General features: G+C 39.0%; 1 protein-coding gene across 2 annotated transcripts; it reads right to left on the reverse strand.

Moving 5' to 3' along the window:
- Positions 1-813: 813 nt before the first annotated feature.
- RANBP3L (RAN binding protein 3 like) lies at positions 814-58,621 on the reverse strand. Of its 2 annotated transcripts, none has more exons than XM_055421731.2 (14): positions 58,100-58,621; positions 27,817-27,875; positions 27,094-27,133; positions 26,519-26,596; positions 21,915-21,986; positions 21,026-21,165; positions 16,787-16,890; positions 15,294-15,378; positions 12,431-12,533; positions 11,945-12,075; positions 9,361-9,481; positions 7,387-7,529; positions 3,737-3,926; positions 814-1,677 (listed from the first exon to the last, which is right to left on the reverse strand). In XM_055421731.2, the coding sequence occupies exons 1-14, from the start codon at positions 58,188-58,190 to the stop codon at positions 1,634-1,636; spliced, it is 1,401 nt and encodes a 466-aa protein (XP_055277706.2). In that variant the 5' UTR covers positions 58,191-58,621; the 3' UTR covers positions 814-1,633. The 2 variants fall into 2 exon arrangements, with proteins under 2 accessions (XP_055277706.2, XP_055277707.2); XM_055421732.2 differs by having other exon boundaries at positions 814-2,035.
- Between the last annotated feature and the right edge of the window lie 13,468 nt (positions 58,622-72,089).

Below are 72,089 nucleotides of genomic sequence, written 5' to 3' on the forward strand. Positions count from 1 at the left end.
CTGATGGTACTATAATAAAATAATGTAGCTTTTTTTGAAAAAGTATATTCAAATGTATACTTCCAAATGACTATTATCCTCCAACAAAGAAATGAAGCTGTAATGTTATTCCAAATATGTTTGTTTAGAACGTTTTAAGAAATAATTTTGTAAGTGAATTATTCCTTATTATGGACTAAATGTTTGTGTTCTTTCAAAATTCATCTGTTGAAGGCTACTTACAATGTGGTGATATTTGGAAATGGGGCTTTAGGAGGTAATTAGGGTTAGAAGAGATTATGAGGGTAGGGCCCTGATCTAATGTGATCAGTATTCTTATAAAAAGACACCAAAGAACTTGCTCTCTTTTTCTCCCCACTCACTCCCTATGCTCCCACAAGAAAGAGGTCATGTCAGGTGGTAGACCCTACAAGCCAAGAGAAGAGGTCTCAGGATGAAACCAACCTGTCAGTGTCTTAATTTTAGACTTTCCAGCCTCTAAAACAGTGAAAAATAAATTTCTGTTGTCTAAGTCATCCAATTTGTGGTATTTTGTTATGGCAGCCTGAGTAGATTAAGATGCCCTTAAAGGAGTATTGTTTAGGGGAGATAATCAGAAGTCATTCTGATACCATGGGGTGATCATACTGGATTGAAAAGTGACATGTGGCCATAAGCAGTGATACTGATTTTCCTGTTTAACTCATGAAGTGTCTCTGAAGCACATCTCAAAGGAGAAGCATCAAAATTCTGTTGTGTGCAATTATTGAAATTATTGTGGCTTACCTTAATAATGGCATTTAAGAAAAAAAATTAATTTGGCTACATATGATATATTTGTTTTTAAAAGTCTTTGTACAGCCACACCTACTAGAATATTAATGAAAACGTAATTATATAAGTAAAGCAAAGAACACATAAACATATTTCACTTTTTGTATACTTACTATTTTAATACATAGGTAATGTATTTTGCTCATTCCTTCAACAAAAATTGGATACTGACCTTGAGTCAAGCATATATTAAAGTGCAATAGACATAAATGCAAGAATAGATATTCTCTTTAAAAGAATTTACACCATGAATAAATAATCTTATAGAATTAGGGAATCCAAAGGTTAAATGAAAACATACATTTCCCAGAAGAAAAAACATGATAGAATAACATGTTATCATGCAGCTATAATGTCTTTCAAAGAAATGACTCTGGAACTTTTGTAAAACATGTTTTATGGCCAGACAATATATGACTGAAAAATAAATATCTTAGGGAGATATTTATGAAATCCAACAATTTACAGTATTAACTATTGTATCCATCAATGTGATGAATGGTCCAAATTAGTAATCAAATCTTATTCTAAATTAACTTCTTTTAAAATAATAAATTTTGAACTTTCATAGGCGATGTGTTTCTTAAAGTCTGTCATTTTCTTCACAATAATCAAAATATAAACCTCAGAATTATTATACTACATCAGAGAAACATTTTAATTGCAACAAATTATATTTCTTAAATTTTTCTGTTAAATTGTTCAAGGAATGAATAGGATCTTCTCATTTAGTGATTAGGATGGTTTAGTTTTTTTCAGTAAGGTGATTTTTTTCAATGAGGTGTTTTCTTTGTAGATGTTGTCATATTCATCGCAGTACTCATGAACAGGCAACTGACTGTCTGTGGGTCCACCTAGAAGAATCTGTGATATAAATTTAAAATTGCATACCACTGAACATGAATATGCATGAATAGGCATGCTATCAAGGAAATGAAACATATAGAATCTGTATTTTTTAAGTAACATTTGGAAATGTTCCTGATTATAAACATAATATTTTCATATAATTAAACCTTCCCTTGATTCACGGGCAACAAAGTTTAAAATGTCAGACGTTTTATTGCTTCCATTACATTTAGCATTTGTGTGCAACACTTCCTGGAGAAAGTACTAAGTGAAAAGTTAGCAAGAAAAGATGGGTTCATATGATTGACATTTACTTTTCCTTATTCCCATTGTTTCTCATTTTGTTTGAAGATAGTCACATATCACCCCTTTCCTGAAATGAAACATGGTAGAATATAGGATCTATTCATAAACGTGACATTTGTTGATGAAATAATTTTGCCACTTAATCTTAATTACAAGTTAACATTTTTAATGGATCAGTTCAATCATTCAGCCATGTCCAACTCTTTGCAACCCCATGGACTACAACATGCTGGGCTCTGTCCATCACCAACTCCCAAATCCTGCTCAAACTCATGTTTGAGTTAGTGATGCCATCCAACCATCTCATCCTCTGTCATCCCCTTCTCCTGCCTTCAGTGTTTCCCAGCATCAGGGCCTTTTCCAATGTGTCAGTTCTTTGCATCAGGTGGCCAAAGTTTTGAAGCTTTAGCTTTAGCATCAGTCCTTCCAATGAATATTCAGGACTGATTTCCTTTAGGATGGCTTCCCTGGTAGCTCACCTGGTAAAGAATCTGCCTGCAATGCAGGAGACCCCATTTCACTTCCTGGGTCAGGAAGATACCCTGGAGAAGGGACTAGCTACCCACTCCAGTATTCTTGCCTGGAGAATCCCATGGACAGAGGAGCATGGCAGGTTACAATCCATGGGATCACAATCAGACACGACTGAGTGATTTTCACTTTCACTTTTAATGGTTACCAGCTCATTTTCTAATAGACCTCATTCTATTGTCAATATAAATGTTATAATGATTTTAATTTATAAATTTCATTCAGTTAAAAAATAATTAAACCTTTTATTTGATAGTAACAGGAAAAATAATATTCGCTTAGGTCTCTGGCTCACTGAGTCTAGCAGTTTATGATCCTGCTCTGCATGTGTATTCTTCCTTTTGATTACATTTTTAGTACTAAGCCAAGGAAGCTATTTCATCAAGTTTTGCACATGTTCTTTGATAGATTCTTAAATTGTGTATGATTAAAATAGCTTTAAGATTTACATGATCAAAAATTGGGGAAATGCCTGCTAATACACTATTTTTGTAAGTCCTTTGTCAGTCCTCCTTAAAGCAAAATTCAAGGCAAAATGAAACTATTACTGAAAATACTTGGATGATTTTATTGGAATAAGTATATCTGTATAATAAAGTTGGGCTTATTGTTTCCTTGACAAGGTTTTTTCTCCAAATATAATGATGGATTTTAGTTTTAAATTCGCTCATCAGGACAAGCACTAAAACCTAAAAATCCATTAACCAGTGATTCCACTGCTTGTTCAATTTACCAATCCTGATATAATAAAAGAAACAGCACTTTTTGCCATAAGTAAAGGTCTTTGAAAATAAAGCAGACAAATTCTGAAAAGGGAATAAACAAGGTTTATCGGTGTTTCAAGCCAGATTTGCCTGTTGGCTCCATTACCAGTATTTATAATTTCTCTTATTATGGCCAATACTAGGAGAATGAGAACAAGTGAGGAGAAATATGAATATAAGATTAGTTTAAGTGTAGCAATGAATACTTTACATTGTAAATATGGTTTTTTATGAGATGTATATGCAGATGATATGCAGGTGTTGCAATAAGACTGACTTTCGGTGAAATCCCAATACAGGCCACTGTAGAAGTCTGATTTTCAGACCTGCTTCTCAGATCCAAACATCTAGGGCTCTAATCCCCACCCACTTTGAACAAACAAGTTCCACTTTTTAAAAATCTGTTTCCTATAAAGGGTTGTGAATAAGATCTCCTTCTTAAACGTCAAACCAACAGAAGAAAAGTCCTTTACCTGATCTAGTTTTAGTAGCTTGGATGAGATCCTCTTCATCCTCATCACAGCTATCATAGTTAAACTGCTGGAGGACTGTCTCTGACTGACTTTCAGTTTGATTTGCATCTGTCTGCTTGTCGAAGCTTCGAAGTGCAACAAGACGGTGATGGATGGCTGCATGCATACGTCCTGTGTCTTTGGCACTGGCCTACAAGAGGTAAATTAAATTTGTTAAGAATATAAGTAACTCAGTGATAGCCACACTTTACAAATTTGTAATCTTTCACTTTTAATAAGGAAAGAATTATATGGCATAAATCTAGAATGTAAATAACCCTAGAAACAAAAGGGTAAAGAGCCAATTCATCTTGAACCAAATTGAATCCTAACATAGATAATTTGATAAGAAGTCCCAATCTGTGCCTTTTAAACTGAGAAAATGAAATTTTGTGATTTGAAGTTTATATTTGAATTTGTTTGTTAAGACCATTCTTCCTCCAAACTATGTTACAGTGTAGAAAATTAGAGAGTTACAGGGGGAAAAAAAGACTTTCATTTCCTTTACATCACTTGCTTAGACAGCCCTGAAAGAAGCATGTGGTGGTTTAGTCACTAAGTTGCCCTCCAGGCTCTTCTGTCCATGGAATTTTCCAGGCAAGAATACTGGAGTGGGTTGTCATCTTCTTCTCCAGGGTATACAGGGGATCTTCCTGACCCAGGGTTGGGACCAGGGTCTCCTGCATTTCAGGCAGATTTCTTTACTGATTGAGCCACCAGGGAAGCAAGCTGCGTAGCTCCGCAGAAAGCTCATTCAAATGGTCTATGATGTTGTACCATAAATACGTCAGAGGTCATTGCTTTCTATACTTTTCTATTTTTCCTTTTCAATACTTTTTCTATTTTTACTTTTCATATTAATATAAAAAATAACAGTGAGAATAACATTGGTATAACATTTGCTATTGTTATATTCGTTTATTTTTTGAATCCTTATAATAAAACTGTAGGTTAATTAACAATAATTTATTTGCCAATTTTATATTAATGAAAGCATATAGTACAAACATTAAATAAATACTTGTTTCGCTTTCCCTTTACAGATAAGAAAATTATGGCTCAGAAACGCACAGCTTGTCTGAGTCTACACAGCTAGCTGACGGATTGGCTGGGACTTGGTTTTTGTCATCAAAGTCAGCACTCCTTAAGGTAACATGTCAGTGGCTTACATTTTTGGATCTTTTCACAGTTTCAAAGAAAATCTGGGAAAAGTTTTCTCTTTGCTAATCCTTCGAAGATCTATCAAATATTTGAAAGCCAAGAACTGAGGAGTGAACCAATTACATGCCAACTTTTTGGGAGAAGTCTTAAACATAGTTTTTTGTTAGTATGTTACTAAGCTGCCTTAAATATTTTAGGGAAAAAGTACAAATGAAATAAAATATTTTTGTGTCTCATATTGTATTAGATGTATAGCAGGTGTTGAGTAAATATTTGTTGACTTTTCACTAATTTAATTTTTTATATTATGGGAAGTGAAAGTCGCTCAGTCATGTCCAACTCTTTGCAACCCCATGGACTATACAGTTCATGGAATTCTCTAGGCCAGAATACTGGAGTGGGTAGCCTTTCCCTTCTCCAGGGGATCTTCCCAACCCAGGGATCAAACCCAGGTCTCCAACACTGCAGGTGGATTCTTTACCAGCTGAGCCATAAGAGAAGCCAAAGGTATAATTTTTCTTCAATAAGTTAATTAACAAAAAATATTGAGAGAGTATCTGTAATTGAAACATACTGTTCTGCTGCCTTGATTTCTTTTTTTACATTAAAATTTAAATATGTCTTTCACTGGTGTAGAGTGTATATATACATATATATGCATATTGCCAAATTCATCCAGGTATTTTCATTCAAGAAATTCAGAACAAGAAGTAAAAGCACAATGATATATATTTTTTGAGCAACAAATTTCCAAAGCTTAAAAAAAATTTCCAGGAAGCACCATAAGAAAATGCTAGTGAGAATGAAAATTGCTTCAGTCTTTATAGAGATAAATTTGTCAAGACAGTCGAAACCTTTTCCCAAGAAAAATAACATGTTTGTACATAGAGGATTCTTTGCAGAATTTATAATAATGAACACATTGAATTACCTAAGTATTTAACAAAGTGGAATTAATGGAAATAATTATGGTATATAGTAGAACAAATTATTTTCACCTATAAAAGGATTCTTGAAGAATGGACTACAATAACAGAAAACACTCATTTTCATTGATAAATGAAAAGGTTACTTATGTGTATTTCACAATCAAATGTTAACAATTCAATCTTCTCCATCAGTTTATTAAGTACATTATTATTGTCTTCCATTGGCAGATGAGTAAAATCAGGTTGAAGAAGGCTAAATTACTTGTCTGAAAGTCAAACAGTATGTACAGTATGGTAGGCATGCATACCCACACATATATATATTATAATATAAATATATATTATAAAACTAAAATATAAGACCAAAATGTTAATAGTGACCCTAACTAGAAGTGGAATTTTGGGTGATTTTTATTGCATTTTGTTTGCTAATATCTAAAAATTACTCTACAGTTTAAAAAGTCAGAATGAGTCAGATATTGAGCAGCAGAATCTAGTCATAGTTTTATCTAATCTAATCATAGTCTCAATATCAGATTTGGTCTCAGGCAGGGTGCTTAACCCACTCAAAGCCAGGGGCATCTGGTCTAGCAGAGTATCCAATATCTGCCTAAATGGTAAACAGAGTTTAGGCATTTTACTCTAAGATTTTAATACTCAGCATCACTTATGCCTGAGGTGCACTAAAATCTTTGGTTTTTCACCAGTGGCCTCTTGCTAACTTTTTCTTACCACTAGTGTGTGGAAGCCAGTTTACTTGTATTATTGTCTTCTACCTGAGTCACTTGGATACTCAAGGCTTCTCACATCTTCTGATACTCAGCATGCGGGGGATATCCAGCCTTTTTTCTCACCTGACTCATGTCAGTTTTGTCTCTTTTGCCTGGATCTTATATTTGAGGTCAAGCATTCCTGCTGCCAGAATAGCTAAAGCTGTTGCGAACCTATTACCTTGGAGATTGACTCAAGTCCAGAATTGGGACTCGCTATTGGACTGGTTCTTTTAACTTGCTAGCCCTGTGTTTTTCCATTTCTCACTTTTTCCTTTCCAGTGATCTCAAAGCCTCAATTTCAGGACACAGTGTAAGCATTGGGGTGTGGATTGTGCTGGCCTCCTAGGAGCCAATCCTGACAGTAGTATCTCTGGTAATTTAGTAAGACTGCTGACATAATTTTAACAGTAAATAAAAATGGAGACATTTGACAGCATATACCAATATAGCTGTCTTAGGACCAGTACCAATTGACTACTTTAAATTGGTGTTAATCTCTAAACTTCATATCAAATTTAGGTCTGGTATAGACTGGCGTGCTGCAGTCCATGGGGTCACAAAGAGTCGGACACAACTGAGCAACTAAACTGAACTGAATTGAACTGATAGACTATAAACAACCATAATAAATGGCTGATTTTTTGCCAGTGGTACAGCTTAGTACAATAAAATGGAAAAAAAAATCAGTGACTGCAGAAATCTATAAATATAGTAGGATAATCCTCTACCACTGAAATTGGTCACTTACCTGAATTAAAAACACTTTGACGTTATAGTCTTCTAAATCGGTAGCTGTTATTTGTAAATTTTTGTGATTTGCTCTTTGAATCTCCATCTGAGCCCAGAGTTTGCTGTTGAGAATCAGCCTCAGGCTGCCTTGATTGCGCATAACTAAAACAGGAAGGTGAATTTATCAGGCTTTAGAACAGTTGATTCCTTAGCCTTTCAAAGGAATTTGCCATTATGAGAGCAAATAAATCTGGTAGTTATTCTTCAGACTCTGTTTTCACAATTAAATTGCTATTTAATTGACTAGATTATAATTTGGTTTCCAAACTGAGCTTTATTTTGTTGGAGGACTCTTTAGCTTAAGTGCTCAAAATGCTATATTCTTTCACTGTAATATTTAAAAATGGTTAAATTTTAGAATTCCATTGAGGACCTAATGGTAGGAAGAATATTTACCCAAGAATTGCTCACAATGGAGAAAACTGAAACAAAAACTGGAAGCATTCAAAAAATGAAATTACTTAAATGATGGTACAGCTTTTGAAGATATTATGACCTCATTAAGAATACTGATAAAAGGTAATTATTAATGTGGAAAGATGACCATGGTATACTATATAAAAGAAAAAATCAGATTAGAGAGGAATATAAACACCATGTATCACAAATTTTTCAATGTTTTGTATACATTAGTAATAGTGTTAGGCACTCAGTTGTGTCCAACTCTGCTACTCCATGGACTGTAGCCCACCAGGCTCCTCTGTCCCTGGAATTCTCCAGGCAAGAATACTGGAGTGGATTGCCATGCCCTTCTCTGGGGGATCTTCCCAACCCAGGGATCAAACCCAGGTCCCCTGCATTGCAGATAGATTTTTTACCATTTGAGCTACCCAGGGAGCCCCACATTCATTGTAAACAAAGTCCTTAAGAATATAGTTGTTAACAGAAGCTAGCTACTACAGGTAGACAGGCCTATGAGTAATTTAACATTTTTTTTCCTTTTTGTCAGTCCATATTTTCTGACTTCTGTAATGGATATGTATTACCTGTATAGTTTTTTTTTAAAGTTGTTTTGTACATTTTTTGGCAGGTAGTGGAAAGAGAAGAAATTAAACCAGAGTAGAAAACAACTAATACCTGCCTTGGGAATTATAGTTAGGTCATTTAGAAACCTGTTTCCCCATGATCCTACTCTCTTAGTCTGAATTCTATTCCTTACTCCCTTCTTGAGCTTGATATCTGAAACTCAACAAATATCCATTTACCAGCTTCTACTTGTAGTCTCCCCCACAAACTTTGACTGTTTAATATTGACCGGTAAACCCATCCCTGCCCAGATCTCTGCCTGTGCTCACTTTCAGTTTGGACCTCTGAACAATGCCCAGTGTGTCTCTTGGATGCCAGAAACCTCCTCAACCTAGGAGTTTGGCTGACCAGATTCTGATCAACACTCTGCCTGCAAGATTCAATAACCACACACCTTTATTTACTTGGAAATTGACCTTTCATCTCAACCCACATTCTGCACTTAGAATGCCAAGAATAAATTACAAGATAAATACTCTCTTTTAGAAAAACTATTCCACTTCAAAACTAAATCCATCAGATTCCTTTAAATAATAATGAGATCACTATTTAGGTGTGTGCTGGGCTGGTCAAAGGTGCTTTATGTGCATTTTCTCACTGAATTCTCACACTCACTCACTAATTCAGGGACTTCTGTTATCTGCATTTTTAACTGATGCAACTAGAGTAGAAGGAGATTAAGTAATTTATCCAAGGTCACTAGTTAGTGATGGAGCCAGACTTAGAACCTGTGTGGTCTGACATCAGAGCCTACTTTAAACAGGAAGCTCTATAGTACCTTAAAAATAATATTGTGTTCAGCAGTTTAATCTATTGACACATAACACACCTCCAGAAAAAGATGTGTACCTATATTGGAAAATCTTCCCTGAAAATTAGCGACTTGCTTTACAAAATGATTCCTTACTTAATCTTGACTGGAATGTTCCGCAATCACTGCTTGCTGTGTCATTCAGCCTCAAAGCTCCTCTGCCCCTTTCAGTCCAGGACTGTGTTGTTTTCTTGAATATAAAAAGCTTGCAGTTGATCTAAAGGAAAATTTGTTTTTAAATGTCAAAACATGAAACATTTCTCAAAGTGATTTCTTTCCTATGCTATAACACTTTTGTCAGATATCTTATCAGAATAGCCTTTGTTAATGATTTCTAAACCAGCTTTAAAATTTTATTTAGTTTCCAAAACAATACAATTTTTGAATAGTTCAAACGTTAAAAAGCAAAAAGATGTATAAAGTGAAAAGTAGCTCCACCAATACTAGTTCCCATCTACCAATCTTCACCCCCTACAACAGTTGATCACTGTTGCTAAATATTTTGTTTATCCTTCTAGAGATGTTTGTATGTATATACATGTCAATATGTATATATTTTCCTGTTTTTTTTTCTATAAATGGTAGAAAACATATGTCTTCATCTTGCTTTTTCACTTAACGATTTATCTATGTATACCAACTTTTAAATTAAACGGTGTTATTTGAATCAGGTAATTTATCTGAAAATTAAGGAGTCATGGAACTATTTCTGTGCTTTAAAATTTTTAATAAATATAACATCAGAACTAGGATGTGATACCACAGAGTACCATGCTATAGTTTAATGCTTATCAGTGGCTCTCAAATACTACTGCGTACATGAATCCCCTAGATGACTTGTTAAAAATATAACATGTCAGGGGCCTCACCCCTGTCAGGAAGCATCTAACAGGAGGCTTCCTGTGTGCTGTTTTGGATCTGTCAGGAATTCTCTGTTCCTTATTAATTCCTGAATATTCAGGAATTAAGAGGAGAGGCTAGCCTCTCCCGGGGGCTGAGGAATCCAGGCATTTCCTTCGTTAGTTTTTCTATACGGTGATAAGTACCCTCTTCCTTTTTATGAACCGTATGGTAAAAGTGATTATTTACAACTCTCTCTCTTTAATATGGATCACCTATGTTTTGTAAATCTGGAATTTTAATCTTTATCTTTGCTGAGAATAACTACAGTGTCTATGCCCACACCATGTTGATTTAAACACCTTTGCTCCATCAGAGCTTTGGTCCCTGTGTCTTGCTTTCTCTCTCTCTCTTTTCAGGCTAATTCTTGGAGCGCAGAGGTCCTCTAGGTTCACTTTCCTGCCTGGGCTTCTGAGACCCTCTCGAGAAGGCGCTCTGTGCTTTCACCCCATCGAGAGGGTGCCTGAGGCCTTCGTGAGCAAAGCATGCCCCGTGCAGGGGCTTTATTGGCTTTCTGCATAAACCAAGGAATATCAGCCTCTTTCTCTCTCCTTTACTTTCTTATTGGTCGACTCTGGACCACTAGGTTCTGGTTCATTAAAAGACCTCAACACACCCCTAGTGACTACTTCAGTGAATCTGGGATTAATCTGATCTGAGAGTTATGCTGTGAGATACACATGTACAATAAATGTATCAGTAGATCAAGGGGGAAGAAAATGGGAATGAAGAGAGTTTGGGGTAAAGCAGATGGAGAAAGCCTAAGGAAAATCTGTGCTTTGTTGAACATGATTGAGGTATAGTAATTACATTTCATATGCCAAGATTGATAGCTACAGCACTCATAGTTCAAATCCTATGCTGCTGCTGCTAAGTCACTTCAGTCGTGTCCAACTCTGTGCGACCCCATAGACGGCTGCCCACCAGGCTCCCCCATCCCTGGGATTCTCCAGGCAAGAACACTGGAGTGGGTTGCCATTTCCTTCTCCAATGCATGAAAGTGAAAAGTGAAACTGAAGTCGCTCAGTTGTGTCGGACTCTTCGCGACCCCATTAACTGCAGCCTACCAGGCTCCTCCGTCCATAGGATTTTCCAGGCAAGAGTACCGGAGTGAGTTGCCATTGCCGTCTCCTATGTGTGATACTATATACCACATCTTTGAAATTCTTGATTCGTGTGCAATTCAAACTTACTTAACTTTTAGGATAAACAAGGTCCTACTATATAGCACAGAAAGAACTATAGTCAATATCCTGAGATAAACCATAATAGAAAAGAATATAAAAAAGAAAGTGTATATATGTATGAATCACTTTTCTATACAGTAGAAATTAGCTCAACATTGTAAATCAACTTTACTTCAATTTAAAAAAAAGAACTTTTAAAGGAAAAAGACAATTTTTATTATCTTGAACTGAAATCAGTTTATCTCTCTGCATTTTTAACTTTCAATGTAAATAGAATTTTAAACCATATGATAATAACTGATAATAAAGCTGACATGAAAAATATATAGGTCTGGAGTTACTTTAAGACTGGGTCCTTGGCTGTCTTCTTTCTAAGGTACTAATATGAATGTGAAGCCAATAATCCATTTTCCTGCAAATTACACACACAAATGTAAGAATACAACAAAATGTTGGTTTAATATTTGAAAGCCTCAAACATTTTAATTTAAACAACCAGGACTTTATGAAAACTATACTTCTGCCTTTATCTTTAAAGATGTCTCTGTTGAGGGTAACTTTATTCCAGAAAGAGCAATACACAATATACAGACCTCTAACACATTGTGTTCTGCCTCCTCCCCTGTAATAACAGCAATTTTCTCCAGCAAACATTTTGGTGATGGTTTAAAAGAGAAAGCAGTAGCTGATTCAATTAGGGGTATATTGTCAATAGTGTCTGTTTCTAAGAGAAAATAGAGAGAAAGAACAAGTAAAATGCCCCATTTTATCCACTGTGAAAGTTCTTTTTTGCCCCTGTTAACATGCATGTCTCCTTAGCTTTTCTATAACAATGAGTGTTTCCAAAAAATCAAGCTGCTTGTGTTTAGGCATATCTCTTTAATGATCCTCATATCATGAAGTCCAAAAATTATTAAGGCTTTTATATCATGTAACCAAATTTATATGCTTTAATCTTCACCAAAGATTTTAAACAACTGATTTTGGTTTTTGTATTTTACAGATATTAAACAAATGACATGGAAAAACAGGAAATATACTAGTTGAATCAGATGTTTTACAAATGAAATAATTCTTACTTGAGTTTGCAGAGTTGATAGGAATTTTTAGAGTGAATTTGAATGGCTTTTCCTTGATGTATGAATCACTTTCGAGTTGAGGCTGAGTGAGTTTTTGAGTACGCTAGGTGGAAGAAAAAGATGTCTTGCTTAATTTTAACTCCATATATTTGCAGTAACCCAAGAGATACTTTTGTTCTTCTGTCTCAATGTGGCAAATAAACCCAAAAACTCTGTTTTTGTTTTGGGATCCTCTTATGCTGAAAGGGATCTCCTCCCCATTGTTAGAAAACCTTGGTTCTGATCTAAGGAAACAATCTATTTACCACCAGCCTATTTCAGGTAGCATCAAGTTCCAGGGACAATGGGAAACCTTTTAGAGACCCACAATGAGGTAGCAACTGTTCCAGGCTACCACTAAAACAACCTGATGCCTTGAAGGAAGTGAAACTGGTATCACTTTTTCAAATTTTTTCAGTATTCCCAACAGTCCATTCTTTCTATCCATTTAATGTAAAAAATTAAAAAGTTGTCCAAAGAACCCACTAGCTGTCTCATCAGATCATCATTACAGGATGAATCCTAACTTTTCCTTTGACACAGCAATCGCTTTTAAGGCTGCACACCCGGGGCTTTTGCACATGTGTTGTAATCGACACCTGTGTGAAAAAAGACCAAGTAATTGCCAGGACATTTACAACCTCCCACACAGTGCTTGTATAACTCCCTGCAGAACAGGGAGAATTGGAGGATACTTCAGAGCTTAGTTTTATATCTTTCCCCTTATGAATTCAAGATTCTTTCATTTTATTTAACTGGGCCTCAAGATAATCTGTTAAAATCGATAGAGATGGGTATAATTATTTCCATTTTAAGAAAACAGAAACTAAAGCACAGAAAGTCTAATGACTCACTCTAAAAGCACATAACCAGCAAACAAATCAGGAGGCATCGTGGCCTTCAAATCATAGGGGCACAGGATTACAGGATTAACTAAAGGACAAACACAGGTGATCTCTTACAGCTCCTGCTATCATAGAATGTTATCCACTTAAGAAGACAGGAAGCTCAGGTTCCTTTGTAAGTCAGCCTTGAAGTGCTCATAGGAAATGCACACAGGTACCTACCTTCTCACGCCAAATCTATAATCCCCATTGTCGTTCATTTGTACTGGTATCTCTCTCTCTCTCTCTCCGTTCTAGACTGTAGACAATCTAGAGGACAAGGTCTTCTTTAGCTTTGTGTGACCAGGTGGTTTTCAATGCTGGCTGTACGTTCAAGTCACCTGACATCTGACCTCACCCACAGGTATCCTGATCTAATCGGTTTGGGGAGATGACCAGCCATAAAAAGTCCTCTGAAGGCTCACCAGATGATTGTGATATGCCACCAAACTTGAGACCAGTGCCAATGCTTTATGTATCATAAAAACACAGACGGTGTGTTAACTATATGTTAAGTGAGTCAAATGTTAAAGTTGATCCCATGAGGTTTGAAGAGGATTGTATTTGTGTCTGTGACATCTTACAGAAGCTATGACTAATCTAGAATAAATGTGCTTAAATATACTGCCTGCAACTTCACTTTGGAAGTTGGTCCATTCTGGTTCAAATCCAAAGATGTGAGTTAACAGCTCTAGGATTGCTGGAGCCAACCTTCATCTTGGGAGTGACAGAAAGGCACTGCTAAGCTGAAGAACTGTGATGCTTTTCTTGGAATTGGGGTTGAGCCTGAGGCAGGTGTAGAATAAGCGAGATCTTAAAAGTGACTGGTTTGATTAAAATCTGAGAATAAACAGACCTCATGAGTTGGTCCTTTTGTTATTCTGAGTCATAGCTCAGGTTTTAAAATCTGTGCATCTTCCATGGGATTCTTCATGTAGCTAATAGCCCTAAGACAAGATAGCATCCTTGTCTTATCTCAGCTAAGATTCTGGTCTGGATGAAAGTGCAAAGAGTATTAAGATGTGTTGGGCCAAATTAAACCATGGGCATATTTGCTCCACAGCTTCCATTTGACTATATAACTCCCCACTGTAGATCATGCTCTGTTTTAGAAACATACCCTGTGGAGGACAAAGCAGCAACTGCCTCACACAGGAGGATTGTTGTTGTTTAGTTGCTCAGTCATGTCTGACTCTGCTGTCAGACTCTGCTGACCCCATGTACTGTACCCTGCCAGGCTCCTCTGTCCTTGAAAACTTCTAGGCAAGAATACTAGAGTAGGTTGCCATTTCCTCCTCCAGGGGATCTTCCTGTCCCAGGGATCAAACTCAGGTCTCCTGCATTGGCAGGTGGATTCTTTACCACATGGGATGCCCCATGTAGGAGGATGCTTAAGGAAGATGGTAATAATAGTCAGATGGTTCCACTTGGCAAGTATATTCCCATAGGCAAGTAAAATACTATGATTCCCTCCTACAGCTAGCAAGAAAAAAATCTGTCAGTGTAAAAACTCGAAGGGGAAGGTTGTGATTAATGAGAAAAAAATGCAAATAATTTTAAATTCATCTTGTTATGAAAATGCTATTGAAAAACTATATTAAAATATCATGACCAATTGAGCTTATTTAACTATTGTAGATAATTCTAGGATTTCCTTGGGTACCTTTGATTTAATGCAAATCAAAGAAGTATTTAATATTTCTTATCAGTAATAATGTTATAATTAGACAATTCCCTTCCTCTGTGGGCTCTGTCTATTATTCTAACAACTAGAACTTGTTTCCCAGGAGAATCTTTCCAGTTAAAGATAGGAAAATGTGCCTTTGAACTCAGTAGTTAAAAAGTATGCTCCAGTTTAACATTGTTTTAATTAATTTTCCTTTAGAAATTAGAAGTGACAGCTCTCTATATAGCAATAGAAACATTTGCCAAAATCTTACCAAAACTCTTTCTACCATGTTTTCTCCAAAAACGAAATCAGAACTGCAGCTTTTCGTAGAATATTTATCTTCATTTGGTTGACAACTATGGAAAAGAAATAAGCATTTGCTATTTTAAATGTAGTAGCAATGGATATAGCCATATTAAACCTTACTGAAATAATCGGATGATCTAACAGATTTATGTAAAGCATAAAAACATCAGCTAACTTTTGTTTATCTGAAGTTAATGAGAAATGAAGGAAAAAATGAGATAGGTACTTCTGATGATGAAAGTCAAAATATCTGACAGCTGTTACAACACTGGCCAAGACCAGTGCAGAGGGGCTGTGTGATCAGCCGGGGAGCTGCCCAGTCATTATCTTCGTGCTTTTCCAGCACTGACTCTCTGGTCTCCAGTCTCCGCTCTCCTCTTCCCCAGCTGGCCAGTGCTTTTAGCGATGCAAGGTCTAAGGGCAACAGCAAAGCCGATCTCTCTTCTCAATTACATTTGAGTGTGCAGTGGTTTCGTTTAATTTTTATCTCCCAGAAACTTGAATGTTTAAAGTGTTTTGCATAATGACAAACCCAAAGACATGCATCCCTCTGTCTGTTGGCAGACATGCTTCAGGATCCCTACTGCATCCACAGCCTGCACAGTAGGTAAGTGCTGAGGTACCTGTATGGACTCTGATCATGAGACCAGTATATCCACAGCTAGTTGTATTCCTCTCTCAGATCAAACATGCCCCCATCACTGGCAATGCTAATAAATATTCACTTTCACTTTGCATATTTCTACTGCTTTCTTTGTTGTCTGTCCGATTTATGTTAATGCATAATAATGCCAGAAATAATTTAAAAGAGGGAAAGAGAGAATACCAGGGGAAGAGGAGGAAAAGCTAATTGAGTAACCAGATACTTAATGCCTAACTAAATAAAAAGTTTCAGTTCAGTTCAGTTACTCAGTCATGTCCGACTCTTTGCAACCCCTTGAATCACAGCACGCCAGGCCTCCCTGTCCATCACCAACTCCCGGAGTTCACTCAAACTCATGTCCATCGAGTCGGTGATGCCATCCAGCCATCTCATTCTCTGTCGTCCCCGTCTCCTCCTGCCCCCAATCCCTCCTAGCATCAGACTCTTTTCCATTGAGTCAGCTCGTCGCATGAGGTGGCCAAAGTATTGGAGTTTCAGCTTTAGCATCAGTCCTTCCAATGAACACCCAGGATTGATCTCCTTTAGAATGGACTGGTTGGATTAGCTCTACCTAATTGAAACATTCTTACCCAAATCAATGAAACAGTAGGGACAATCCAATATAAGGACAATAATATATAAATATTAGAGACATTTTAAAAAGCATTTTAAACTTGTATTTTATAAAATCTCCTTTCAATCAGAAATCTTAGCAATTTGTCTGTACAATGTCAGAAAATTATTTTCCATAAATAATTTTATTGACAAAAGAAAGAAAATGAAAGAACATTTCTGTTTGCTTGTCATTAACTTACCGTAGTGATGTAGTACCTAAAGCATTCTGATTAGTAGACAGCTGGATTGAAATTCCGGCACTTGGTAAGTTTTCACCTAGCAAATAGGAGTTCCCCTCATAAATCTGAAAGAAACAAAGTCCATCAAAAAGTTCATTTAAACTGTCTTACTATACATAGAACATTAGACAAAGAAACAATAGCTCCAGTTAAATGAATAGAAAACTTATTATGTTCAAGCACAGTCCTAAACATTTTCTATACACTATCTAATATACTCCTCAAAACAACTCTCTACCCTTTGTGCTTCTATTATCCACACTTCAGGTGAGCAGACTGACCTAATAAGCTTAAATAATGGCCAGAACTGGGCAATCAGAAGGCGGCTGACATTCAAACATTGGTCTGTTTAAAACCAAGGATTGTGCACTAGCATTCAGAAATCCCACCTTCTTTTGTTACTTTTACCTTTTAGGCAGTGGACTTAAATCTCATTTCTAGACTAGTAAATATGTATTTCAGGACTATTTAGCCCATGGAAACCCCTAAGAGCTTCACCATCATTGCCACCCAACGTGAGAGGAAATTCCATCTCTTCCTCTAGAAACTTTTGGTAATTTAATCAGTTATTCCATCTGCTGTGTATATACATATGCACCTTATCTGCATTAATGTGTAAATGAAGGAGTGTGCAGTTTTAGAACTGTAAAGAACCCAGGTATCTGATCTGGTGTCCTCAATGTTTGTGGATATATCCTTCCTCCACCAGGAATTTTCAAAGATGTCGCAAGGATGTGTAGTCTTTAAATAGGTTTGTTTCCACTTTAATTTTATGTTAATCAAAAATAATTTTGAGTGGTTTTACATATATAACAGAATTTGAGAGCTGAGAAATGTGTGTCAAGAGTGTATGTGTCATCGGTTAGCAAAGAGCAAAGTACATGCTTATGACTCAATGACTCAGATGATTTCTCTCTCAATCAAAATGGTAGTTTTAAACTCTTTAGGTTGCTTGGAATAGTTTATTAGGAATTTGTTATCTACAACAAGTAACCACTGATTAATGACATAATGAAAGAAAATTGCTCTAATTTTGATATACAAATTTAAAAGGAACATAAAAATAAGGATTCTATAAAATTTACCTGGAGATCATTTTCACTGTATCTATACATTATATCATTCTGACATAGTGTCTTATACATAGCTTACCTTTAGATCTTCAAAAATCATCATTAAACAGATGGTTTAATCTGTTAAACCAATGATGGGCATATCCAATTAGACTTCACCAATTAGGAATAAATTCTATTCATGCCCTTAATAAGTTATTTGAGAAGAAATTTTTGCAAATGATAGTCTAGAAATTTCTCTTATGTTTTATTATTGAGGAAGAAAATACAGGAAATATAGTAATAAATTTTATTTTAAAATCATGCAATGCAATATCTTAAAAAATCATGCCAAGGGAATAAATATTAATCAACTTTTGATATAATGTGTAAGTAAAAATTTTCATCTATAATTTATAGAACATGCTATTCCAAAATCAAATGCAATATAACATTTCAAAATGAGTCAACACATCATAGTTTTTCTTATATACTTTAAAACATGTTAAACAACATGCATCACTTTTAAAATAGGTAAATAATTTATATAATATGGTGATTATTATACTTAAATGAAAATATTTAATAATATACTGATTTGAAATTTTTTAATATTTTAACTTAAAATCAGATTTATAACATAAATGGTGAAATTATTTTTATTTATTTTATTTTTTATTAATTTATTTATTTTAATTGAAGGCTAATTACTTTACAATATTGTAGTGGTTTTTGCCATACACTGACATGAATCAGCCATGGATTTACATGTGTTCCCCATCCTGACCCCCCCCAACTCCCTCTCCATCCCATCCCTCCTGGTCATCCCAGTGTACCAGCCCTGAGCACCCTGTCTCATGCATCAAACCTGGACTGGCGATCTGTTTCACATATAATCATATACATGTTTCAATGCTATTCTCTCAGATAATCCCACCCTTGCCTTCTCCCACAGAGTCCAAAAGATTATTTTATACATCTGTGTCTCTTTTGCTGTCTCACGTATAGGGTCATCGTTACCATCTTTTTAAATTCCACATATATGCGTTAGTATACTGTATTGGTGTTTTTCTTTCTGGCTTACTTCACTCTGTATAATAGGCTCCAGTTTCATCCACCTCATTAGAACTGATTCAAATGCATTCTTTTTAATGGCTGAGTAATATTCCATTCTGTATATGTACCACAGCTTTCTTATCCATTCATCTGCTGATGGACATCTAGGTTGCTTCCATGTCCTGGCTATTATAAACAGTGCTGCGATGAACATTGGGGTACATGTGTCTCTTTCAATTCTTGTTTCCTCAGTGTGCATGCCCAGCAGTGGGATTGCTGGGTCGTATGGCAGTTCTACTTCCAGTTTTTTAAGGAATCTCCACACTCTTCTCAACAGTGGCTGTACTAGTTTGCATTCCCACCAATAGTGTAAGAGGGTTCCCTTCTCTCCACACCCTCTCCGGCATTTATTGCTTATAGACTTTTGGATAGCAGCCATTCTGACTGGCGTGAGATGGTACCTCATTGTGGTTTTGATTTGCATTTCTCTGATAATGAGTGATGTTGAACATCTTTTCACGTGTTTGTTAGTCATCTGTATGTCTTCTCTGATGAACTGTCTGTTTAGTTCTTTGGCCCATTTTTTGATTGGGTCATTTATTTTTCTGGAATTGAGCTGCAGGAGTTGCTTGTATATTTTTGAGATTAATCCTTTGTCAGTTGCTTCATTTGCTATTATTTTCTCCCATTCTGAAGGTTGTCTTTTCACTTTGATTATAGTTTCCTTCATTGTGCAAAACCTTTCAAGTTTAATTAAGTCCCATTTGTTTATTTTTGCTTTTATTTCCATTACTCTGGGAAGTAGGTCATAGAGGGAGGATCCTGCTGTGATTTATGTCGAAGAGTATTTTGCCTATTTTCTCCTCTAGGAGTTTTATAGTTTCTGGCCTTACGTTTAGATCTTTAATCCATTTTGAGTTTATTTTTGTGTATGGTGTTAGAAAGTGTTCTAGTTTCATTCTTTTACAAGTGGTTGACCAGTTTTCCCAGCACCACTTGTTAAAGAGATTATCTTTTCTCCATTGCATATTCTTGCCTCCTTTGTCAAAGATAAGGTGTCCATAGGTGAAATGATTTTTAAAATTCACAATGAGTCTCATGATATCGTAGCTTACAAAGAAAAAGAATTGGAAATATAAAAATGTTGGCAAACGCTGACCAGATTCAACTCCCTCACTTCACTGATGAAAAACAGAAGGTTGGGAGCTTTGTCTAAGAATGTAAACACAATAGATAGTGGTACAGGTAGAATTAGTACTGATCTGAGTTTTTTCAATGACTTGACTATATGATTGGTATTTTAACACTTCCAGGTTAAAATGAGAACACTGTTCTCATGTTCAGTCCGGGAAAACAAAACCAAGCTTGATCAGCCCTCAATAGTTTATCTGGAAACAACTGACTGGTGGAATAACTCGAATTCCAACCTATTGATCTGGCGTCCCCTTCCTCTCAAGTATCTGCTTCTGGAAGACACAGAACTATAGCAACAGAATATCCCCATATCCTTATCTGTGTGATGTTAGTAAAATGAGTATCTCCTTGGAAAGGCCCACAAGAAGTGATTCAGTTGGAAGAGAAATTGGTTTCTGTCTCTAGGAGCTTCCCAAGCCCTCCCAGTTATACTGTGGAGAAAGTTCCTTGCTCCTGTTATCCGTGAAGATGGGCTGGCATGGACCCATGGTGTGATCTAAACTGGCAAGGCCACACCAGCATGTCTACCAGTTGGGGATACAAAAAAAACAATCCTTTTCCTTTTTCTGACTTCTGGCCCCTGCCACCTCACTGCTCCCCTATTTTCATGTGGGGTCAGTGCACCAGATCAAGACCCCAAGGGCCCCCACCACACAGAACTCAGCTTTACAGCTTAGGAGAGATCACAAGACTTGCTCCTGGGAACAACCCTCCAATTTAGGAGGACAAGTTTAGTACAGTCCCTGAGGGCTCTTGGTTATCTTGTCCAGCTTTTTTTCCAGCCTGGTAGCTGTTTCAGCATCAGGTAGCCCCTAATTCTGGATGTGGGGACCCACAACAATCTATCAAAAGAAGGATGGGAAATTGAGATCAGTCCTACTGTAGGAGGTTTTCTTACCTTACTTTTGTTTTTTTCTTTAACCTTACAGGATTCCAACACACTGTGTCCAAATGATTTTCTCACTTTTATATACCCTTGAGCTTGAGGTGGCTGCAAAATAGCAGGTCTTAGAACAATCTCAGAACGTTTCACAGGACCTTAAATGAACAGAATTAAAGGGTCAATATATCTTTAGTGAAATAATTTTCCTCTCAGTTTCTTACTAATTTAATGCTTACTTTCTAAAGTCATTATTAAATGAAGGTTAATGTCAACTGCCGCTGCTGCTGCTAAGTCGCTTCAGTCTTGTCTGACTCTGCGACCCCATAGACGGCAGACTGCCAGGCTCCTCTGTCCCTGGGATTCTCCAGGCAAGGATACTGGAGTGGGTTGCCATTTCCTTCTCCAATGCATGAATGCATGCTAAGTCGCTTCAGTCATGTCTGACTCTGTGCAACCCTAAGGATGGCAGCCCACCAAGCTCCTCTGTCCACGGGATTCTCTAGGCAAGAATACTGGAGTGGGTTGCCATTTCCTTCTCCATAATGTCAACTAATCAAAGTTAAAATAGCCAGTGAGTTGCCTAGTACTGTCTTCCTGCCTAGCTTTTACCCAATAGATGTGGGTTCAATTCCTGGGTTGGGAAGATCCCCTGGAGAAGGGAAAGGCTACCCACTCCAGTATTCTGGCCTGGAGAATTCCATGGGACAGAAGGTTCCAAAGAGTCAGACACGACAGAGCAACTTTTACGTTCACTTTCAATTTGATCATGGGACTTTGCTTACTAAATATATTCCTTCATGTTTTGTCACTCATCCCTACCACCATGCACAAACATACACATGAAGACATGGATGGTAAAACATAAAATTTATTCAAGTTTCATGTAATAAAGGAAGCTACATACCTTGTTCTGCACTGTTCAGATCAGCATTCCTTTGCACAGAGTTTGATGTCATAAAAACATTGTTTTTCTTCACTGTAAAAAATATTTAGAAAATTTTAAACCTATGAACATGTCAGTTTCTACTGTTTTCACAGTATTGTACTGAACCCACCAGCAGATGTCGCTGTTGTCACTAATCATGCAAGCGCTGATTCTACTAAAAAGTGTAAAAGCAAAATGAGTTTTGCTACAGTCTTTTTACTCTTACTCTTAGAAAATAAGTGAAAGTTAGGTCACTAATAAAATAGTCTTCTTCAGAATCATGAAATCGAGTATTGAGAGAAATTCTACAGATAATAAAATCCGAATTGATAGTGAACCATCTATGTGCATTAATATATATTTCTTATAGAATGTTGTAAAACTGTTAATAAATTCTGTCCCTTCCCCACTCTTTAATGATACCTGAAGAGAGAAGTAAAGATGACAGTTATACTAGGTTATCAACGTGAACTGATGGGTTAAGACTGTGGTCTTGGCTGCAAGAATAGAATTATAGGCATACCAAAGAGATGTTGCTGATTGTGTTCCAGACCACTGTGATCAAGTGACTGTCACAGTAAACTGAGTCACACACTCACTTCATTGGTTTCCCAGTGCATATAAAAGTTACATTTACACTATACCGTAGTCTATTAAGTGTGTTAACAGCAATATATGTAATTTAATTTAAAATACTTCATTGCTATGAAAAGCAATATACCTACATTTAAAAATGCTTTATCACTGAAAAATGCTAAACGTCATCTGAGCCTTCAGCAAATCATGTTTCTGCTGGTGGAGAGTCTTGCTTCGATGTCAATGGCTGCTGATTGATCCGGGTGGTGATTGCTGAAGGCTGGGGTGGCTGTGGCAGCTTCTTAAAATAACAATGAAGTTTTCATCATCAATTGACTTTTCCTTTCATAAATGATTTTACTGTAGCATGCAGTGCTGGTTGATAATATTTTACTCACAGAACTTCTTTCAAAATTAGAGTCAATCCTCTCAAGCCCTCCTGCTTTATGAATATTACGTTTATGTAATATTCTAAAGCCCTTGTTGTCATTTCAACAGTCTTTACAGCACCTTCACCAGGAGTAGATTCTGTCTCAGGTAACAACTTTCTTTACTCGTCCATAAGAAGCAACTCCTCATCTGTCAGGTTTCATCCTGAGATAACAGCAATTCAGCCATGTATTCAGGCTCTGCTTCTAATTCTAGTCCTCTTTCTATTTCCACCACATCTGCAGTTACTTCCTCCGCTAAAGTCCTGAACACCTCAAAGTCATCTGTAAGGACTGTAATCAACTTCTTTTAAACTCCTGTTAAAGTTGATATTTTGACCTCTTTCCACGAATCGTAAATGTTCTTAGTGGTGTTGAGAATGGTGAATCCTTTCCACGTTTTCAAGTGCCTTTGTCCAGGTCCATCAGAGGAATCACTGTATGGCAGCTAAAAGTTTATAAAGTGTACTTATTAAATAACTAGACTTGAAAGTCAAAATGAATCCTTGATCCATGGACAGCAGAATAAATGTTGTGTTCTGTCTCTGTCTATGCTCAGTTGATCAGGCATGTCCACTCTTAGGGACCCCATGGACTGTAGCCTGCCAGGTTTCTCTGTCTGTGGGATTTCCCAGGCAACAATACTGGAGTGGGTTTCCATTTCCTCCTCCAGGAGATCTTCCCAATCCAGGGACTGAACCTGCATCTCCTATGTCTCCTATATTGGCAGGTAGATTCTTTACTGACCACTGAGCTACCTGGGAAGGTCAAATGTTGTGTTAGCAAGCATGAAAACAACACTAATCTCACTGTACATCTCCATCAGAACTCTTGGGTGACCAGATACATTGTCAATGAACAGTAATATTTTGAAAGGAATCTTTTTCTGAGCAGTGGGTTGCAACGGTGGGCTTAAAGTACTCATCAAATCATGTTGTAAACAGATGTGCTAACATCCAGGCTTTGTAGTTCCATTTATAGAGCACACAGAGTAGATTTATCATAATTCTTAGTGGCCCTAAATTTTCAGAATGGTAAATAAGCATTGGCTTCTATTCAAAGTCTCCAACTGCATTAGTCCCTAACAAGAGAGTCAGCGTATCCTTTGAAACTTTGAAGTCAGGCATTGACTTCTCCTCTCTAGCTATGAAAGTGCTAGATGGCATCTTCTTCCAGTATAAGGTTGTTCCATCTACGTTGGTTTAGCTTAGCCACCTTAATTGTACTATTATTTAATTGTACTATTTGTCTCCTTCCAACACCATTTAATTGTACTATTTGTCTCCTTCCAACACCACCAACATTCTGTACAACATAGAATGTGATGGTGCTTGGTAATATTTTATTCATCCTTTTCATATATGTGTCTGATTTTTAGAAAATGAAGCGATTATCCAGATAATTTAAAGTCAATATCTTTACTTCATGCACAAATAGCACCAAAACAAATCCTCTGTTATTAGAACCCCTATTCCTCTTAATGTCTATAACTTGTCAGTCAGGTATAGATGGGGCTTATTGAACTAGGACCTATCTCTTCTGTATCTGAAAAGTGTCTGACATATTGGTGCCCAGTCACACTTGGCATTGTTAATAAGAATATAAATTCATTAGTTTCATGTGATTCCTGGGTAGAATCCATTAAAAGAAAGTGAATAGTTTGTATTTTTTATTTCTTGTGGGTAAGCTTAACTTGGAAAAAGCAGTTTGTTTTTCAGTAAAAACAAAAATATGTAAGACTACAAATCATATTTCTTTTGGAACTAATGACAAAGATACTTTAATTTTTACTTTTATACCTTCAGGTGCTATTTGAATTTGTTACTAAGGGTGTTTTTTTAATGTAAAGATTAAATAGGTTGTACAACAATGTGAATATACTTAATGCTTCTAAACTGCATACTTTCAAAAAAAGACAAAAAAATCATAATCTTGACATAGAGCATGTTTCAATCATTTCAAATATTTTATTATGATAAAATAGTTTTACTTAGCAAAGCATTACACATTTAAATAAAAAGAAGTAATATTTTAATGAAAAATTCAAAAGGAATGATATCCTAAACTTTAGAATATAAATTTAAAGCATAAAATTTAGGATGAGAATCTAAGCATCATTATATATTTGAATACTACAAATATTATAAACCATATAGATGGACAATAATAAGAAAAATAAAGCAAGTTATTTTACAGGGCTGCATTATATAAAAGAATGCTATCATAAACATGAAATCCTAAAGAACATTATCAAGTTTAAAATTTCTACCAAAAATAAACAGATATACTGTGTGGATTTATGGGGCTAGAATTCAGAAGGTATTCATCCATGCATACTTTGCTAAGACCCCTATTTTATTTGCCACTAAAATGTCAATGTTTTACAGTAGCTGAAAAAGAAAGCCTATCATGAATCTTGAAAATCATGATCTTGAAAATCATGGATCTTGAAAAGTCAGAGTGTCAGACTTGAGGTTCTTAGAAGTTCTTTATTATCTGGCCCAGAAGGAGGGAAGGCTGGGAGGTCCGTGAAGGATGATAATGTTAGTCACTCTGGGACAAGGGTAATGCTAAAAACAGATTGCAAACTGAAGTCAACAGAGTTTTGTTTATCTTTTCATTTGGATTTTTGCTGTTTTGGAAAATTTTCTTTGTCATCAATTTAGAAAAATCTTTGTATTTTTATTGATTAAAAATAGTGTGCCTCTGGTGAGGATGATAGCAATTCAGTAAATGTTTGCATGCTCATCATGTATGAGACCCTCTGTCAGGCATGAAGATGACCTCAAGGAGCTCTCAGTGGAGGAGACAGACATGCGTATAAACAGCTGCCTGGCAAGAAGAGGGCCTGTGATCCATCATAAACAGAGTCACCAGAATGCTTGGAGTGTAGAAGAGAGGCAAACTAAGTTACTGATTTATTCAAAACACAGCATATGATAAAGCTCTTAGAAAAAAAGTGTCTTTTTAAAAGGCAGACATCTGTTTAAGGAGATGCTTCAGTTCAGTTCAGTTCAGTTCATTCGCTCAGTCGTGTCCGACTCTGAGACCCCATGAATCACAGCACGCCAGGCCTCCCTGTCCATCACCAACTCCCGGAGTTCACTCAAACTCATGTCCACAGAGTCGGTGATGCCATCCAGCCATCTCATTCTCTGTCTTCCCCTTCTCCTCCCGCCCCCAACCTTTCCCAGCATCAGAGTCTTTTTAGAAGGAAATAGCAGTTTGCCCTAATTGTAAAGCTAATTCTGTAGCCAGTTTCTGTAATGCAGAAACTTTGGGAACACAGCAAAATACAAAGCGAGGGGGGTGTTCAAATAACTTGTAATCCCATTTTATCTAAGATAACCATTGTTAACATTGTGGCTTATGTCCTTTCGGTCTTTTTCCAAGGTTGATAAGTTAAATTTTAAAGAATAACTCACTGTATTCTATAGACTGCTGTTTTCACATAACAGTATATTAGAAACACCATCCAGTTGGTATATTTTTAAACATTACCTGTCTGAAAATTTCCTAGTAGTATCACACTCAGAGTACACGTAGCAGTGAACACTCAACAGCCCAGACTATACCTACCTCCTTGGTTCTGAGAATCTTTAGTATGCCAAGTAAAAGATGAAGCCCGGACACGCTTTCTTGAAAACTCACTGCATTCTGTAAGAAATTCAATGTGAAGGGTAAAATTGATTGCAATAACAAGTTAGTTTTAATCCATGATATGAGAGGAGAAATATAATTTTCTTTCCTCTAGATATATCATTGTTTGACAACATGTTAATTCCTGAAACTCAGTTTTAAATATTGGGGTTAATAGCTTGGTCATTATAAACTGACAGGCATATCATCCTGCTGTGAAACAGAAACAAGTGGCTTTGACAAAAAATTATATACAAATTCTGAAATTGTATAGAGAATGTTTTTGGAAGGTTGGAGGACAAGCAGTGGAGAGTCATAGGCTTTTAGTATTGCTAGCATAATATTCTCAGGGACCTATATGTCATCTTTCAAAACAAAAGCCAGTCTATCTGTGTGCTTAAAAACAAGAAAAAATGATTAGATTTTGTATAGTCTGTGCCACATGCCAAAATGTTTTTGCCTGCTTATTTCTTGATAAAAAGATTTCTTTTGAAATATAGGATACAAATCATTACCATGTTCTGCTGCTTCATATAGGATGTCTTCTGCAGGTCTCTGGAAAGAAACAGAGCTGCCAATGAGAGCTGAGTTTGCTATTTTCAAATTACATTTCCATCCTGTTACTTCATAAGAGAGTTCTCAAAAGCCAAGTCTTTTCAGCTAGGCTAGGAAAAGCAGCTCACTAGGGTGTGGGTTTTTCTTTAGTTTCAGGGGTAGTAGGGTAAATTGTCTCCATAAGCAGTAATGCATAACAACAAAAAACTAGTTAAGCTGCAGTTAGAATGCTACTAATACTATCATGTCTTTCAAAGCAGTGGTTTTAGTATGAGGCTGAAAAAAGCAAATGGAGTCCTTAAGATTTCTTTTGAATCATATATTGCAGTTTAGAACTTATTTTATATCCATTTTTAGCTAGGTCAGTGGTCAGGACCCATCATGAGCCTTAACTCTTCTAATCTCTTTCAGTCCCTCCCCCTTCACAGTCACTCCAAAAAAACCCAGATAATTTTGGTAAAAATTATGTTATCCGTAGTCTCAGGATAAGATCTCTGGCTTCCCATTTCAGCCAAATTGCTATCAGTAAATCCCTACCATGTAAATATTCTGAGTTACAACTCTTGCTATGTGAAAAAGAATGAATTTATGCAGCAGTGATATAATTTAGTACAGCTAGCTTCTCAAAATACAGTTTTCTTTGTCAAAGTAAAAATCAAACAAAGAAAAGTAACTGACCTTACCTTTAAAGTTTGTTCTCTCTTTTCAAAAACAAATATTGGTTGAGCAATGATAGATTTTTCTGTAAAAGAAAAAGAACACTCAAGCAATCAAACAACACACTGACATTTATAACACCAACTAAAAATACTTGAAGATATTTTAGTTTTGTATTTTTCCCTGCCTTTAGGTAAACTCCAAACTGCTTTATGTGAATGGTTTAATTGGCATATTTACAAATGATTTTAACAGTTAGTTACAGAAAGAAATACTTGGGGAAAGTAATATGTTTCCATAAATAGAGAATTCACTCCATTAAAAGGACATCCTTTAAGTGTTTAAGGAAAACAAAATACAATTACCTGCATTTACAAACTCATCATGACACAGTGACTAACACGTTTAAAATAAAAAATAAAATAAAATAAATTCTTAACTTTTTAAATAAAAAATTTCAAAGGATGAAAAATCACATCTGAAAATAGTACTTCTACTTAAATTGGGTCTCAAAGATAAATGGTATCAGTTCAGTTCAGTTCAGTCGCTCAGTCATGTCCGACTCTTTGTGACCCCATGAATTGCAGGACGCCGGGCCTCCCTGTCCATCACCAGCTCCCGGAGTTCACTTAACCTCATGTCCATCGAGTCGGTGATGCCACCAACCATCTCATCCTCTGTCGTCTCCTTCTCCTCCTTCTCCCAATCCCTCCCAGCATCAGGGTCTTTCCCAGTGAGTCAACTCTTCGCATGAGGTGGCCAAAGTATTGGAGTTTCAGTTTTAGTATCAGTCCTTCCAATGAACACCCAGGATTGATCTCCTCTAAGATGGACTGATTGGACCTCCTTGCAGTCGAAGGGACTCTCAAAAGTCTTCTCCAACACCACAGTTCAAAAGCATCAATTCTTTGGCGATCAGCTTTCTTCACAGTCCAACTCTCACATCCATACATGACCACTGGAAAAACTATGGCCTTGACTAGACGGACCTTTGTTGGCAAAGTAATATCTCTGCTTTTTAATAAGCTATCTAGGTTGGTCATAACTTTCCTTCCAAGGAGTAAGCGTCTTTTCATTTCATAGCTGCAATCAGCATCCACAGTGATTTTGGAGCCCAGAAAAATAAAGTCTGACACTGTTTCCACTGTTTCCCCATGTATTTCCCATGAAGTGATGGGATTAGATGCCATGATTTTAGTGTTCTGAATGTTGAGCTTCAAGCCAAATTTTTACTCTCCTCTTTCACTTTCATCAAGAGGCTTTTTAGTTCCTCTTCGCTTTCTGCCATATGGGTAGTGTCATCTGCATATCTGAGGCTATTGATATTTCTCCCGACAATCTTGATTCCAGCTTGTGCCTCTTCCAGCACAACGTTTCTCATTATGTATTCTGCGTATAAGTTAAATAAGCAGGGTGACAATATACAGCCTTGACGTACTCCTTTTCCTATTTGGAACCAGTCTGTTGTTCCATGTCCAGTTCTAACTGTTGCTTCCTGACCTGTATATAGGTTCCTCAAGAGGCAGGTCAGATGGTCTGGTATTCCCATCTCTTTCAGAATGTTCCATAGTTTATTGTGATCCACACAGTCAAAGGCTTTGGCATAGTCAATAAAGCAGAAATAGATGTTTTTACAGAACTCTCTTGCTTTTTTGATGATCCAGCAGATGTTGGCAATTTGATCTCTGGTTCCTCTGCCTTTTCTAAAACCTGCTTGAACATCTGGAAGTTCATGGTTCACGTATTGCTGAAGCCTGGCTTGGAGAATTTTAAGCATTACTTTACTAGCGTGTAAGATGAGTGCAATGGTGCAGTAGTTTGAGCATTCTTTGGCATTGCCTTTCTTTGGGATTGGAATGAAGACTGACCTTTTCCAGTCCTGTGGCCACTGCTGAGTTTTCCAAATTTTTTGGTATATTGAGTGCAGCACTTTCACAGCATCATCTTTCAGGATTTGAAATAGCTCAACTGGAATTCCATCCCCTCCCCTAGCTTTGTTCATAGTGATGCTTTCTAAGGCTCACTTGACTTCACATTCCAGGATGTCTGGCTCTAGGTGAGTGATCACGCCATCGTGATTATCTGGGTTGTGAAGCTCTTTTTTGTACAGTTTTTCTGTGTATTCTTGCCACCTCTTCTTAATAACTTCTGCTTCTGTTAGGTCCGTATCATTTCTGTCCTTTATCGAGCCCATCTTTGCATGAAATAGATATACTTAAATGATCCAGAATTAATTCATATTTCCTTGACTAGAGTAGATATATACTAAGTCATGTTTTCAGTATTTAGACTAAGAATCAGTTTTAAACAGTGTTGTAAAGTAAGTAATTTGTCTTCAGCCCTGCCAACCTTATTAATCTTTCGTATTTTCCTATCTTAGGTAACGCTAGAAAAGAACTTATTCACTCGAGGGCATAAATGAGTGATGACAGCGTTAAATATCAATACTCTAAAATTCATAGGGAAGATTACATAGTTGTAAAAAGCTTGGGCTCTGGAGTTAGAGCGGAGAAGGCAATGGCAAGCCACTCCAGTACTATTGCCTAGAAAATCCCATGGATGGAGGAGCCTGGTAGGCTGCAGTCCGTGGGGTCGCTAAGACTCAGACACGACTGAGCGACTTCACTTTCACTTTTCACTTTCACACATTGGAGAAGGAAATGGCAACCCACTCCAGTGTCCTTGCCTGGAGAATCCCAGGGATGGGGGAGCCTGGTGGGCTTCCGTCTATGGGGTCACACTGAGTTGGACACGACTGAAGTGACTTAGCAGCAGTAGCAGCTGGAGTTAGGGAGGCATGTGTTCAAATATAAGTTCCACCTGTAATTGACAATATACTTTTGGAAACAATATCCCCGTACCCTTAGTTTTTTTCTCCCCCTCCAAAAAATATTATAACAGCACTTACTTATGAGCTTATGTGAAAATTAAATGGATTTTTAGATATAATTACTTAGATTTTGACAAGACCCAAAAAAAAGCCTGAAAGGAAGGATATTCAATATGTGGTGTGGCACCAATCCTGATTCCAAAACTCACAGCTGACAGGCTAACTTATGATTGCACTTTCTGGATAAGCCCAAATATGACATCAGAACTTTTCTCATTTTAGACTTCCCGCAGTCATTACTGATGAGTTGTCCTGGTATAGAAGCTGAGGTAATTTTCCATCACTGGCTGAATAAATAGAAGTCTAGCTGAAGAATTTCGAGGAACTACCAGATAATTACATCTTTTATATGCCAGAAAGGGACTCTCCAGTTACCCACAATCTTATCCCATAATAGTGTGTCAAAACTCTGCCAGACCACCCACCGCCAGTTCCTGGGCCCCTGTGATCTTGGGCACCTTCTTTCAGTCCAGCGAGATAAGCTTCACCTTTTTTATACAAGTGCTTCCTATGCTGTCTGCCCTTGGAGCCAAGTGAACCACGGCAGAAAATGCTCATCAACATACTGGCATTGCCAACTAGATTAAACTGTAGCTCAACTCTTCATTCTTTCTTAGAACAGGCAACTTTTTCAGCCATTACATTGGATTTAAGAAGTGAGATCTCTAATGACTTTGAAAGAAAATAGTTTTTGTGAATGTGTAGTGGAATACTTGGAGAAGGAGATGGCAACCCACTCCAGTGTTCTTGCCTGGAGAATCCCAGGGACTGGGGAGTCTGGTGGGCTGCTGTCTATGGGGTCGCACAGAGTCAGACCCAACTGAAGTGATTTAGCAGCAGCAGCAGCAGTGGAATACTTATAAACTGGAATACTAAATGGGCCTCTTCTAAATTGGACTTAGGATAGTCATCCTTAAAGTAGTATGACTTGACCTAACTCTAAACAAATAACAAGTTGACTTTTCCTCTATCGAAAAGAAAAAAAAAAAAAAAGAACTAAAAACAGGCAGAAGTGATATTCAGTGGCAGCATTAAGTAGGAAATTATACAGGGTTATGTGTAGTTTGGAGGGCATATGGTAAAGTAGGAAGGCAATTTTTATTCATCAGGTCAACAAATATTTATTGATTATATATATTTTTGGGGGCTCCAAAATCACTGCAGATGCTGATTGCAGCCATGAAATGAAAAGACACTTACTCCTTGGAAGGAAAGTTAGGACCAACCTAGATAGCATATTAAAAAGCAGAGACATTACTTTGCCAACCAAGGTCTGTCTAGTCAAGGCTATGGTTTCTCCAGTGGTCATGTATGGATGTGAGAGTTGGACTGTGAAGAAAGCTGATCACCAAAGAATTGATGCTTTTGAACTGTGGTGCTGGAGAAGACTCTTGAGAGTCCCTTGGACAGCAAGGAGATCCAACCAGTCCGTTCTAGAGGAGATCAATCCTGGGTGTTCATTGGAAGGACTGATGCTAAAACTGAAACTCTAATACTTTGGCCACCTCATGCGATGAGTTGACTCACTGGAAAAGACTCTGATGCTGGGAGGGATTGGGGGCAGGAGGAGACGGGGACGACAGAGAATGAGATGGCTGGATGGTATCACCAGCTCAATGGACATGAGTTTGAGTGAACTCCAGGAATTGGTGATGGACAGGGAGGCCTGGCATGCTGTGATTCATGGGGTCGCAAAGAGTCGGACACGACTGAGTGACTGAACTGAACTGAACTGAACTGATATATATATTTTTACAGATACACATTGTCTGGCTGAAGGGTTAGTAGCCTCACTGTAGCTGTCTTCTCTCCCTAACACTGTCCAGCTCATTAGTTAGAAAGCAGGTTAGTTACCTGTTAGTTAGTTATCTATTAGCTAGAAAGGAGGTTAGTTATCTCCTCTCCCATCTAGATTCTCTTCCCCTCTCCCAAGGCAGTCCTTTGACTCCAAAGACAAAGTCAAAAGTAAACACTTATCAAGCTGTTAGTTCAGTTCAGTTCAGTTCAGTCGTGTCCAACTCTAAGTGACCCCATGAATCACAGCACGCCAGGCCTCCCTGTCCATCACCAGCTCCCAGAATTCACTCAAACTCATGTCCATCGAGTCAGTGATGCCATCCAGCCATCTCATTCTCTGTCGTCCCCATCTCCTCCTGCCCCCAATCCCTCCCAGCATCAGAGTCTTTTCCAGTGAGTCAACTCTTTGCATGAGGTGGCCAAAGTATTGGAGTTTCAGCTTTAGCAACAGTCCTTCCAATGAACACCCAGGACTGATTTCCTTTGGAATGGATTGGTTGGATCTCTTTGCATCAAGCTGTTAGGTTCACAGCAATTTTCTAACTTGACCCAACAGGAAAACTTAAAAATAAGATCATGGTCCTTAAAGTGGTATATTTTAAATTTTATCCTTTTTTCTTTCTAATATGTTCATTGATCACTTGTTCATTAATCCACTTATTCAACAAATATGTATTGAGGAGTTACTATATGCAAGACACTTTGCAGGGCAAGAGAGAGGACAGTGGTATCAGATGAGGCTGAAGATGAAAGTGGAGTTTTGAAAAGCCTTGCAGTTTGTGCCAAGGAGTTTTGTTTTTATTCCAAGAAAGATAGAAAGCCAATAAGAGATTTTAAGTGGGGGAGTGATTCACTCTGATATGTATTTTGTTTTTGAAGATCACTCTGCCTGCTGTGTGGAAAATGGCTTAGAGGGGGAAGGGAGTGAGGGAGAGGAAATAAGGAATCTAGGAGGCTAGTCTAAATTCTAGAGGAAAACTGATGAGATTGCTCTTTATCTCTTTCTTAATCTCACATCCATGAATTTTTCGGGAAAATGGAATAATTTAAAGTTTAAAATATAGTCTTCTGTTAAAGGGAATGAAGATAAGGAGAAGAGGAAGAAAATTTTTAAAGACTTAAAAAAATTTTGTTTTGTCTGTTTTGAGGTTCAAGAAACTGTAGAAAATTCTGAAAGAAATGGAAATACCAGACCACCTGACCTGTGTCTTGAGAAACCCATATGCAGGTCAGGAAGCAACAATTAGAACGGGACATGAAACAACAGACTTGTTCCAAATAGGAAAAGGAGTACGTCAAGGCAGTATATTGTCACCCAGCTTATTTAACTTCTATGCCGAGTACATCATAAGAAACGCTGGGCTGGAAGAAGCACGAGCTGGAATCAAGATTGCTGGGAGAAATATCAATAACCTCAGATATGCAGATGACATCACCCTTATGGCAGAAAGTGAAGAGGAACTAAAAAGCCTCTTGATGAAAGTGAAAGAGGAAAGAGAAACAGTTGGCTTGAAGCTCAACATTCAGAACACTAAGATCATGGCATCTGGTCCCATCACTTCATGGGAAATAGATGGGGAAACAGTGGAAATAGTGCCAGGCTTTATTTTTTTGGGCTCCAAAATCACTGCGGATGCTCATTGCAGCTATGAAATTAAAAGACGCTAACTCCTTGGAAGGAAAGTTATGACCAACCTAGATAGCATATTAAAAAGCAGAGACATTACTTTGCCAACCAAGGTCCGTCTAGTCAAGGCTATGGTTTTTCCCGTGGTCATGTATGGATGTGAGAGTTGGACTGTGAAGAAAGCTGATTGCTGAAGAACTGATGCTTTTGAAATGTGGTGTTGGAGAAGACTCTTTAGAGTCCCTTGGACTGCAAGGAGATCCAACCAGTGCATTCTAAAGGAGATCAGTCCTGGGTGTTCATTGAAAGGACTGATGTTAAAGCTGGAACTCCAAAACTTTGACCACCTCGTGGGGAGAGTTGACTCACTGGAAAAGACTCTGATGCTGGGAGGGATTGGGGGCAGGAGGAGAAGGGGACGATAGAGGATGAGATGGCTGGATGGCATCACCGACTCGATGGACATGAGTTTGAGTGAACTCTGGGATTTGGTGATGGACAGGGAGGCCTGGTGTGCTGTGATTCATGGGGTCGCAAAGAGTCCGACATGACTGAGCGACTGAACTGAACTGAACTGAAGGTTCATGTAGCATTTAAAGAATGCCTATATTCATTGTTGTTTTCTAAAATGCTTCATTAAGGAAAGACATTCATTCCTCCCACAAATGTTGCATTAAGTACTTGTGATATAGATGTGTGATGGTTTAGTCCCAAAGTTGTCTCCAACTCTTTGCGATCCCATGAACTGTGTAGCCTGCCAGGCTCCTCTGTCCATGAAATTCTCCAGGCAAGAATACTGTAGTGGGTTGCCACTTCCTGCTCCAAGGAATCTTCCTGACTCCGGGATCGAACCCGCATCTCCTGCTTGTCAGGCAGATTCTTTACTACTGAGCCACCTGGGAAGCCTGTTACATATAGGAGGGGCACAGAAAGTACTATCTATATAACTCAGTCAATCTCAGTTCACTTGTATTTCTGCTCCACAGTGGAGGAATACTGTGGTCAAGCACTTTTATCTGTCACCTTGTCTAAATTAATTCTTTAAATTTATTTATGGATTAAATGTGTTTTCTACCATGTTTCCAGATACTTTCAGATGAGGAAACTGAGGCTCCGTTAAGCAGCTTGCTCAAAGTCAAACTAGTAGTAAATGAGAAGAGCGCCCTCCTATAAAACCATTTTCTTAGCTCCCACAGGTCATTCTAACATACCTACAACTCTACCAGAACAGTGTTATGTTCTCAGTGTATAATATATACCATCCAATACCACACCAGGGAAAAATCAGTATAAAATCATAGCACTGACATTTTTTTAACCTTGTCAATGTTGATTGATCATGTATATGTATCTCTACTATGTCAGAAATCACAATGAAACAATAATAAAGGCTTGGGTAGTTTTTTTTTTTGTTCGGGGAACCAGAGATCAGGGAGGAGAGGTACCACAAAGAAAGGAAAACCGAAGGCAAATAATAGTGACAGAATTTTGGAAGCTATAAAGTAGAAGAATAAGTGATACCCTTAAGCCAGCTGTGGGGCTACTAAAGAGGCAAGCTGGCTGACTCCCCACAGAGCCACCAAAAGTCCAAGGATGGGTATCAGTGAGTATTTCTGGAAGCAGAAGTGAAGACTGGCTGAAAATAGGAAGTAGTTTTGTTTATCTGAGAACCAAACAACTGCCCCCTCTCACTCAAGCAGAAGACTCAGGGGTTCTTCCCTAGAAAAGGTGAAACACCAGACAAAGCTTAAAGTGGAGGTTCTATAATGAAAAGATGGGCATTAGGTGAAGGTTTCCATACTCTGTTAGTTTCCTGCTGTTGCTATAGCAAATTAGGACAAGCCTAGTTCTTTAAAACAATACAAATTTATAATCTTAAAGTTCTGGAGGCCAGCAGTCTACCCTGGGCCAGCACGTTTGTGTTCCTGCGGGAGCTTCAGGAAAGACTCCCCGTCCTTCCCTTTTCTAGCTTCTAGAGGCCGCCTCATATCTTGACCTGCGGCCCCGCCTCACTCCTTGTACTGTCATATCCCCTCTGTGACTCTGACAGTCGCCTCCTTCTGTGTCCTATGACGACCTTATGACGGCAGTGTGTCTTTGCAAATCACCTAAGATAATCGCCCCACCTCAGATCCTTAACATCTACTGGGTTTCTTTTGCCATATAAGGTACACATGTATAGGTTCTGGGCATTAGGATATTGACATCTTTAAGGGGCTATTATTCTGCCTATCGTGCATACAAAACATTAAAGTTCTGAGCACTCTCTATGCAGCTCACAGAAGGGTGGCAGCCAGGTTTACTTCCTTTAGGCAGGAAATTATAAGATTTTTCTCTGGAGAGTCTGACTAATCCCAAAGAAGAGGAACAAAAGATACTGACAAAGGGATTTATTGGTGAAAGATCAAACCAGATGATGAGTCCCCAGTTCAAGTGCACATAGCCGCCAATGAGCTTTTTAGTGAGTGCTCCTTTCTTAAATACAAGCAGGTAATCAAGGGTCACCAGACATAAAAATTCAGTGATTGAGTGAGTCAACAGGAAATTGGAGGGAAAAGACTATACAGAGAGCTTAAGGTATATTTTATAAAATTATATGTATATGATTTATTTTCATACATAATATTTATTTTTTGAATTATATGTGTAATATGCATATAATTAATATCTTCACAAATATGAAATGTCCATGAAGCAAAATCAGAATATTATTGTTTTAGAAAAAGCAACACTGAACAAGAATAAGCTTTTAGAAATGTAGACATTAAAATGTGCATCAAAAGAATCAATACTGACTTAAAAAAATCAATAGATTTGGAGAATATAATTGAGTAAATAGCACAGATAGCAGAGCAAAAGAACAGAAATGAAAATATGAGAATATATAAGAAAACTCAGATGATCAATCCAAGAACCACTTCAATACCTAACAGAAGCTCTAGAGAAAGAGAATAGAGGAAAAAGATGGGATGAAATCATCAACAAATAAATCATTAAAATTCCCCCAAATCAAAAGACCTAAATTTCCACTTTGAAAGAGCCAATACAACACTTAGAACAATACATGAAGACAGAACGATACCTATGAAATCTTAGAAGACTACAAAGAAAGGGTCCTGTTGGCGCGGAGAAGGGAGTAAAGTCACATACAAACAGTCAGGTGTCAGAATGAGTTTTGGAGTCACAACAACAGTCCTGTAAAAAATTGGTATAAATGATCTTATTTACAGAGCATAAACAGAGACACAGATGTAGGACTATGTATGGATACCAAGGGGAAAAGGCAGGAGGATGGGATGAATTGGTAGACTGGGATTGACAGATAAACACTTGACAGTAGTAGTGTTAGTCGCTAGTCATGTCCGACTCTTTGTGACCCCACGGACTGTAGCCCCCAGGCTCCTCTGTCCATGAGATTCTCCTGGCAAGAATACTGGAGTGGGTTGCCATTCTCTTCTCCAGAGAAACACCTGAGACTATGTATAAAATAGGTAACTAATGAGAACCTACTGTGCTGCACAGGTAATCAATGCTCTGTGGTGACCTAAATGGGAAGGAAATTTTAAAAAGAGGGGATCTATGTAGATGCATAGCTGATTCACTTTGCTGTACAGCAGAAACTAACACAACATTGTAAAGCAACTATATTCCAATAAAAAAATTTAAAATAAGACATCAAAGGAGCAATGCTTTTAACACTCTGAAAAGATTTCCAATCTAAAACTATGTGCTAATATAAAGTATTGATTAAGTGTAATGACACGATAAAAACATTTCCAACTGTAAACTCTCAAAATATGTATCCCATATACACCCAGTCTCAGGATGCCTCTAAAGGAGGTGCTTTACCAAAAAGGAGCTGGTAAACTAAGGAGCCAAGAAACAGGGGCACCAACTCAAAAAGAGATGAAGGCAACCTCTAGGAAAATGGTGAGAGGATAGCCCAGAATGACCACAGTACACCAATGGCAGAGAAAAGTCAGTCCACAATGTGGGAGGTCCTTGAACAAATGCTAGAAAAGAAGTCTCCAAAAAGATGAAACTAAAAGCAGTTGAATATCTCAAGTAACTGAATATTTTGAAATGATATTTAGATCATTTGAAGAAAGTTTGGGGATTGACTGGCAACTACTATGTGGAAATGGCAAGCCACTCCAGTACTCTTGCCTAGAAAATCCCATGGATGGAGGAGCCTGGTAGGCTGCAGTCCGTGGGGTCGCTAAGGGTCGGACACGACTGAGCGCCTTCACTTTCACTTTTCACTTTCACACATTGGAGAAGGAAATGGCAATCCACTCCAGTGTTCTTGCCTGGAGATTCCCAGGGACAGGGGAGCCTGGTGGGCTTCCGTCTATGGGGTCACACAGAGTCGGACACGACTGAAGTGACTTAGCAGCAGCAGCAGCAGTATGTGGAAAACTAAGAAAACAAAACAAAACGGTGAGACAACTATTAAATCCAGAGGAAACAAAAAGTTGAGCAGTAAAAGAAAAGTAATCAAAATATATTACATGGTTACAGTGATGTGAATACTGAATATTGATGTAATCAAACTTCTAATATAATGATTTTGGGAAGATGGGGGAATGAAAAGTGTACCTGTTTTGGTGGTAGTAGTTGAAGGGGTCAGAGAAATCAATGAAAGGAACCTAAATTCTTCCATAGTTTCAAACCACTAGCACCTAAACATAAGGAGGTATTAAGATTTTAAAAAGAGGTATTAAAAATATATGTATAAATATAAAGAGGTAGAACTAAATGCCTGGTACTTGGTTATAGGCCAGAATACTGGAGTGGGTAGCCTCTCCCTTCTCCAGGGGATCTTCCCAACCCAGGGATCAAACTCATGTCTCCCACACTGCAGGCAGATTCTTTACCAGCTGAGCCACAAGGGAAGCCCAAGAATACTAGAATGGGTAGCCTATGCCTTCTCCAGGGTATCTTCCCAACCCAGGAATTGAACCAGGGTCTCCTGCATTGCAGGCAGATTCTCTACCAACTGAGTTATCAGAAAAGCCCTGGTTATATGGAGGTTAATACAAAAGACAGCTGTGAGTTGGATGCTGTTACTTCTTGGGACTGAGAAAAAAGGCAGAAAAAGGAGCAAGGAGGAGATTGTAATTTTTTTTTCTAGAAAAGTCTTGTAGGACTATTTGGTTCCTTAAACCACATGAATATATATATATAACTTTGGAAAAAGGAAAACTAAACTTAAAAATAATTTTTTTCTACCATAGAGTCAAACACCCATGATTGAAAGACAATTCTCATGTTCCTGACCAATGACAGACTTCTTATTGAGTTATATTGCTTAACAAGCATCCAGTATCTTATTTCTTGGATCTAACTGTTCTTTGCATAGAAATATATGGAAATAAAGGTGTGAGCAAGACGGATTCACTGGGTTCAGAGTGCAATAAAAACCTCTGAATGACTAAAGATCTGCTCTTTATAAAGCTGTCTAATGCTTGCCTGGAGAATCCCAGGGAAGGGGGAGCCCGGTGGGCTTCCGTCTATGGGGTCACACAGAGTCGGACACGACTGAAGTGACTTAGCAGCAGCAGCAATCTACTGAAAGGCATTTTATGTTCTTGTCCTTCACCTTCGTTCAAAACACTCCACATCTCCAAACAAGAATGCAATCTTGTGCATGATGCCTAATGATGGAACTTTGTTCTTCAGTATTCTAAGGTAATGTATGGTCAGTGTTAACAGTAAGTATACACTCCTTTTCTCCCCGTTCTAATGTGTACCATCATTTTCCCCAAAATTTTGGGTGAGTAGTAAGGTCTTGTTCCTACCTCCCCCGCCACCAAAATATTTAATTAGCACTCAGTCTCTGACAAAAGGGCTTCTCTGGTGGCTCAGAGGTTAAAGTGTCTGCCTCCAATGCGGGAAACCTTGGTTTCATCCCGGGGTCGGGAAGATCCCCTGGAGAAGGAAATGGCAGCCCTCTCCAGTATTCTCGCCTGGAGAATCCCATGGATGGAGGAGCCTGGTAGGCTACAGTTCATGGGGTCGCAAAGAGTCGGACATGACTGAACGACTCTGATAAAGCTATTTCATGTAGAAAAGTAAGTGGAGGCTTTTCAGTCATCTTGAAGGAGGAGGTTTGAAAGTATCCACTGAGCCAAAAACAGATCTGGAAGAGAAGGAAGAGACAGAACGGAGTGCCTTTGGCTGAGAGTCCCAGTGGGCATGGGGTCAGGCAGCTCCAGGGGCCCCATGTTTCTGCTATATAGCTTCTCCCACCTAGAATCTGGCAGACTGTTTCATCTTGCTTATTAGTTTAGAATAGTTAAGGTGAAAATTCAGTTTTTCAGATTGGATAGAACCAGGCTAATACAACTAGAGCTAGAAACAATCTTGGCAGGAAAGACAGTAGCAACAATACCCTTGGGAGGACTGGGCATTGCCAAATGGGTCATCTCTAATTGCTACCAGGGGAGTTATCCACTTGGACTGGGGCCCTGCATTTTCCTCTCCTTTTCTTCCTGGATCTTCCCATGTGTCTCTGTCATATCTTCTTTTCTCATTTCTTCTCCTGTGTACAGTCTCACCCCAAGCTCCAGTACTGTCCTTTATATCACTGTCCTCCTCTCCTCTTTCACCCATGTCTGGCTCTCTTGACTGCTCAAAGCATGGATTTTGGAGTTATGAAGTCAGATAATCCTAGAGGTGTGTTTTAAAAAGAGGGACTTCCCTGGTGGCTCAGATGGTAAAAGTGTCTGCCTACAATACGGAAGACCAGGGTTCAATCCCTGGGTGGGGAAGTTACCCTAGAGAAGAAAATGGCAACCCACTCCAGTACTCTTGCCTTGAAAATCCCATGGGTGGAGGAGCCTGGTAGGCTACAGTCCATGGGGTTGCAAAGAGTTGGACACAACTGAGCGACTTCACTTTCACAAGGTTTAGCTCTCTCGTCTCTCATGGTATATATTTTCAAAGGGTTGTTACGAATGAAGAGGGAAGCAATGTGTGCATATGTGACTACCTGGAACAGCTTCTTCAAACCTTTTTGGAGCAAGGCAGAATTTCTATCCATCCATCTGCCATATAAACACACATCTCTACACGTATCTGCTTCCCTGGTGGCTAAGTCAGTAAAGAATCCGCCTGCAAAGCAGGAGACTCGGGTTAGATCCCTAGGTTGGGAGGATCCCCTGGAGAAGGAAATGGCAACCCACTTCAGTATTTTTGCCTGGGAAATCCCATGAACAGAGGAGCCTGGAGGACTACAGTCTGTGAAGTCCAAGAGTCGGACACGACTGAGCGACTAAACCACCTACACATACCCAGGTATATACATCCATATGTATACATGCATGCCTAAACATATGGCAATATGTCACAGCACAGATTGTACAGAAGACACTCAAAGTTAGCTTCCCTGCCCACCTCCCCTGCAGTCCTATGACACTGCCGTCACCTAGCTACCCTGTTAGCTCTGGGGAAATTTTCCCATTGTTCCTCAAAGTTCTTTCCTTTTCCTTTCACTCATTACCTTATTCTTCTCCCTGGTTTTCTTCTCACTTCTCCTTGTTGCACTCCAATTTTTATTTTTTAATATCAGGAAGTTTCAGAATTTAGGCCATGGTCATGGTCCTTTGATCGTTTTAGAAGTCCTTGCTCCTCACAGTGTGGTCCATATAGAACAGCAACATTGACCGGGGACTTGTTAGAAATGCAGGCTCTTGGGCCCCATTCCAGACCTACTGCCTCAGAATCTGCATTTTTACAAAATCCACAGCTGGTTTGCGCTCATGTTTGAGGAAAAGTCCTCTCGAGCACCTCTAGGTGTCTGCCCACTTAGACCAAATCTAGGAAGATGGAAGTGGAGATTCTTGGAATTAATGACTAAACCTCCAGACATTTTGAGTTACCTGACAATGAATGAGAAAATGATTACTACTCAAACCACATACTATGATTATTTTGATTCAGTGTAAGATGAAGTCAAGGGCTACTCTGAAGACCTAAAAAGAAATGTCTGTAGTTAGGATATTGAAATCAGTCATTCAGATATTCTGCTTGAAACAATGAATGATTTCCTCTCTGATGCATTTTCTCTCTTCTGTTTTAATAATATGTCTGAAATCTGAGTAAAGGAAATTTTTGTTTAGAAAATATTTTGGCTTGGGTTTATTAAATGTCCCAAATGTTAAAATGCTTATTTCTGCAAAGCAAAAATTTAGCCTGAAAGCATAAACTGCATCAAAATAATTTTCTCAGAGTTCAAAGATTTTTCAACAGGAATTTAAAACATCTAAAGTCTCAACTCTAAAAATATCTTGTAGAAAAAAGATAAATTATGGCAGGTGATCTTAATCTCTGTATGACATCTCAGGAAGAAGAGATGTAGAAGGTCTGAATCACAATCTTGATTTTAAAAAAGCTTCAAATCTATAAATAGTAAATTATTATAAGATAGTTTGAACAAATGACAATTTATAGCCACAAAAGAAAAAGGAATCTGTGCCAACTTACGATGAAACTATAGACATAAGACATTCTGTACTCATCTCTAGCTATCTATGGAGGAACTCTGTAAAAATGCAAAAGCCATGAACTGAATAACAAATTACCCACCAAAATATTTTTTAAAATACGTCTTTATAAAAGGAGATGGTAAAGCCACAGTCATTGTTAACTATGATGGGACATTCTTGATTCTTCTTTATCAGATGCATTGTACTGGCTGACTTGAAGGTATAATAATCAGGACCCCAGAGGGAAACAAGCGGTTCATACCAGAAATCGCCAAGCTGAACCTCACAAAACACCAGCTCAACTTGAGACACAAGAGAAATGGATGCTATTGGAACGATTCCAGCCTGGTGGTCCCTGCTTAAGTTATAATCAGTTGTGTACTATGAATGCAAGCATGTTGTACTAAATATAGTATATGAAGTAAAAGGGAGCTTCCCTGGTGGCTCAGTTGGTAAAGAATCCACCTGCAATGCAGAAAATCCAGGTTTAATCCCTGGGTGGGGAAGATCCTCTGGAGAATGAAATGGCTACCTACTCTAATATTCTTGCCTGGAGAATCCATCAACAGAGGAGCCTGGCAGGCTATAGTCCATGGGATCACAAAGAGTCAGACATGACTAAACATCTGAGTATATTATTATATCAAGTAAAAGGAGAATATACTGGCTCTTTTCAAACCAACTGAATTTTTTGAACTATTCTAGATTTTTGTTGGAAATGGAGTTATAAACTGCCTACTCTAAGAAATCTAGCATGTTTTGATTCATTGTGAGCACACACTTGAGAAAAAAGAATAAAACAAAGGAAGCTATTCTTTTTCTCATCAATACCACGCTGATAAATGACTCATTTTCAAAATGGAGCATTCTAAAAAGGACATTGGAGAAGATGAGAAAACTCTCTCAACCCACTGAAAACAACCATTACCACCAAGAACTTTGTCTAATCCATCCCACTTTCTGAATTCATCTGCTTCTTATGCTGCTAATCGTCAAGAGATCCATTCATTGTAAATTCCAAAGACCTTAGACTCTTCTCCACTGGTTTGTGTTGTTGCTGTTGTTCAGTCACTAAGTCATGTTTGACTTTTTGCGACCCCATGAACTGCAGCACGCTAGGCTTTCCTGTCCTTCACTATCTCCCGGAGTTTGTTCAAACTCATGTCCATTGAGTTGGTGGTCCTATCTAACCATCTCATCCTCTGCTGCGCCCTTCTCCTTTTGCCTGGTTTGTATGTTGGTCTAAATCTAGACACAGATCTGTTTTGAAAAACTAAGACATAAAAATAAAGTATCTGATGTGAGCCAGAACCAAAAAGAACCAGAGGTTGTATCACACAGAGACCTTACTACCCTTCTGGAGGTAGGACCAAGGCCCTGAAACACCTCACCCCAACCTCAACACCAAATCATTCTGATTATAATCCAGTTATATGTGACAGTGGGCTATGGCCAGTGACTTGGTTTCATTTGCATTTTAGAATATGGAGATTTGTGGCAAAAACAATTCAATTGAAGGCAAATTCTCATTTCTTAAAATCATTTACTTCACTAATGTCATTATAGGGCTTCCCTGGTAAAGGATCCATCTGCAGTGCAGAAGATACGGGAGACACAAGATCCTTCCCTGGGTTGGGAAGATCCCTTGGAAAAGGAAATGACAAACCACTCCAGAATTCTCGCCTGGACAGAGGAGCCTGGCAGGCTACAGTCCATTGGGTCACAAAGAGTTGGACATGACTGAGCAAGCATGCATAATGTCATTATAAATATGGAAGTTCACAGATTTTAAAAAACAGAGAACATTCATTAAGTCATTTGATACAGAGCATCTGGCAATATCACTGTTGATCAAAATACAATGATGATGGAGGAAACTGGTTTTATATTTTTGAGAGTTCTGTAATAGATCCCAAAAGACATGGTCTTCATGGGCAGTGTGCTTTATACTGGGGAATGATCAGTGAGTTGAACGGTTTCACGAAGACCTTCTGGTTTTCCAACAGATGTTTTCAACAGCCTACTCACTGGAAAAGAGTCTGATGCTAGGAGGAATTGGGGGTGGGAGGAGACGGGGACGACAGAGAATGAGATGGCTGGATGGCATCACAGACTCGATGGACATGAGTTTGAGTGAACTCCAGGAGTTGGTGATGGACAGGGAGGCCTGGCGTGCTGTTTCATGGGGTCGCAAAGAGTCAGACACGACTGAGCGACTGAACTGAACTGAACTGAACACAGCATACTCCACTAAATTGTACTATTGTTTCACTGTCAAAACATGACTCTTTGAATTATTTGTTTTTCTTACTTCTTAAAACAGTACCATATGGCATGCTTATGCATATCATGACTATTTTTTAACCTTTTTCCTTTTGAAATATTTAGGTTTACATGACCTAAAAGTTAGACCTTGCTGATCTCCCATGGTGCTTCTTTTATGCATATGTGTAATGTGAAAATGTATGTTTGCATCACACTTCATCTGTTATAAAACATCTTTAAATATATTAATCCTTGGTGGCTAAGTAAATGACTACTGGTGGCAGAAAGTGTGTTTTAAAAGCCTAAACTTTGTCAAAAACCAGACCGAATTAAAATTCCATCTCCTCAACTAACTGTGTGAGCTAAGGCAGGCCATTTGATCCTCTGAGCCCAAATTTACTCATCTGTAATTAAATAGGGATAGTAAGACTTGACAAAGTTGTAAGCATTAAATGAGGTAATGTAGGTAAAATGCAAAGCCCAGTACCTGGCATGTTAGAAATGCTCAGTAAACTGCAGCTCTTACTACATGATATAATCCTCAAGAGGTAAGTTATTAGACCCTTGGATCATGAGAGAACTAAGGTTTCAGAATTACAAAATGTACACAAGGTCACACAGCTAGTACTCAGAAATCTTAGACTAAAACACAGGAGTGTGTGTGCGTGCTAAGCCACTTCAGTCGTGTCTGACTCTTTGCAACGCTATGCACTGTACCCACCAGGTTCCTCTGTCCAAGGACTTCTCCAAGCGAGACTACTGGAATGGGTTGCCATGCCCTCCTCCAGGGAATCTTTCTGGCCCAGGGATTGAACTTGGGTCTCTTATGTCCCCTGCATTGGCAGGCAAGTTCTTTACTACTAGCATCAACCAGGAAGCCCCAAAATACATGAGAGCCGACTCCAAACCTCATGGTTTTTCCTCTAAGGAAGGCTCCCTCTTGGCTTAGTTAAATGTCTACTTCACAGTTTTTCTTCTGATGCTGTGATGTACCTGTGCGGCAGAGGCCCTCCTGCTTCTATAGTCTATATGAGACGGGTTGATCTGTCATCCCAGACTATGTGTATCTATCTTCCTGCACTTCTGTTTTGCCATCTGTAAACATGCAAGATGTTTCATTTACTCTTACCATTTTCTGTTTGTATTCTGACTTTTAAAAGCTTTGTTCGAGAATATGGGCAGGCAAATGGCATGGTGAGCCTAGCAATTTAAAACCTCCATGTCAATACTTTATTTTCAGCCACTGGCAAAAATGACTCAGAAGAATGCATTACTTTTGACAAAACATACCCAGTTTCTCCATAATTTGAAGGTGTTATTTTATCTATAAATATTACACAGAGAATATAAGCTAAGTATGCTTTTGTGATCAGGTTACCTGTCATCTTCAATGACGTGAATATGTTTGTCAGCAGCAAATTGGATTGACAATGCTGGATTGACAATGCTGGAAAGGGCTGTTGGCTTTTCCTCTACACCCTTCCTTCTTTTTTGCCCGTGCGGTAATAAAGATGCAGAATGTGTCCTGGTATGTTCCTAGTCCACTCAGTGCCATTTGGAAATACATATTGCATTTGACAGCATTTATAAATCACATATTTTCCCCTCAGAATAACTTGCAGTGTGAAAATGCTTCCATATGTTAGAAGTGGGTCTCTCCATTTTACTGAGGGAGGAGGGAATGGAAATACAGTCTGGGTTTCATGCCTTGTTGAAGATAATTATTGTACAGGTTTAAAATGGTGTCTGTTAATTTTAAGTAATTCTCTAGTGTTCTCTGCACTGCTAACATTGAATAGGTGATTTTGACACAAAATACCATATTACTAGTAATTAAATCACTCTTCACAACATGGCTGAAATGCCACTGCATAGATTGAATCCAGATAAACTGAAGCTGTTCCTCTTCAGTACAGAAGCACCATATTTTTAAATTCCCCCATGGACTCCAAGACTGGATAGAGAGGCTTCACTGCTACTTCTTACAATTCTCAAACTCTTCCTTAAACGTACGTCTCTTTGCCCTGAGCCTTTGAGCTAGAAGGAGAAAAGGCTTGTAGTTTTCCCATTTCACAGGAATAAATGGATCTTATTCCACTGAGAACAAGACCAGCCACCCAGCCCACTCACAAATCTGGAAGTCTCCGACCCCATTCTCCTCCTGGCAACTGGCAGAAGCACCTCCCCACCCCCTCCCCGAGGTCAGCATTCACCTTCACCTTCCGCTGGTGAGAACTGAAGTGCCTTGTGAGCCCTCTGGCACAGAAATGGAGCAGGGATATTGGGCTGGTTGCGATGGTTCAGCACTCAACGTCTCAATGCACTGTATCAGAACTAGTTTGAGAGAAGTGAAGGCCAGGTAACAATTTGTAAACCTTCCCAGAAACATTTGATCATCGTGCTAAAGATCACAGGAGAAAAACCTCCCACTTTTCAAATGCATATGACTTGCAAAAGTCTTAAAAAAAAAACCAAAACCCAAAAACTAGGAACGATCCTTTACATGTATTCATTTTCTTTCCTTTAAGCTTTTATGATCATTGAGCTATTATGACAAGTTAAGATAAAAGGATCAGATGAAATATTATAATTACGTGACATTTTTTTTAAAACATTTTTATGGTGGGAAAATATACATAGCATAAATTTTACCATCTTAGTCATTTTAAATACAGTTCAGTGGCATTAGGTATTTTCAAAATATATTATTATCACCACCATACATCTCAAGAAATTTTTCAGCACCCCAAATTGAGATTCCATATCTGTTAAACACAAAGTCCCCATTCCACTGCCCCCACCAACCCATGGTAACCACTGTTCTACTTTCTTATCCTATGGATCTGACTACACTAGGTACCTCATATAAGTGGAGTCACGTAAGCAAGGTAATGAACCATATCTTGAGCTTCAGCCTTAAAACGTGAGAAACGTTCACAATTATAGAAAGAAGTTTGCTGCATCTATTATGGTCTTTTTTTGGTAAAATTTGTTTTCTCTTTTTCTTTCCTTATCTTTGTTTTCCACAAATCCCTCTAAACCCACTTTGCTTCACCCCACTAGCAAAACAATCACTTTTACTAATTAATTGTAGCTTACTCAATTTTCAGAAAGAAAAATGGCACATAATGCCAAAGATTGAGAATGAAGGTCCCTATAACAAAGCTGATCTTGTGGAACAAACAGAAACTTATAATCTGTGGCACTGGCATTTGTCTTATCCATTCTCAGCTTATAAAAAACACACAGGCACAAATCTTTATCTACAATTTAATCTCTCTGCAGACAACTAAAGTTTAGCCAATGATTCCTTTTCAAGCCAATTATTCTTGGCTGCTGCTGCTGCTAAGTCACTTCAGTCGTGTCCGACTCTGTGTGACCCCAAAGACGGAAGCCCACCAGGCTCCCCCGACCCTGGGATTCTCCAGGCAAGAACACTGGAGTGGGTTGCCATTTCCTTCTCCAATGTGTGAAAGCGAAGTCGCTCAGTCGTGTCCGACTCTTAGCGACCCCACGGACGGCAGCCTACCAGGCTCCTCCATCCATGGGATTTTCTAGGCAAGAGTACTGGAGTGGCTTGCCATTGCCTTCTCCGTATTCTTGGCTAATGTATAGAAATACTGACTTTTATCCTGTTATCCTGTGACCTCGTGAACTCATTTATTCTAGTATTTTGGTGGGTAGAGGTAGATTCCCAAGGATTTTTCTACATGGACTATCACTTGTCTGTGAATAAAAAATGTTTTATCTCTTTCTTTCCAATATGTAAGCCTTTGTTTTCTTTTTAGCTTAGGACACTCTCTAGGACCTTCAGTATGATGCTGAGTAGAAGGGATTACAATGGGTATCTTTGTTTTCTTCTGGTCTTAGCAGGAAGGTGTTCAGCTTTTCTCTTAAAAGTATGATGTTCAGTTCAGTTCAGTCGCTCAGTTGTGTCCGACTCTTTGCGACCCCATGAATCACAGCATGCCAGGCCTCCCTGTCCATCACCAACTCCCGGAGTTCACTCAAACTCATATCCATCGAGTCAGTGATGCCATCCAGCCATCTCATTCTCTGTCGTCCCCTTCTCCTCCTGCCCCCAATCCCTCCCAGCATCAAAGTCTTTTCCAGTGAGTCAACTCGTCACATGAGGTGGCCAAAGTATTGGAGCTTCAACTTTAGCATCAGGCCTTCCAATGAACACCCAGGACTGATCTCCTTTAGGATGGACTGGTTAGATCTCCTTGCAGTCCAAGGGATGTTAGCTGTTGGTTTTTGTAAAGTTCTTTATTTGGTTGAGGAAGTTCCTTTCCATTCCAAATCCATTTAAAATTTTTACATGAGTTGATGTTGAATTTTGATTATGTTTTTTTCTGCATCTTTTTGGCACAGTGTTGTTTATAATATTCCCTTATTATCCTTCTAATATCTGAAGGACCTATAAGGACACTCCATATCATTCCAAATATGTTTTTGTCTCTTTTTTATTGATAAATCTAGTTAGGATTTTATTAGCTGTATTAATATTTTCAAAGAAATAACTTTTGGGAAGTAGAATATTTCCCCCTATCTTTGGTTTTAGAAGTATAAAAATGAGTTTTTTTTTTTACTTACTTTTTTTTTTAAGTCTAACTTCAGAAATGTAATTAGGGATGGCTTTGAAAAGTCATAGTTTTTTTAAAAAATTGTGGTAAAATACACATACCATAAAATGTACCATCTTAACTGGTTTTAAGTATATAGTACAGTAGTTTTACTTTTTTCACATTGTTGTACAATCAATCTCCAGAATTCTTTCACCTTGGAAAGCTGAGACTGTCCTTAATGGTGATCAGTTCAGTTCAGTGACTTCCCACTAACCCGTCATCCTGCCACTGCCTAAGTCTCTGGCAATTCCTATTCTACTTTATGTCTTTATGAATTTAAACAACTCTACAAATCTCGTATTAGTGGAATCATACAGTATTTGTCTTTTTGTGACTGACTTATTTCACTTAGCATAATATCCTCAAGAATCATCTATGTTGTAGCAAGTATCAGAATTTGCTTCCTTTTTCAGTCTGAATAATAGTCCACAACATTATATAATAATACACAATAATAATAATAATACACAATAGCAATAATAATCCACAATAATCCAACAACACAAGAGAAGACACTACACATGGACATCACCAGATAGTCAATACCAAAATCAGATTGATTATATTCTTTGCAGCCAAAGATGGAGAAGCTCTACACGGTCAGCAAAAACAAGACTGGAAGCTGACTGTGGCTCAGATCATGAACTTCTTATTGCCAGATTCAGACTGAAATTGAAGAAAGTAGGAAAAACCACTAGATCACTCAGGTATGACCTAAATCAAATCCCTTACGATTATACAGTGGAAGTGACAGATTCAAGGGATTAGATCTGACAGACAGAGTGCCTGAAGAACTATGAACAGAGGTTTGTGACATTGTACAGGAGGCAGTGATTAAGACCATCCGCAAGAAAAAAGAATTGCAAAAGGCAAAATGGTTGTCTGAGGAGGTCTTACAAATAGCTGAGAAAAGAAGAGAAGCGAAAGGCAAAGGAGAAAAGGAAAGATATACCCATTTGAATGCAGAGTTCCAAAGAATAGCAAAGAGAGATAAGAAAGCTTTCCTCAGTGATCAATGCAAAGAAATAGAGGAAAACAATAAAATGGGAAAGACTAGAGATCTCTTCAAGAAAATTAGAGATACCAAGGGAACATTTCATGCAAAAATGGGCACAATAAAGGACAGAAATAATATGGACATAACAGAAGCAGAAGATATTAAGAGGTGGCAAGAAAACACAGAAAAACTGTACAAAAAAGATCTTCATGACCCAGATAATCATGATGTTGTGATCACTGGACTAGAGCCAGACATCCTGGAATGTGAAGTCAAATGAGCCTTAGGAAGCCTCATTATGAACAAAGCTAGGGGAGGTGATGGAATTCCAGTTGAGCTATTTCAAATCCTAAAAAATGATGCTGTGAAAGTGCAGAACTCAACATGCCAGCAAATTTGGAAAACTCAGCAGTGGCCACAGGACTGGAAAAGGTCAGTTTTCATCCCAATCCCAAAGAAAGGCAATGCCAAAGAATGCTCAAACTACTGCACCATTGCACTCATCTTACACTCTAGTAAAGTAATGCTTAAAATTCTCCAAGCCAGGCTTCAGCAATACGTGAACCATGAACTTCCAGATGTTCAAGCTGGTTTTAGAAAAGGCAGAGGAACCAGAGATCAAATTGTCAACATGCGCTGGATCATCAAAAAAGCAAGAGAGTTCCATAAAAACATCTATTTCTGCTTTATCGACTAAGCCAAAGCCTTTGACTGTGTGGATCACAATAAACTGTGGAAAATTCTTAAAGAAATGGGAATACCAGACCATCTGACCTGCCTCTTGAGAAACCTATATCCAGGTCAGGAAGCAACAGTTAGAAATGGACATGGAATAACAGACTGGTTCCAAATAGGAAAAGGAGTACGTCAAGGCTATATATTGTCACCCTGCTTATTTAACTTATATGCAGAATACATCATGAGGAACGCTGGGCTGGAAGAATCACAAGCTGGAATCAAGATTGCTGGGAGAAATATCAATAATGTCAGATACACAGATGACACCACCCTTATGTCAGAAAGTGAAGAAGAACTAAAGAGCTTCTTGATGAAAGTAAAAGAGGAGAGTGAAAAAGTTGGCTTAAAGCTCAACATTCTAAGATTATGGCAACCAGTCCCATCACTTCATGGCAAATAGATAGGGAAACAGTGGAAACAGTGGCTGACTATTTTTTTGGGCTCCAAAATCACTGCAGATGGTGACTGAGGCCATGAAATTAAAAGATTCTTCCTCCTTGGAAGAAAAGCTATGGCCAACCTGGACAGCCTATTAAAAAACAGAGACATTACTTTGCCAACAAAGGTCCGTCTAATCAAAGCTATGGTTTTTCAAGTAGTCACGTATGGATGTGAGAGTTGGACCATAAAGAAAGCTGAGCACCAAAGAATTGATGCTTTTGAACTGTGGTGTTGGAGAAGACTCTTGAGAGTCCCTTCGACTGCAAGGAGATCACACCAGTCAAACCTAAAGGAAATCAGTCGTGAATATTCATTGGAAGGACTGATGTTGAAGCTGAAACTCCAATACTTTGGCCACCTGATGTGAAAAACTGACTCATTGGGAAAGACCCTGATGCTGGGAAAGATTGAAGGTCGAGGAGAAGGGGATGACAGAAGATGAGATGGTTGGATGGCATCACTGTCTGGATGGACATGAATTTGAGTAAGCTCCAGGAGTCGGTGATGGACAGAAAAGCCTGGCATGCTACAGTCCATGGGGTTGCAAAGAGTCGGATATAAGTGAGGAACTGAACTGAACTGAATAATCCTCTGTATGTATTTTGTTTATCCATTCATGTGTTGATGAACACATGGGCTGCCAATACCTTTTGGCTATTGTGTGAGCAAGTATCTGTTTGAGTCCCTGCTTTCACATCTTTGACGTATATACCCAGAACTAGAATTTCTGATTCATAGGATAATTCTATTTTAAAATTTCAAGGAACTACCATACTATTTTCCACAGCAGATGCATGATTTTACTTTCCCACCAACAGAGCATAAGGGTTCTAATTTCTCCCCTCTTAACCACACTATTGTTTTCTGTTTTTTCTTTTTTTTTAAATAATAGCCATCCAGCATGCTGTGATTCATGGGGCTGCAAAGAGTCAGACACGACTGAATGACTGATCTGAACTGAACTGAACTGAACGTGTATTAGGTGGGAAAAATGAAGTTTAAGTCACTACATTTATTTTCCAAATCCTCACATATGTGCCATCTATTAGGAAGGCTTATTATGGAAAAGATTTCTGTCCTGGGCGTGAGTTTGAACATGATAAACGAATAGAATATGAGTTTTCCCCTTTCTGCTAATTTTTAAATGGTCTATATTTCTTTTTATTAATACCAGTCTGTGACTTTAAAGGCTTTGCAGATAGAACAAAACTGTCTCTTTGAAGTTCCTCTTTGGTGAAAGAAAAATGGAAATGTATGTAGGTCTTCTGGAGACTGAGTTTAATAATGATCAATAATGTAATCAACCATGCCCACATTATGAAATCCTATATAAAAACTCCAGACCCCAAGCTCAGTGGAGTTTCCTGGTCGTTGAACTTACTGATGTCCTAGGAGAGTGGTGCACCCATTCCTGTGCACTGTATTTTGAACTGTGATGTTGGAGAAGACTCTTGAGAGTCCAGATTCCTGTGCTCTGGACTTTCCTAACCTTGCCTTATGTATCTCTTCATTTGGCCATTTATTTGTATCCTTTATAATAACATGGCAATCATGAGTATAGAGCTCTCCTGAGTTCTGTGAATTGTTCTAGCACACTCTAAAGCCTAAGAGGACTGTGAGAAACCTTGAATGTGTAGTGGGCCAGGCAGAAATGTAAGTATCTTGGAGACACCTGAAAGTTGTAACCAGTATTTGAAGGGGGGCAGTCTTGTGAGACTGAGCCCCTAACTCTTGATGTTTATGCTAACCTTGAGTAGTGTTAGATTTGAACTAAATTGTAGGACACCCTGCTGGTGTCAAAAAATTGGTATCAGAACATACAAAGAAAATCAGGAGGTATCCCAATGCCTCTTGGATCTGCAGAGGTTTTCTAATATGGACCAATGAAAAAAATTACGTATTGTAACACTAGGAATTGTGGATTTTATAAGACAGCTACACAGAGCAAACGGTACATTGAATGTAGCTTTTAATAACCGGGTGACCGTGGAGAAATCACTTGACTTTGAAGATTCTCAGTTTCCACATCTTTAAAAATGAGGATAATGATGCTTTCCTGTAGTAGTTAATTTTGTGTCTACTTGGCTGCACCACAATGCCAGATAGTTGGTCAGACATTATTCCCGGTTTGAATGAGACTTACTTTTAAACTAGTGAACTTTGAGTAAAGTAGATTGCCCTCCATAATTTTGTTGGGCCTCATCCCATCAGCTGAAAGCCTGACTAAAACAAAAGATTGACCTCTCCTGAGGAAGAGGGAATTCTGCCAGCAGACAACCTTTGGACTTCAACTGAAACACTGGTTGGATCCTCACATTGGTCTCCAACCTGCTGACCCACACAACAGATTTTTGACTTGCCAGCTTCCATAATCGTGTGAGTCAGTCCCTTAAAAATAGCCTGTCTCCCTCTGTCTATCTATATCTACATCTACAAAAATACAAAGTGGAAGTTGCTCAGTCGTGTCCGGCTCTTTGCAACCCCATGGACTATACAGTCCATAGAATTCTCCAGGCCGAAATACTAGAGTGGGTAGCTTTTCCCTTCTCCAGGGTATCTTCCCAATCTAGGGATCAAACCCAGGTCTTCCGCATTTCAGGCGGATTCTTTACCAGCTAAGTCACCAAGGAAGCCCATCTATATCCACATCTATATACAAATTTATTGATGGGGTTTCCTTGATGGCTCAGTTAGTAAAGAACCTGCCTGCCAAGCAGGAGACCTGCAATGCAGGAATCCTTGGGTCAGGAAGATCCCCTGGAGAAGGGAAAGGCTACCCACTCCAGTATTCTGGTCTGGAGAATTCCATTGACAGATGAGCACTGTGGGCTACAGTATATGATGTCTCAGAGTTGGACACAACTGAGCAACTAACACACACACACATATACAAATAAACACACAAATATACACACAGAGGTGCTTCTCCAGTGGCTGAGACAGTAAAGAATCTGCCTTCAATGTGGGAGACCTGGGTTCGATCCCTGGGTTGGGAAGATCCTTTGGAGGAGGGCAGCAACCCAGTCTAGTAATCTTGCCTGGAGAATCCCCATGGACAGAGGAGCTTGGTGGGCTATAGTCCATGGAGTCGCAAAGAGTTGGACATGACTGAGCGACTAAGCACAGCACAGCATGTCCACATTGAGTATGTATGTATGTACATGCTTTGAGGTTAACAAAGTAGTTTCACAGACATTATCTTATTTAATTCTCATAATAATCAGGTGAGGTAGTGTATTAGTCAAGGTTCTCCAGAGAAACAGTACAATGAAATGTATATGTACATGTGTACACACACATAGGCATACATGCCTGCATGTATACAGACACATTACATACATGTATACACACATGTTTGTATATATATTCACACGTGTATAATTAAATAATGTCTGTGATGCTACTCTGTGAACCTCAAAGCATTGTAAAACTTATTCCCTCTAGGACATGTAATGTGTACTGAACACTGTGTTGAGTCTTTATAGACATATAAAGTAATGTCTACAAATGTGGTCTCAGATGGATGTTACAGACAGATGGATCTGAACTATCACAGAAGTAGCAACAGCAGAGAGTAGTTTTCTGGACTTCTTTTCTGGACTAGTATAGCACCTGTTTCCATACAGTGGAAATAAAGTCTATGTGGACAGGAAAGCACGTGACTTAGTTAGCTTAGTTCAGTGTACTAACCCAGCATCTGGCACAGCATTTTGCATAGTCATTGTCCAGATAACTGCTGAAGAATAGGTGACTTTATTAATGTGGTCACCAAAAAAAGCATATTTTGTGAGTGACTAGGTGGAAAGCATTAAATACCTTAGACTTAACATAAAGAACTTTAGCCTCTAGCATGGGGGATTGGAAAGTGCATATGTGTTGAATCTGCTCGTGCTGCAGAGGAGTTAAAGGTCCATTAATTCTAATCTGTATGCTGGAATCTTAGTCTGGCTGGGATAGGCCAAAGCCACTCACTCAGAATAGCTCAGCGAATAAACCCAGAGCCAGCCCTCACTCTGAAACAAGTGGCTTTGCTTCCTTGGGCCTTTGCTGAACTTTGCTTAAGAACAGGGTACAAATATAGCTTGATGGAAAAGTCAGAACCATTACACTGAATAAATGCTTATAAACTCCAGAACTATAATTGGAAGGCAAACTCTGCCCAGTGTCACTTGTCAACTCAGATCTCTAGATGACAGTTCTTATAGCAGTCAGTGGCCAATCTGAATTGAGCTAGCATGCTTCACAACTTTATGGATTGTGGTTTATGTGGGCAGATATTTTGAGACTCAGTTGTGGAAGAATATGGTTGCTTTCAAACCATTCTAAGCAAAAGCTTTGGTCTGAGAAATGAGACCAGACTTCTAATCTTGTTGATATTTTGGGAAATATGTCATCACAGTGACATTTCCAGGCTGCTCTGGATATGGCCAGTAAGGGAGAGACCACCAAGACAGTCTGCCTTAAATTAAGACAACAGTAGGATACTATTTTCCACTTACAAAATTGGAAAAACAACTTGAAAATAATACCTAGTTTTACTGAGACTATATCTCTACACTGCTGAATAAGAGGCCATTTATCCCCCTCCAAAAAAAATCTTTAAAAACATGCATATCATTTGGCTCCAAAATTCCACTTCTGAGAATGTTTTCCAAGGGAATAATCTCATCTCAGCAACACTTTATACATTAGTGTATGTTAAACAAGTGTTTCTTGTAATAATGAAAAATTAGAAATACTGAACTATCCAGCAGTAGTGAATTACCTGAAAGAATTTAACTATATGTGTGTGAGGGAATAGTATGCAACTGATAAAAATAAGGTTGTAAAAGAATATATGATGACATGGGAATTTGTTCATACTCATTTGTTGTGTTAAAAAATAGTTTGCAAACTCTACCTACAAAATAAGTCTATATTTGCTTTTAAAAATTAAGTAAAAGAATAATCTGTACATGTGCACAGAAGAGAGGCTAGAAGACATATATTAAAATGTTAATAGCTTCTGTTTAGGTGGTAATTTTTGTAGGTGATTTTTACCATCTCCTTTATGCTCCCCCTAGCAAGATTTCTGTAGTAAATATTGCAACAACAATTGTGAGAGGTGGAAGGTAGCTTTCAACATTTCAAACAAAATGAATAGCAAAAAAAACCTAAAGTCAATTAGAATTGTCCATTAATAGAGGAGCAAGTACATTTTACAGTGCTATGATTAAACCCTGGCACATCCTAAGACTTTACATTCTAAGGCAGTTCAAAATGATTTGTATGAGTCATGATGGTTCATAAGGGTCTTTATTTTCACTTAATAGGAAGTATTTTCTACCCACACTGTGCTAAGCCTTGGACAGTATGAAGTCCAGGGACTGAAGCGGGGAGGTAGTGTGACACATTCACACAAATGCTAGCACACAGATGCTACCGTACAAATGGGAGGTTTCAGCCCTTCAGACAAACCCACTCCATGCTGCTGAGATCTAAAACTGTGTCTGCAGAAAAAGAAAGAGCTCATAGCCAGATCTGTCTGCCTGTGAGGGTATTGAGAAGTTACAAATGCCTGGGGTAAATCCTTAATATCTGGATGGTGATGTCATCCATGACACCCAGCCTTTTCTACAGCTGTCCTTGGTGTCCCTGACAGAATGGACTGAGGGATCATTCTGTCTATTCATGTCAACCCTCTGCTGCTAATTGATGCAGCTGGTTGAGCAGTGGATCTGAAGTTTTAAGATTGATGGTGAAAATGGCTGCAAGGTAGATAGTTCAGTCTGAATGAGTGCCCATCTTGTGAAATGTGACACTTTCCCCTGTCTGTCTCCATTTGTTCCAGAGCCAGAAGAGGGAAAGAATGTATTTATTTCACCCATAAATGAATGAGCCAGAGATTTAGACAAGAGTAGGCTCTCAATCCAAAAGGGTACCATTAGTGGTCAGACAAGGGGAAATGTCCAGACTAATATAAAGCCATTCTTAGGAGGCATCTGTGTGCTAGCATTCGTGTGAATGTGTCACGCTACCTCCCCGCTTCAGTCCCTGGACTTCATACTGTCCAAGGCTTAGCACAGTGTGGGTAGAAAATACTCCCTATAATTGATCCAGCCTTGCCTAGATAGGTGTTTTGAATTACACAAAATCCAGAATACTCTAGAAAAATGACAGTGGCTAGAAATGTAACCACGTAAGTTTCAGAATGACAACTCCAAGGACTCGGCATTTTCTATGGTCTTCTGTAGCCCTTTAAAAACCAACAGTGAATGCAAGTAAACTCACCCTTAGCCATCACTGTTATGTCTATTCTCAGAGTTTAAAAATGAAAGATTGCAAAGTATTTAACAACAGAGATTCACAACAGATACTTCCCCAGCCCACCATCCTTCCAAGAATGCAAATGGACAGGAGGTCACAAAACACACCACCCATTAGCTTGACTGACTCACCTTGATGTTGCTGTTCCTCAGGAAGCTTCAGTCTACAGGTGTGCAAACTGTTGAATAGGTGACTACTGCCTTTTCTTTGTATGGTAGACATGGTACTGGCAGTATGGCTGTGGCTCCAGGACAGTAGGGTATCCCTTCCCTTGGCCTGTCACCTAGAACGGTGTTCACACGTTACCCAGAACTACAGAGGTACAAGCAGATCCTGTCCTTGCCTGGAAAAACATTTACTTCTCTAATACATTTCCAAGTGCTTCCTAGTCATGATTCTTGAAATAAATATTTACCAACTTGTAGCTTCTCCTACACATGAAGATGCCAATTCATTTGGATAAAAGCACAATTAATTCTTCTTTTATGTCAAAGCACATTGAAACCTTCCCCTTTACAGTGTAAAATCCTGCAAAGTAACCCTTTTTCTAACAGATTATAGTTTTGCAATTATTGACTCCTTCTGCTGATGTGAATCTAATGTCCTGAGTATTTAGAGATGACTGCAGAGTAACACATACACAGAGGAAAGAAAAAGTGCTACTGAGTTAAATCAAGTGATTTCTAAGCCTGGTCTGAGTTATCCTCCGTGACAGCTGAAAGTGAACAGTTCTTAAGGGAGGCTGGAAGAAGGAGGAGCCGAGTGGGCTAGGCTGATTAGCATAAAGAGGCAGGCGAAAAGTGGCATTAGAGTTGCTTTGAATGATAGTGACCAAAGCAGGATTCTAAAAAGATGCCCTAATATTGCAGTAATCACATATCTGACTTCTGCTGCTTTGTTTGTAATTAAAAGGAAAGCTCAAAGCAGGAGTTTATACTGCATGGCTATTCACTTGTGTACGTGAAATCTAAGGGAACTGCTAATGAGCTCATGGAAATGTACTGCTAGAACTTTTAACTTCTGTAAACATCTCTGAGTCTTCAGAAGGGGGCAGCTTTAGAGCTGCCTGCTGCCAAAGCAATTATTTGGAGTTCGGGAAGAAAAATAAACACAGAAACCCTTATCTTTCCACAGATCTATCTCTGTTTCCCCTTAGATTATCTATTACTATTTTCAGGTCATAAGACAAAGCTATTTCCAGTGTTTTCTTGTGCTGAAATTGCACACTTTACTGAAATGCTGAAAGTTGTTTATATTACAGCATATAATAGCACACTTCATTACAGCTTGAAAACAAATCCTGAACACCCTTCATGGAACTTGGGAACTGCTACCCCTGAAGATTTAATGAATGCTGGTAGACCCTGCCCTTCAAGACTCACAGGTCTTATATATTCAGAAATGAGGTTGTGGGCCAGGATGAAGGGAAAGGCAGAGCTGTTTAGCCACAGTCTGGAACCTGCATCTTCCAGGGCACATTTGGAAACTGGTGCTAACAGCTAGGGTATCTAGTTGAAACCCTAACTAGAAGTTTACCTCGTAGTCAGATCTTGGTGGGAATCTTCATTTTACTTTGAGGTACCTCTGATGCTGGGAAGGATTGGGGGCGGGAGGAGAAGGGGACGACAGAGAATGAGATGGCTGGATGGCATCACTGACTCGATGGACATGAGTTTGAGTGAACTCCGGGAGTTGGTGATGGACAGGGAGGCCTGGCGTGCTATGATTCATGGGGTCGCAAAGAGTCGGACACGACTGAACGACTGAACTGAACTGAACTGAAAAGTTCCCCAAGAGTACTCTGAACTATGAAAACTCATGGAATGCGTGATTGCTTTCATAATTCTTATGATTTTTGTCAAACTGCTTTTACTATATATATATAATTTCAATATATAATTCATCTATTGCAGTTTTTTAAGTACCTCAGAGTGTAACAGCTTATAGAAGTGTTTAGCTACACTGAAAGAAAGGATTCCTGTTACTAGAGAACCATAGTTTCTGCTTTAAATGGCTGGTATTTATTTACTGCTTCACAATGGTCATGGTAGGGGACTGAGGTATTATTTTGCTGAGTTACATAAAGCTATTGATATTCTATCAGATTGTGGGTCTCACTAAACATATTATTATATAAATAAATCAAATATCCCTCAAAACTACAAGCAAGCCTTTGGGAAAAATGGATATTTTAAAAAGTGTTTTATAATGAGAAATTTTTTATCTACCTATATATCTGAATAAGAAAAAAGAACATAGCATAATAAGTCCTATGCACTCATTGGTTAGAGTTAGTCATTAGTAGCTTATGCATAATCTTGTAAATCTGTGTTTCATCAGAACGCCTTTCCGCCTCACTCCACCACTTGAAGCATCCCAGACATTATTGCGTTCATACATATTTCAATATGTCTTCCTAAAATGCTAGGACTCTGAAAAATGGAACCATAATAAAAGTGTCACCCCTTTAATAATTAAACATGATTCCTTAGTGTAATTAAATATCCAGGTATTAAAAAAATATATCCAGGTATTATTTTGTTCAAATTGGGACCCAAAAGTACACACATTGTATTTGGTTGCTATGTCTCTTAAATCTTTTTAATTCTGTAGGTTGCTTGCTGGGAAATGTTGCTTGGAGACTAGGATCTACATTTATCCTAATGTAAGGTCTAATGTTTCAAGGAAGTCCCCTGATGCCTCCATCATTCTTACTCATGAATGGATGTAAAGCTGGAAAAAAGACAAGAAAAGGAATGCTCAGCTGACCATAGAGGCTATCAGCCAGCTTTCTAGCCCTAGAACTTGTTCTGTGTAACCTTGAACCTGGTTTCTCTGTGTCCAACTGTCATATATCATTGAGTGAGTCCTGGGTAGTGGCCCTGCAATTGAGTCAAGAGTATGCTCTTAGACTGCGTGTTTAGTTACACTTCTGCTCTCAGAGGACTGTGTTTTGACTCTCCAGTTTCCATTGGAAATAAGCCAGTGTAGCTGAAAGGAGCATGTCATAGGAGTATATGAAATAACATCAGCTGAATCAGCCATATGCCCAGACACACCACCAAGTTAGTAATTTCTAATGGGCGTGTTGTACTTTGCTTTTTGCTTATAAAAAAAAGCAAGAAGTCAGAATGCAAAAGGTGAAGTCTGGTTGGGTCAAGAAACAGGTGAATAATATTTGGCATTTTTGCTTATAGATTGTTTAAAAATGAATTAGAATCCTCTGAAAGCCAAGCTTCTTCACTTATCAGCTCTCTCAGATGCCATAATGGTGCCACCAGTTTCCTTGGTTTAGGTTCTTCTCTCCCATATCCTTTCTGCCTATCCTGTGGCTTTGTACTCCCGGAAGAATAGAGTAGAATGGCACATCACACTGACAGTTGATCTTGTCAGTCTTATCAGACAGTTGATCTTATTGCTTTGGGGTGATACTGGAAAAATTGATATTTTATTATTAGAATTCTCAGAAAGCTATGAATTCTAATCATAAAACATCAGTTTTATAATCTAAACGGTTATCAGTTTACAGGAGAAATTTCTTTATTCTTCTTTCAATTGAACCATGTTTAAAAAGCATCATACATTATACATGCATTGTACATTAGCTCACAATGTACAATGCATGTATAATGTATGAGTTACTTGTTTAATAATCTGCCTTGTTTCAAAGGTATGTATGATATATAGTTGACAGGTTTACCTGCTCTTTGAGGGTCTTTAGACTGTTCTGAAGCACAAGTATTATATAAACACAAAGCTGTAGTATTCATCACTCTCATTTCCAGAGCATGACTCAAGGCCCTTGATATTATAGAATGCAGACATAGAAAATTTTGAGACACAGAAACCTTAATGCAATTCAATCTGAACTAGTGTTAAGACTTTAGATGTTCTTTTTTTTTTTTTTTGGTAATTAATTTATTTTTTATTGGAGGCAAATTATTTTACAATATTATATTGGTTGGTTTTGCCATACATTGACATGAATTCGCCGCGGGTTTACATAAGTTCCCCCTCCTGAACCCCCCTCCCACCTCCCTCCTCCCTTTATCCTCCCTCTGGGTCATCCCCGCATGCCAGCCCCGAGCATCCTATAACATGCATTGACCCTGAACTAGTGATTCGTTTCACATATGACAACATACGTGTTTCAATGCCATTCTCCCAAATCATCCCACCCTCACCCTCTCCCACAGAGTCCCAAAGACTGTTCTATACATCTGTGTCTCTTTTGCTGTCTCGTATACAGGGTTATCATTTGCATCTTTCTAAATTCCATATATATGCGTTAGTATACTGTATTGGTGTTTTTCTTTCTGGCTTACTTCACTCTGTATCCATATACACAATGGAGTATTATTCAGCCATTAAAAAGAATACATTTGAATCAGTTCTAATGAGGTGGATGAAACTGGAGCCTATTATAAAGACTTTAGATTTTCTATGCTTTTAAACAACAGATCATTGCTCCTTTATATCAGCCAGTGATAGTTTTTTTTTTCCCAAATAACTCTTCCTTCCACCAAAGATATTGTGTGGATGAAAATGTTGAGTTTCAGAATCTCACAATGGCTTATTTAACATGTATATCCAAGAATCTGCCTGCAATGCAGGAGACCAGGGTTAGGTCCCTGGGTCGGGAAGATCCTCTGGAGAAGGGAATGGCAATCCACTCCAGTATTCTTGCCTAGAGAATCCATGAACAGAGAAGCCTGGTGACCTACAGTCCATGGGGTTGCAAAGAGTCCGACATGACTGAGCGACTAACATACATATCCTAATGTACCATCAAGGCAGTATTTTGAAGCAGTTCAGAGTCGTGTTACTCTAAGTTCAGTTCAGTTCAGTTCAGTTCAGTCACTCAGTCGTGTCCGACTCTCCGCGACCCCATGAATCACAGCACGCCAGGCCTCCCTGTCCATCACCAACTCCTGGAGTTCGCTCAAATTCATGTCCATCGAGTCGGTGATGCCATCCAGCCATCTCATTCTCTGTCGTCCCCTTCTCCCGCCCCCAACCTTTCCTAGCATCAGAGTCTTTTCCAGTGAGTCAACTCGTCGCATGAGGTGGCCAAAGTATTGCAGTTTCAGCTTTAGCATCATTCCTTCCAGTGAACACCCAGGATTGATCTCCTTTAGAATGGACTGGTTGGATCTCCTTACAGTCCAAGGGACTCTCAAGAGTCTTCTCCAACACCACAGTTCAAAAGCATCAATTCTTCGGTGATCAGTTACTGCACGTCTTTAGCTCAAAGAATTTCCGAAGTAATACAGTTGGCTGGACCCTGTGATTGCTATTTGGAAAAACAAAAGAGAGGCAAATGGTTGTATTAGAGATTGTTATGCTTGAATACTTGCTCCTGTCAACAGGTTCATGAGGCTACACTGGCATGGCACCAAATTGGTTATTTAATGGGAAATAGATGGGGAAAGAGTGGAAACAGTGTCAGACTTTATTTTGGGGGGCTCCAAAATCACTGCGGATGCTGATTGCAGCCATGAAATTAAAAGACACTTACTCCTTGGAAGGAAAGTTATGACCAACCTAGATAGTATATTAAAAAGCAGCGACATTACTTTGCCAACAAAAGTACGTCTAGTCAAGGCTGTGGTTTTTCCAGTGGTCATGTATGGATGTGAGAGTTGGACTGTGAAGAAAGCTGATCGCTGAAGAATTGATGCTTTTGAACTGTGGTGCTAGAGAAGGAGGTTCTTGAGAGTCCCTTGGACTGCAAGGAGATCTAACCAGTCCATCCTAAAGAAGATCAATCCTGGGTGTTCATTGGAAGGACTGATGCTAAAGCTGAAACTGCAATACTTTGGCCACCTCATGTGATGAGTTGACTCACTGGAAAAGACTCTGATGCTGGGAGGGATTGGGGGCGGGAGGAGAAGGGGACGACAGAGAATGAGATGGCTGGATGGCATCACCGACTCGATGGACATGAGTTTGAGTGAACTCCGGGAGTTGGTGATGGACAGGGAGGCCTGGCGTGCTGTGATTCATGGGGTCGGGGAGAGTCGGACACGACTGAGTGACTGAACTGAACTGAACTGAACTGAAGTTGCTTGCTATTCTAAAATTGCTACTATTGAATGCCAACATGTGAGTTTAGGTTATCAGAAATGTTGCCACACTCCATAAACATTGTCTTCGTAATTCAAACTAATTTTGACCTTTCATGGGTAAGTCTCAGATTTGACTGCCATAGGGCTCACTCTGGAAGTCAGCAGAGTCCAAGGTCAATTAGTAAAACCTGCCTTTGCCTCAGGATAAACCCATGTGTTTTTACCCAGTGACCACAAGAATGGGGTCTTTTATTTGTTAGCTGAGGGCATGATTACCTGTATCTGAGATTACAGGAAGGTTACCTGATTATGGATGTGATTTGGTCATTGCTGCGTGTTGATATTCAATCTCTGTAACTTTATGTTTTTCTATGTTTATTGAAGGCTTTTAGCCAAAATGAAAACACAACAAAATAAAATCATAGGTAGAAAAATACTGAGTTTTAGTTTAAGTGGCAAGGAAACTCAGAGTCCAGTGGTTCTGGTTCCATATTGTCCACCATTCTAGGTAACAGCACATACTCCTACAGAGTCTGAATTCCTTCAGAAAGTATTTGAAGTACACAGGCATCAGGGACAGTGGGTTCTCAGCAGAACTGAACTCTTTGATGGTAAATACTCATTAACTGGGATCATTTCCGAATTAAAGCAAATTAGCTTGCACCAGATCAAACTCTTGTTATTCGTTTGAATTTACATTTGCAAGAATAAAATAATAAACAAACTATGCCTCCATCCTCTCCCTCCCTCCTTTCTTTCTTCTTTCATTTTCTCTCTCTTTTTCTTTCTCAGTTTCCCTTTCACTCATTTTTTCATGTTATGTGGGGTATAATTTAATTAATTAAACTTTTTATATGTGGGATTTGTCTCAAAATAATTTAGATGCGCGATATGGGGGTAGAGATGAAATAAAATTGATCATAAATTGATAATCATTAGAACTCAGTGATGGGTACATGGGATTTATTGCACTTTCATGCCTATTATTTTTTTTACATTTTCACTATGAAAAGTTTTAAAGTATAATTACTGAATGAATCTAATTGAAAAGGTACAATAAATAGGCAATGTGCTAAATTTATTAGGATGTAGAGAGAAACTTCAAATTTCCCAATCTTTTACTTCACATTTTATAAAACATACACAAATATAGGAAATGTTAATATTCATAATGTATTTATGTATTTATATGGCAGTACATGAATACAATTTATAAACAATGGTAACCATACTGGGATCTAGTCTCAAGTATCTGGGTCATGATCATCAAGAGACCTCTATGGCAGAGAAAGAAGGCTGCTGCTAAGCTGCGTCAGTCATGTCTGACTTTGTGCAACCCCAGAGATGGCAGCCCACCAGGCTGCCCCGTCCCTGGGATTCTCCAGGCAAGAACACTGGAGTGGGTTGCCATTTCCTTCTCCAATGCATGAAAGTGAAAAGTGAAAATGAAGTCGCTCAGTCGTGTCCGACTCAGTGATCCCATGGACTGCAGCCCACCAGGCTCCTCCATCCATGGGATTTTCCAGGCAAGAGTACTGGAGTGGGTTGCCATTGCCTTCTCTGGAAAGAAGGCTAGATTTATGTAAAAATGACACTCTCATTTAAAGAGAACCAAAGAGTCATTTTACTCATGACTTCTCAACTGTATAGTTCCCTTCTATACTAGTTTTTTATTTCTGTTTCTAAAAATTCAGTTAGGTTGTGTCTTAGTTTTGGCTGCTAAAATAAAGCATCATAGAGCAGTGGCTTAAACACAACAGAAATCTCTTGTCACAATTCTGGGAGCTAGGCTTCCAAGATCACAGTGCTAGGTCTGGTGAGTGTCCTCCTCTGGGCTGCAGACAACTGACTTCCCACTGTGTCCTCACATGGTGGGAAGAGGGTGAGAGGGCCCTCAGGGGTCTCTTTTATGAGGTCACTAGTCCCATTCATCATGGAGGAGGCAGCCCACTCCAGAATTCTTGCCTGGAAAATCTCATAGACAGAGGATCCTCTCGGGCTACAGTCCATGGGAGTCACATGGACTCCCAAAAGGGTCTAAAAGAGTTGGACACAACTTAGCGACTGAGCACACCCAAAATCCCATTTATAAGGGCTCCTTCCTCATGACCTAATTGCTCCCCACAGGCCCTACTTCTATCACTGTCATATTGAGGGGATTACAGCATATGAACTTGGGAAAACAGAAATATTCCTTCCATAACAGGTTGTATTTGCAATGATGGAAGAGAGTTTTCATCCAAATTCAGCTCCTCAGTGAGGCATTGAGCTCACTGTATGAGCTCTTTGTATTCCTACATGCATGACACAGAGGCCTGGCCACAGTATTTGGTGGATATTACCTAACTTCTTACTGTAGAACCCCAACCACTTCTTGTCTCCCACCAGAGAGAACCAAGAGTATAGGGCACGGAGACTGGCACACCAGAGACGGCTGTGAATTTCACCGGAAGGATAATGAATTCATGAAATCACACTAAGGCCCCATCTGAGCCTAACTGCTGAGACTGACATCAACCGCAGAACCCAGAAGTCCTTGCCAAGTTTTTCTTTGATGACATCTTTTTAAAACCTGCATCATATCACGCTGGAAAGAAGTAGGGCTTCGTTCTTCTTGACTTTCCTCAGTGCAAGGAAATCTTTGTCAGCTCGGTGACTGAGAGAGCCAGCTTTTCGGTTGTGGGAATTTTCCAATTGCATGAGAGAGCTTCATTAGAAATCATCTCCACTCTCACTCTCCAGAGGAAAATAAAAACAAATGATGACTCCAAACAACAGATATTCTTTTCTTTTTCTTTTCCTGACTCTATTTTCATGGGTTATTAACTTGCATGTTTAAAATTATGTCACTTTTTATGATTTATAAAAAATACTGTTTACAGTTACACAAAGCTCAAAAGATGCTAACTAAATATAATGGAAAGATGGAGATAGCTGCCCAGTCTGAACGCAAGAGGAGAAACCCTGCTGGGAGCTGTCTAATGATTTGTTTAGTCAGCATTTGGCAGCCCAGTGAAGGACAAACATATCAGATACCAAGAGGAAAAATCTGTACTACATGTCAGAGAGTCAGCCAGGCTTCCTCTAATAGACAACTTTATTTGAGAGAATTATCAATAGAATTATGAAATAAAGTGAAGCAAGTATATGTAAGAACTGTCTAAAAGCAATTAAGTAAAAATATATGGCTTCCCCTTCTAAGTATTGTCACTTCCCCAATAACTCAGTGGTAAAGAATCTGCCTGCAGTGCAGGAGACGCAGGAGACATGGGTTTGAGCTCCCTATCAGGAAGATCCCCTGGAGAAGAGCATGGCAACCCACTCCAGTATTCTTGCCTGAAGAATTCCATGGACAGAGGAACCTGGTGGGCTACAGTTCATGGAGATGCAAAGAGTCAGACAGGACTGAACACAAGCACACCCCTTCTAAAATTCCTTTGAAACAAACTGTAAACCTTTGAGTTTCTAAGTAGGCAAGCATTTAGTAGTTTGAAAAGGCCTATTCACTTAAATTCCAAAAAGCTGACAGAAAATTAAGATATCTGAATTGTCTAGCAGAACATGGCAGAGATTTGGTTTCACAATTGATTGAAATGAAATATTACATTTTGAAAAAGTCTGTGTGTGGTTTGAGAAGCTGATTTATAGGCTTTGGAGTCCACCTGGTATTATATTCTAGGCCGACACAAAGCATGAAAGTCATGAAAGAAGTGATCTTCCCCAACACCCAATGTGATACAAAGCCTGGTCCACCACATCAGCTGGTGAACAAGCCTTGGATGGATTCATGATGACATAGGAGGGCCTTCATAGACCTCCAGTGGCTGAAAGAACTCACAAAGCAAACAGCCCTGTAACACAGCGTGCCCACATTTTTAAAGGAATTCAGTCTTCTGGGTTAGAGCACAGGCCATGGAGAACAGTAGCGGGAGATATGCATTCATTCAGAATCATTTTTTATCTCCTATGTCAGTAGTTCTCAATTCTGACTGCACCTTAGAATCCCCTGGGGAATTTTAAAGCATTCTGGTGCTCAGGCCCTGCCCCCTGAAAATGTGAATAGATTGGTTTGGGGTGGAACTTGGGAGCAAATATTTTTCAAGAGCTCTCCAAAATGATTCTAATTAATAGCTGGGATTTTAAAACGTGGTGCCAGATGGTAAACTCCTTGAGGGCATGTTTACTACCAACACCCATCATCTACAGTAATGCCTGGTCCATGGCACATGATAAATATTTTTGGGAAAAGTGAAACAGAATAAAAACAAAGGATTCTCTGCTAACCCAATATCAGTAGTGTTGCTGCCAGTTCTCCTTTATGTTTATGTCTACACCTTGATGCATACCTGTGGATCCCACAGCAGTCGTTAGCACAGTACCTTACCTAGACGTGGCAATGTGGGGCCCATACTTTGGAGGGACTTCCTCAAAATTTCTAAGTCTCTTCCAGTGCCTGTTATCGACCGGGAATGGTAGTGCCCTCTTGGCGTGGTGCCCTGTGCCCAGAGCTGAACCTTGGTTTCTGCACTCTCTATTTTGCCTGTGTGCTCAACCAGATACCTCCAGGAGCTTCTAATCAGGAGAGAGGGGTTTGACAGACAGAAATTTCTACAATCCTGGTGTCCCAACAGATATTGAAGCAGATGAAAAGTACAGTTTCTCAACATTGTGTTTCAAAAGTGAGCATTAACATAACGCCACAGGGATAAAAATTATATTCAGTTATTTTTGTCTTCAACCCTACCAAATAGATGCTTGGGAAAAGCAAAGATTCTCAACTTCTGATTTTTTCAGAACAGAATTTGTATTTAAATGATACATGCTTTGTTATTAGGGTTTCTCTTCCAGTCCTTTTGGTTTCTGAATGTCTTCATTTGTGGTAAATACAGGGAAGATTCCTGCCAGTGGCAAGACTGCAAAATAGAGAACAGATTTTCCTAGGGAGTGTTAAGGGATCTTTTCACTTAAACAAATAGTAATAAAGTGTCATGTTTAAAATTATCCATCCAACAGTTTTATGGGAGGGTGGTTTTATAACATCAGAGGTGGTGATTGATTAAGAGCAGTCATCCAGTTGGATTGACTTTTCAGAGTAATTTTGGGGAGCAAAAACTATCCATTTTTACCTCCCCTCTTATTACCACCAAAGAGAGGTAGTGGAGAAGTTGATAATCTGTTAATTGTGATGATAGCTTGAGAAGTAAATTCACAAAAGTAAGACATCAGTCTTACTTTTTTCCCTTTGCTACAGCAAACCTCTCCTTGGGTCAGAGAACAGACATAAATACAGATGTATAGACTGAATAAGGACCAATCAAGTGTGAGACAAAAAACATTGGCGGGGGTCAAGGAGTATCAGAAGTCAATTAGATACCCTACTCCACCTAGAACAGTGGTCCCCACCCCTTTAGGCACCAGGAATCTGTTTTGTAGAAGACAATTTTTCCGTGGATGGAGATGGGGTGGGGTGGGAGTGGGTGGAGGGTAGCGTTCAGGCAGTAATGCGATTGATGGGGAATGGCAGATAAAGCTACATTCTCCCACCTCTCCTACCACTGACCTTCTCCCCCTGTGCACCTGGGTTCCTAACAGGCTGCAGACTAGTCCACAGGTCAGGGACTGGGGACCCTGACCTAGAGGATGATCAATGGAGCTACTGGAGAGAAAGGCTGGGGTGACTTCTTGAAGAAACCTTGGAGTCTTAGAGTTGGAACACTTATTCTTTTCATACTCTCTCTTCAGAAAGGAGATCACTTGTCATGATTCTGATAAAGAGGATCTGCAAAGAAGATCCTGTGAAGTTCAGCAGGACACCTGAATGTAGGGACTGGCTGAGTGGCAGAACATGCTGTCATGTCTGGGGCTGCCAGGGCACAGGCAGAAACATCAGATGGCTTTGGACACAGGGAGAGGGCATCAGCAAGGGGCGGAACAAATCAGGAGAGGCAAGGTGGTTGTAATGATAAGTGTAAGCTTCCCAGGGCCCTGGCAGTCACATAAGATGATTAGAAGCATAAGTCAGCTTGCTAAGCTATAGCCCATTCCCCAGATACACATGCAGCCAAGGGCCTCCCCAGTGGCTCAGACAGTAAATAATCCACCTACAATGTAGGAGACCCAGGTTCGATCCCTGGATGGAGAAGATCCCTTGGAGAAGGGAATGGCAATCCACTCCAGTAATTTTGCCTGGAGAATTCCATGGACAGAGGAGCCTGGCAGAATACAGTCCATGGGGTCACCAAGAGTTGAATACAACTGAGTGACTAACACTTTCTACTTTCAAGTGATCAGTACCAGCCTTACTTTGTCCCTGGCAAGAGAGGCCCCTGTTCTGGACCCCATGCTTGAGGGGGCTCTGCATACCGCCAACAAATGCATTTGCCAAGAAACACATGGTGATGCTGCCACCAGGGATCTGAGATCAGAGCTGGCACAGACCAACCTACAACCCTAAACACTTCTGATCTGACTGACACTGTTTAGGCTGCAGGGAAAGCTTCTCCACTGGTTTAGACTCTGATCAAAAGGCAATTGTGTCCAAAGCCCTGAAGGTTTGTGGGCTGTGCTTTTGCAGTGTTTGCCTGAGAATGTGACGAGGGTTTTAGCAGTGGATTCGGTGAAAATGCTTCAGGGAGAAAAAAGACAAATTAATTATTTTATAAATCCTTTCTCTCTAATAGTGTGAATGCAGAAGATTCGTTTATGATGAGATATTCATTCCCTCGCAGTGCTGACTATACGTTTTCCTCTTACTCTTTCTGTTTTAGTTTGTACTTCCAGAGGTGCTGCTGAATTTGCCCCCTATTTTCAATGATTAATCTGATAGGTGAAAAACAATTCAGTTCAGTTCAGTCGCTCAGTCGTGTCCGACTCTTTGTGACCCAATGAATCACAGCACACCAGGTTTCCCTGTCTATCACCAACTCCCGGAGTTCACTCAAACTCATGTCCATCAAGTCGGTGATGCCATTCAGCCATCTCATTCTCTGTCGTCCCCTTCTCCTCCTGCCCCCAATCCCTCCCAGAATCAGAGTCTTTTCCAGTGAGTCAACTCTTCACGTGAGGTGGCCAAAGTATTGGAGCTTCAACTTAAGCATCAGTCCTTCCAACAAACACCCAGGACTGATCTCCTTTAGAATGGACTGGTTGGATCTCCTTGCAGTCCAAGGGACTCTCAAGAGTCTTCTCCAGCACCATAGTTCAAAAGCATCAATTCTTCGGCGATCAGCTTTCTTCACAGTCCAACTCTCACATCCATACATGACCACGGGAAAAACCATAGCCTTGACTAGACGGACCTTGGTTGACAAAGTAATGTCTCTGCTTTTTAATATGCTAACTAGGTTGGTCATAACTTTCCTTACAAGGAGTAAGCATCTTTTAATTTCATGTCTGCAATCAACATCCGCAGTGATTTTGAAAAACAATTAGGGCTTCCCAAATTGCGGTGAAGAACCCACCTGTCAATACAGGAGACATGAGACCCGAGTTCGATCCCTGGGTTGGGAAGATTCCCCTGGGGGAGGGCAACTCCCTCCAGTATTGTTGCCTGGAGAATCCCATGGACAGAGGAGCGGGCTACAGTACGCGGGATCACAAAGAGTCGAACACAACTGAAGCAACTTATCGCACACAAGAAATAATTGCCCTATTGTTCATGTAATCCTTAAATGTGTATAAATGCAGGTCTAGTTGTAATGTGCATGAAACATGATTCCGTCCCTTTATACTGGCAATTTAATGGGCATTAAATTCCAGAATTACAAATAGTTTGGCTTTTTAAAAATATTTCATAAGATTTAATTTAAATGTTTAAATTTTTAAAATTTTCATCTTTAGTGAAATCATTTTGACTTAAAATTGGGTGAAAAATTGAATTGATACATTATACTTTGTAGTTTGCTTTTTAATAAATAATTTTAAATATTTTAAAAGGAAATCTTGCTTATTTTAAAATTAGAAAAAAATAAGGATTTCTCTGGTGGTCCAGTGGTTAAAACTCCATGCTTCCACTGCAGGAAGCACAGTGTGTTGGTCAAGGAACCCACACACT

The sequence above is a fragment of the Moschus berezovskii genome, chromosome 18 (assembly GCF_049115385.1).
Source record: "Moschus berezovskii isolate FMDL1 chromosome 18, NW_MosBer_1.0, whole genome shotgun sequence".
Classification (NCBI taxonomy): Eukaryota; Metazoa; Chordata; class Mammalia; order Artiodactyla; family Moschidae; genus Moschus; species Moschus berezovskii.

Excerpts from the sequence above, each read along its gene's own strand:
- RANBP3L (XM_055421731.2), bottom strand. The coding sequence starts at position 58,190 with ATGTCTACCATACAAAGAAAAGGCAGTAGTCACCTATTCAACAGTTTG. Across the intron at positions 15,379-16,786 it reads TTAGGTACTACATCACTACG|TTGTCAACCAAATGAAGATA; the intron begins GTAAGTTAATGA and ends TCTTTTCCATAG. Across the intron at positions 1,678-3,736 it reads AGCTACTAAAACTAGATCAG|ATTCTTCTAGGTGGACCCAC; the intron begins GTAAAGGACTTT and ends TTTATATCACAG.